The sequence below is a fragment of the Staurois parvus genome, unplaced genomic scaffold (genome assembly GCF_062004578.1).
Source record: "Staurois parvus isolate SC_StPar_1 unplaced genomic scaffold, SC_StPar_1.0 ptg000953l, whole genome shotgun sequence".
In the NCBI taxonomy this organism is placed as follows: domain Eukaryota; kingdom Metazoa; phylum Chordata; class Amphibia; order Anura; family Ranidae; genus Staurois; species Staurois parvus.
Genome location: NW_028318749.1, coordinates 1052782 through 1124870, shown reverse-complemented (window position 1 = coordinate 1124870; position 72089 = coordinate 1052782). Strand labels below are relative to the sequence as shown.

General features: G+C 40.8%; 1 protein-coding gene across 2 annotated transcripts; it reads right to left on the bottom strand.

The window, feature by feature from the left end:
• Positions 1–28977: 28977 nt before the first annotated feature.
• U2AF2 (U2 small nuclear RNA auxiliary factor 2) lies at positions 28978–66487 on the bottom strand. Of its 2 annotated transcripts, none has more exons than XM_089656989.1 (11): positions 66263–66487; positions 53919–54054; positions 51979–52082; positions 50027–50178; positions 48622–48738; positions 48390–48528; positions 47930–48036; positions 35424–35546; positions 34153–34239; positions 31793–32041; positions 28978–29521 (listed from the first exon to the last, which is right to left on the bottom strand). In XM_089656989.1, exons 1-11 carry the CDS (start codon positions 66309–66311, stop codon positions 29387–29389), a joined length of 1398 nt encoding a protein of 465 aa, XP_089513115.1. In that variant the 5' UTR covers positions 66312–66487; the 3' UTR covers positions 28978–29386. The 2 variants fall into 2 exon arrangements, with proteins under 2 accessions (XP_089513115.1, XP_089513116.1); XM_089656990.1 differs by having other exon boundaries at positions 47957–48036; positions 66263–66483.
• Between the last annotated feature and the right edge of the window lie 5602 nt (positions 66488–72089).

The window sequence follows — 72089 nt, the reverse complement described above, 5'->3', positions numbered from 1 at the left end:
GTTGGATATCTATACTGATATGGACTGGGTAATGTTTTAGGAATGTAACGATGCTCCATTGTTTGATGGAAATGAAAATTATCAAACTACAGAGGAATGAATTCAAAGACACCCAAAATTCAAAGTAAAAAAATGATGCAGCAGGCTAGTCCATTTTGCTAAAATTTCATTGCAGCAACTCAAAATGGTACTCAGTAGTTTGTATGGCCCCCATGTGCTTGTATGCATGCCTGACAATGTAGGGGAATGCTCCTAATGAGACAATGGATGGTGTCCTGGGGTATTTATTCCCAGATCTGGACCAGGGCATCACTGAGCTCCTAGAGAGTCTGATGTGTAACCTGGTGGTGTCGGATGGAACGAAACATGATATCCCAGGAGTGTTCTATTGGATTTAGGTCAGGTGAGCATGGGAGCCATTCAATGGTATCAATTCCTTCATCCTCCAGGAATTGCCTGCATACTCTTGCCACATGGAGCCAGGCATTGTCATGCACCAGGAGGGACCCAGGACCCACTGCACCAGCGTAGAGTCTGACAATGGGTCCAAGGATTTCATCCCAATACCTAATGGCAGTCAGGGTGCCATTGTCTAGCCTGTAGAGTCTGTGTGTCCCTCCATGGATATGCCTCCCTAGACCATCACTGACCCACCACCAAAACGGTCATCTTGTGTGATGTTACAGGCAGCATAACGTTCTCCATGTCTTCTACAGACCCTTCCATGTCTGTCACATGTGCTCAGGATGAACCTGCTCTCATCTGTGAAAAGCACGGGGCGCCTGTGGTGGACCTACCAATTCTGGTGTTCAATAGCAAATTCCAATCAAGCTCTATGGTTCCGGGCCATGAGCACAGGGCCCACTAGAGTATGTCAGGCCCTCAGGCCACCCTCATGAAGTCTGTTTCTGATTGCTTGGTCAGAGACATTCACACCAGTGGCCTGTTGGAAGTCATTTTGTAGGGCTCTGGCAGTGCTCATCCTGTTCCTCCTTGCACAAAGGAGCAGATACCAGCCCTTCTGATGGGTTAAGGACCCATCTCTGTCCAGCTCCCCTAGAGTAACTGCCTGTCTCCTGGAATCTCCTCCATGCTCTTGAGACTGTACTGGAAGACACAGCAAACCTTCTGGCAATTGCACGTATTGATGTGCCATCCTGGAGTAGTTGGACTGCATGTGCAACCTCTGTAGGGTCCAGGTATCGCCTCATGCTACCAGAAGTGACACGGACCCTAGCCAAATACAAAATTAGTGAAAAACAGTCAGAAAAGATGAGTAGGGAAAAAAATGACAGTGGCCTCCACCTGTAAAATCATTCCTGTTTTGGGGGTCATCTCATTGTTGCCCGTCTAATGCACCTGTTGTGCAGCTGAAACTGATTAACAACCCCCTCTGCTACTTAACTGAACAGATCAATATCCCAGGAGTTTAATTGATGCTGTACTCTGATTAAAAATTTATTTTTTTTGAGCAATGTAGTAAAGACCACTGCGAGCTGGTCACACAAACCAGAAATGGCTCCTGTCCCTAGATAGAAAGGAATCAGAGGAGTGTGTCCCTGAAAGAGCAGAAATACCAGATAAGGGCAGGGACTTAGAGCTAAGCTGACCCTTAGGAGTGTCAATACAGAGCAAACTGTGCAGTGGGTCCTCCCTACCTGATAAGGGGATTTGAGCATAACCCAAAGGCTTCCTTAGAGTTAATCAGCCTGTAACCCCAGTCATGGGAGCTGCCACCCAGTCCAGAGGAGTGTCTGCCAAGCCATACACTTATGTGGCTTGTCATCCTTTTTTCAAAGTCCATACAAGTAAAAGCTAGTGCGCTGATCCATGCAACTAATGACTGGCTAGACAAAGCAGTGAGATAAATCCATGAAAAGGCATAGCAGCTCTAAAAGAATTGCACTGGGTGGCAGAAAGCCATCTACATAAAACAAAAGCAAAAGAGAACGCACATCCTCCCTAGTGTAACATGGTTTATTAAATAAGCTAAAAATGCTTCAACCAATGCACTTAGATTTGATAGGAGATACAACAGACATCAAAAAGGTGTTCTCTACGGCTTCTCCTGGGTCACTGCTGTAACATCCATTACGGGTCAGAGTTTTATGAAGCACTAGAATATGATATTCAGCCCAAAACTTGGGGGTCACGGCTCTGCACAACTGGCAATGGCTACTGCACATGCGCCCCTCCAAATGGAATTGCAATACAAGGAGAGCGCACGTAGAGTCGTTGCTATGATGACGTCTTTTGGAGGAGTGGACTCTTTTATCAAGTTACGCCTACTCACTCAACCCAATGCATTTATATACCGAACAATGTGCCACGTGTTCCCAGGATCTTAACCACTTAACCACCCTCTAGAGGATTTACCCCCCTTCCTGACCAGGCCATTTTTTGTGAAACAGCTCTGTGTTAGTTTAACTGACAACTGCATGATCATGCAACGCTGTACATAAATAAAATCTATGTCCTTTTTTTCCCCACAAATAAAGCTTTTTTTTAGTGGTATTTGATCAAAAAAACTGACAGTTTTGAACAAAAAAACAATATTTTTGACTTTTTGCTATAAAACATCCAGTAAAAAAAATGTAAAAATCTAATTTCTTCATAAATTTAGGCCAAAATGTATTCTGCTACATGTCTTTGCTAAAAAAAAATCCCAATATGTGTAAATTAATTGGTTTATGTGAAAGTTATAGTGTTTACAAATGGCAGTATATATACTGGAATTTTGTACTTGTAATGGCGGCGATCAGCGACTTATAGCGGGACTTCCGCGGGCATTCTGACACTGGGGGGAACTGACTAACTGCCACTGATATCCCAATGAGACTAATACAGTGATCAGTGCTAATAAAAAGCACTGACACTGTACTATTGGCACTGGGCAGAAAGGGGTTACATCAAAGGGTTAGCTGTGTGTTGTGTGCTGTTTTACTATGTGTGCTGTTTTACTAGGGAAACATACTGCTGTGTATTTCTTTGCTGTGCTGAGAAATACACAGCAGCATGTTACTGCTGGCAGGAGAGAAAACAACACAGATCTCTCCCCTGTCAGTGATACTCGGCGAATGCCGGGTGCCAGCTGGGAATCTCTAGCAGGGACCAGGTGATCAACATCTGTATTTGCCAATGGTGGCACGAGTAGGGCAGCGCGCGCACAGACACCCTATACTGAAATGCAAAATCATGTATATATACGTGATTTTTGCCTTGCCACCCTGCAGCAGTACTTCTGCTATAGGGCAGTCAGGAAGCTGTTAAAGGGGCAACTCCAAGAGAGTTTTTCATTGGGAATAAGGGCTCCATACATACGGTGGGACAACAGCAACTAGCATTCATCATAATATAATATAATAAATATAATAAAATAATATAACATATAATAACTTAAAAACTATACTTTATGCTTATCAGAAAGTGCCAATATATGCATAATCAAAACTAGACTTTATATGTATAAGAAAACAGATATAAAATAGACTGATATATACAGTTGTGTTCAAAATAATAGCAGTGTGTTGAAAAAAGTGAATAAAGCTCAAAATCCTTCTAATAGCTTTTATTTCCATACACACAAATGCATTGGGAACACTACACATTCTCTTCCAAATCAAAACATGAAGAAAATTATAACAAATTTGGGTTGTTCCTCTAAAAAAATTGAAGAAACGTGAATATTAGACTGTTCAAAAAAATAGCAGTGTTTGTATTCTTCTTTACAAACTCAAACATTCACTATATAAACTGAAAAATGTTTGAAGATTTTGCTTTCCTTTGAATGACTTAATTAATATTTAGTTGTATAAGCACTGTTTCTGAGAACTGCTGTACATCTGTGTTGCATGGAGTCAACCAACTTCTGGCACCTGTGAACAGGTATTCCAGCCCAGGATGATTGGACTACATTCCATAGTTCTTCTCTATTTCTTGGTTTTGCCTCAGAAACGGCATTTTTGATGTCACCAAGTTTTCTATTGGATTAAGATCCGGGGATTGGGCTGGCCACTTCATAACGTCAATCTGGTTGGTCTGGAACCAAGATGTTGCACGTTTACTGGTGTGTTTGGGGTCGTTGTCTTGTTGGAACACCCATGTCAAGGGTATTTCCTCTTCAGCATAAGGCAGCATGACCTCTTCAAGTATTCTGATGTATTCAAACTGATCCATGATCCCTGGTATGCGATAAATAGGCCCAACACCGTAGTATGAGAAACATCCCCATATCATGATGCTTGCGCAACCATGCTTCACTGTCTTCACAGTGCACTGTGGCTTGAATTCAGTGTTTGGGGGTCGTCTGACAAACTGTCTCCGGCCACTAGACCCAAAAAGAACAATCTTACTTTCATCAGTCCACAAAATGTTCCGCCATTTCTCTTTAGGCCAGTCAATGTGCTCTTTGGCAAATTGTAACCTCTTCAGCACGTCTTTTTTTTAACAGTGGGACTTTGCGGGGGCTTCTTGCAGATAGTTTGGCTTCACATAGGCGTCTTCTAATTGGAACAGTACTCACAGGTAACTTTAGACCTTCTTTGATCTTCCTGGAGATGATTGTTGGCTGAGTCCTTGCCATTTTGACTATTCTTCTATCCATTCGAATGGTAGTTTTTCGCTTTCTTCCACGTCTTTCAGGTTTTGGTTGCCATTTTAAAGCATTTGCGATCATTTTAACTGAGCAGCCTATCATTTTCTGCACTTCTTTATATGTTTACCCCTCTCCAATCAACTTTTTAATCAAGGTACGCTGTTCTTCTGAACAATGTCTGGAACGACCCATTTACCTCAGAATTTCAGAGAGAAATGCACTGTAACCAGCATGTACAACATTTGCTGCCTTCCTTCCTTAAATAAGGGCAATAATTGCCACCTGTTTTTCAAAGAATGAATGACCTCACTAATAGAACTCCACACTGCTATTATTTTGAACATGCCCCTTTCAATTAGTGATTCAATTACACAGAATCAGCAGCATGCATGTCATGACTGTTTGGTCTGTTGGATTTCTATTACTCTACTACACCTGCTAGTAATTTATTTGCCATGTAGAAATATCATTTCTACCAAAAACAGTGATTGATCAGGTTAGTGATGTCTGACTGCAATTATTTTGAACACAACTTTATATCAAAATAAATGTAAAATATTCTTCATCTAAACACTCTAACTCCAATAAATCAAATACGACGTGATGTATGGGCATGGCTGTTAGATTGTATTACATTAGTAGACCAAATGAAGGATTTTATATCAAGGTATTTATTTCCAATTCCTCATTTAGTCCATCCAGGCACATTGTATTTAACGTGAATATCCAGAATGTCGAACGTAGGAAAACTTTTCCTTCGGGAACCAACCTCGGGATGGCTTCCATACCAAAGAGCTCTAGCCTATGCGTATTACCACCGTGTACTTTACAAACATGTCGGAAAACACTGTGCTGATCATACTTCTGATCTATAAAGCGTTGGTGCTCTCCAAATTTTGTGCGCATGGTGCGCACCGTCCTTCCCACATAGTAGAGCCCACGTGGGCACCTTAAGCCATAAACCACAAATTGTGTACTGCAGCATATAAACTGCTTTATCTGAAAAACCTGACCATGTTTTCTAGTGAAGAAATTTTTACCATGAGATACAAATTGACACTTACTCAATATACTCTTACCAAACTGAGGAAGGCAGGCATATCCTTGACCCTGCGTTGTCCATTTTTGAAATGGCTAGGGTCAATGATACTCTTAACGTTATTTGCTCTCCTAAACACAACTTTGGCCATGTCGGAGAGCACCATACTTAAAGCGGGGTCCTGTTTTAAGATGGGTCAATGTTTTTTTATGGCCCTTTTAATGGCCCAATGTTGGTCATTATATCTAGTGATGAATAGTGTTTCTCTAGGCCCATCTGGATGTTCTTTCTGCCTATTCATCTCCAAACTGCCCCTGTATTGGTCTATTGCCTGCCTAATATGTTCCCTCTCATAGCCCTTTCCAAGGAATTTATTGGTAAGTATCTTGTGTTAAGTAATCTGAAGTGTTGGAGCAATTCCTATGTAGCATATAAAATTGAATATACGGAATATTATCCTTCCACCTCAGGTGGTGGCAACTGTTTTTATGTAAATAGGGGTTGCCTGCAGATTCTTTAAAGTGAGTTTTAGAGATTATTTTACCTTTTACATCCCCTAATGGATGTTACAGTAGTGACCCAGGAGAAGTGATGGAGAACACCTTTTTGATGTGCCTATTGTATCTCCTATCAAATGTGAGTGAATTGGTTGGTAATGAATAAGCGCTGTCTTTAGCATGAAATGCGTTTACCTGCCAGTCCCCCACTGTATTTCCACGGTCTGTATTGGTTTTATACTAGTTCAATAAAGTGGATTGTTTGTAGTGTAGCTGATTGAACTTCCTTTGTTCTCATGCATTGGCTGAAGCCTTTTTAGCTTGTGTTAATAAACTGTTATACTAGGGAGGATGTGCGCTCGCTCTTGCTTTTGTTTTATGTAGATGGATTTCTGCCACCCAGTGGAATTCTTGGAGAGTTGCAGCATCTTTTCATGGACTTATCACATGCACTGCATTGTCTAGTCAGTCATTGGATGCATGGATCAGCTTACTAGCTTTTACTTGTATGGACTTTGAAAAAGGGATGACAAGCCACATAAGTGGCTATCAAATGTGAGTGGTGAGTGCATTGGTTGAAGCCTTTTTAGCTTGTTTTAATAAACTGTGTTACACTAGGGCGAATGTGCTCTCCCTCTTCCTTTTGTTGCATCCCTTTTTCAACAGGTGTCCTAATATTTGGGAAGCACTGTTCGCTACAGCTGTGCTGGAATTGTGTGTAGCTGCTCACCGCTAAGATGCCAATTGTGCCGGTGTCCACCACTCAGAGGAATCCAAAATGGCATCCATGCAGCACACCTGTCCACCCCTTGTGAACACTGATATGATTGTATATTGCTCCAGAGCCTGCAATTTTAGTTTCACTATAGTCCCAAGCACCAGGGAACACAGGGTGACTGCCACACCAGAGGCCAAATCTTTTCCTCTTATGGCAAGTGTGACCTGCAGGTTTTTCAGGGATCTGACTCACCTTCAGGAGATCACTGCCCTGGACATGTATATCACCATGCCAGTGAGTTCACCTGATACTGAGTACCCTGGAAATCACTACCCACAGTATCCAGTGTTGAATAGCAACCTTAAAGGCTATCAGCACTCTTGCTTGTAGGGCCTGGGTACCATCCCTCTTGGCCCCAACAGGTTATGATATTAGATGAATAACACAAACTGAAAATAATCTTCAGGGAGACAGCACATTAGCATCCATGGGCCATGTAAAATGACAGAGAGGGGTGAGCGCATGCTGAAGTGCACAGTGCCCAGAAGTCACCAATTGTCTGCAGAGTCAATAACTAAAGACCTCTAAACTTCATGTGGCCCTCAGATTAGCACAACAACAGTGTGTAAAGAGCTTCATGGAATGGGTTTCCATGGACGAGCAGCTGCATCCAAGCCTTACATCACCAAGTGCAATGCAAAGCATCGGATACAGTGATGTAAAGCATGCCACCACTGGACTCTAGAGCAGTGAAGGCATGTTCTCTGGAGTGACAAATCAATCTTATGTTTGGCAATCAAATGGACATGTCTGGGTTTGGCAGTTGCCAGAAGAGCGATACTCACCTGACTGCATTGTGCCAAGTGTAAAATTTGGTGGAGGGGGTATTATGGTGTGGGGTTGTTATTCAGGGGTTGGGCTTGACTCTTTAGTTCCAATGAAGGGAAGTCTTAAGGCATACCAAGACATTTTGGATAATTTCACGCTCCCAACTTTATGGGAACAGTTTGGGGATGGCCCCTTCCTGCTCTAACATGACTGTGCGCCAGTGCACAAAGCAAGGTCCATAAAGACATGGATGAGTGAGTTTGGGGTGGAGGAACTTGACTGGCCTGCAGTCCTTACCTCAACCCAATAGAACACCTTTGGGATGAATTAAAGCGGAGACTTCGAGCAAGGCTTTCCCGTCCGACATCAGTGCCTGACCTCACAAATGTTCTTCTGGAAGAAAGGTCAAACGTTCCCATAGACTCACTCCTAAACCTTGTGGCCAGCCTTCCCAGAAGAGTTGAAGCTGTTATAGCTGCAGAGGGTGGGCCAACTCAATATTGAACCCTACAGACTAAGACTGGGATGCCATTAAAGTTCATGTGTGTGTAAAGGCAGGCGTCCCAATACTTTTGCCAGTATAGTGTATATACAGTGGGGCAAAAAAGTATTTAGTCAGCCACCAATTGTGCAAGTTCTCCCACTTAAAAAGATGAGAGAGGCCTGTAATTGGCATCATAGGTAGACCTCAACTATGAGAGACAAAATGAGAAAACAAATCCAGACAATCACATTGGCTGATTTGGAAAGAATTTATTTGCAAATTATGGTGGAAAATAAGTATTTGGTCACCTACAAACAAGCAAGATTTCTGGCTCTCACAGACCTGTACCTTCTTCTTTAAGAGGCTCCTCTGTCCTGCACTCATTACCTGTATCAATGGCACCTGTTTGAATTTGTTATCAGTATAAAAGACACCTGTCCACAACCTCAAACAGTCACACTCCAAACTCCACTATGGTGAAGACCAAAGAGCTGTCGAAGGACACCAGAAACAAAATTGTAGACCTGCACCAGGCTGGGAAGACTGAATCTGCAATAGGCAAGCAGCTTGGTGTGAACAAATCAACTGTGGGAGCAATAATTAGAAAATGGAAGACATACAAGACCACTGATAATCTCCCTCGATCTGGGGCTCCACGCAAGATCTCACCCCGTGGGGTCAAAATGATCACAAGAACGGTGAGCAAAAATCCCAGGACCACACGGGGGGACCTAGTGAATGACCTGGAGAGAGCTGGGACCAACGTAACAAAGGCTACCATCAGTAACACACTACACCGCCAGGGACTCAGATCCTGCAGTGCCAGACGTGTCCCCCTGCTTAAGCCAGTACATGTCCGGGCCCGTCTGAAGTTTGCTAGAGAGCATTTGGATGATCCAGAAGAGGATTGGGAGAATGTCATATGCTCAGATGAAACCAAAATAGAACTGTTTGGTAGAAACACAACTCGTCGTGTTTGGAGGAGAGAGAATGCTGAGTTGCATCCAAAGAACACCATACCTACTGTGAAGCATGGGGGTGGCAACATCATGCTTTGGGGCTATTTCTCCGCAAAGGGACCAGGACGACTGATCCATGTACAGGACAGAATGAATGGGGCCATGTATCGTGAGATTTTGAGTGCAAACCTCCTTCCATCAGTAAGGGCATTGAAGATGAAACGTGGCTGGGTCGTCCAACATGACAATGATCCCAAACATACCGCCCGGGCAACGAAGGAGTGGCTTCGTAAGAAGCATTTCAAGGTCCTGGAGTGGCCTAGCCAGTCTCCAGATCTCAATCCCATAGAAAACCTTTGGAGGGAGTTGAAAGTCTGTGTTGCCCAGCGACAGCCCCAAAACATCACTGCTCTAGAGGAGATCTGCATGGAGGAATGGGCCAACATACCAGCAACAGTGTGTGCCAACCTTGTGAAGACTTACAGGAAACGTTTGACCTCTGTCATTGCCAACAAAGGATATATAACAAAGTATTGAGATGAACTTTTGATATTGACCAAATACTTATTTTCCACCATAATTTGCAAATAAATTCTTTCCAAATCAGCCAATGTGATTGTCTGGATTTGTTTTCTCATTTTGTCTCTCATAGTTGAGGTCTACCTATGATGCCAATTACAGGCCTCTCTCATCTTTTTAAGTGGGAGAACTTGCACAATTGGTGGCTGACTAAACACTTTTTTGCCCCACTGTATATCACCACACTGCAACCGTGTGCAATGCACACAGTTACGGATGGTGCTTGCACTGTAGCCCCATTCACCTGCGTGAATGCAGGTGCACCTGCACACAGAATGCGTACACCCACAGCTTCTGCCACTGCAGCTAAAAGGGGAACAGTTGGAGTTGGTAAAAACAGCTCAACCAAGTATTTTTTATTGCCCCCCCCCAACCTCACATGCGAAAGAGCCCATTGGTGTACTTCTGTGCACTGTGCACTTCAGCATACGCTGACCCCACTCTGTCATTTTACGTGGCCTACCACTTTATGGCTGAGTTACTGTTGTTCTCAGTTGCTTCCACATTGTTTTAATACCACTAACAAGTGACCATGATATATTTAATAGCAAGGAAAATCCATGGATGGACTTATTGCGCAGGTGGCTACCTATCACGGTACCACCACAGTCTTGTATGTACATGTGGCATTGGGAAAAAAGAGGCTGTTGGCACTTATGATTAGAGATGAGCGAATCGAACCTGGCGAAGTGGAATTCGTTTAGAATATCAGGAAAAATTCGATTCGCATCGAATCCGAATTTTAGCAAACTTCGGGTGCACGAATCGAATTTTTCCCGATCAGCTGGCAAAAGTGTCACTGCAGAGAGCTCCGCTATTTCTGACAGTTCTGACAGTTCATTTACAGCGGTTGAAACATTGTATCTATTTGTTTCCATTTAGGATACAGATGTTTTTATTCGGAAATAAATAGATACAATGTTTCAACCGCTGTAAATGTGAAGGAACTGTCAGAAATAGTGGAGCTCTCTGCAGATACACTTTTTGCTGTACTGGAATTCTTCTTCTTTTCATTCTTCTTCTTCTTTTCATTCTTCTTCTTCTTTTCATTCTTCTTCTTCTTCTTCTTTTCATTCTTCTTTTCATTCTTCTTCTACTTCTTTTCATTCTTCTTCTTCTTTTCATTCTTCTTTTCATTCTTCTTCTGCTTCTTTTCATTCTTCTTTTCATTCTTCTTCTTCTTTTCATTCTTCTTCTTTTCATTCTTCTTCTTCTTCTTTTCATTCTTCTTTTCATTCTTCTTCTTCTTCTTCTTTTCATTCTTCTTCTTCTTCTTTTCATTCTTCTTCTTCTTCTTTTCATTCTTCTTTTCCTTCTTCTTTTCATTCTTCTTTTCATTCTTCTTCTTCTTCTTTTCATTCTTCTTTTCATTCTTCTTCTTCTTCTTCTTTTCATTCTTCTTCTTCTTCTTCTTTTCATTCTTCTTCTTCTTCTTTTCATTCTTCTTTTCCTTCTTCTTTTCATTCTTCTTTTCATTCTTCTTCTTCTTCTTTTCATTCTTCTTTTCATTCTTCTCATTCTTCTTTTCATTCTTCTTCTCATTCTTCTTTTCATTCTTCTCATTCTTCTTTTCATTCTTCTTCTCATTCTTCTTTTCATTCTTCTTCTTCTTCTTTTCATTCTTCTTTTCATTCTTCTCATTCTTCCTTTCATTCTTCTTTTCATTCTTCTTCTCATTCTTCTTTTCATTCTTCTTCTTCTTCTTTTCATTCTTCTTCTTCTTCTTTTCATTCTTCTTCTTCTTCTTTTCATTCTTCTTTTCATTCTTCTTCTTCTTCTTTTCATTCTTCTTCTTCTTTTCATTCTTCTTTTCATTCTTCTTCTTCTTCTTTTCATTCTTCTTCTTCTTCTTCTTCTTTTCATTCTTCTTCTTCTTTTCATTCTTCTTCTTCTTCTTTTCATTCTTCTTTTCATTCTTCTTCTTCTTCTTTTCATTCTTCTTCTTCTTCTTTTCATTCTTCTTTTCATTCTTCTTCTTTTCATTCTTCTTCTTCTTCTTTTCATTCTTCTTCTTTTCCTTCTTCTTTTCCTTCTTCTTCTTCTTCTTTTCATTCTTCTTTTCATTCTTCTCATTCTTCTTTTCATTCTTCTTCTCATTCTTCTTTTCATTCTTCTTCTTCTTCTTTTCATTCTTCTTTTCATTCTTCTTCTCATTCTTCTTTTCATTCTTCTTCTTCTTCTTCTTTTCATTCTTCTTCTTTTCATTCTTCTTTTCATTCTTCTTCTTCTTCTTTTCATTCTTCTTCTTCTTCTTTTCATTCTTCTTCTTCTTCTTCGTCGTGCCCCGTGACTGCCCAAATGAGTGAAGTGTGCGGTGATTCTAAGATCGACGGCACTCATCTGCATGTCATACTGACTGACAGTATTATTTCTCTTCCCCAGCAGACTCCAAGGGCATTTAAATTAAAGGTACAGTGTTCTGCACTAATATAAAGGCTCTCTGAAGCCTAGAAACCCTTTTAATAAGTTAAATTCGCGGCGAATAAATTTGCATCGAATCGAATTTCTCCCGCAAATTCGGCGAATCAGCCGAATCGAATTTTTGAATAATTCGCTCATCTCTACTTATGACCATGTACACAGGATTCAACAGTTCATCAACTGTAGCACCTCTTATGTCATCTATGGTTTGATCTGCCCATGCGGCAGTCAGATTTGGTGAACACACGTGTAATATCATCAATAGCAAAGACTCATACAAAAAATCCCAAAAGAAAAATTATTCTGTTCCGTGATATTTTTAGGAAAAATGTAAGCCGTGAAGCCGTGTACCGGGGTGGGCTCCCCAGGATACAGTGAAGTCACGAAAGAGGAAAGCAACCCCAACACCAGCTTTTGCCACAACAGAATTTTACTTAGATGTGGCAAATAAACACAACCACAAGTGCTGAAAACATACAATAAATTTACATACACCCAGACCAAAGGCTGAGACCCTTGTGCTGCACAGCATGGCGCCTCCTGATGGATGAAGGTAGAAGGTGTAGTAATTTACCTATTGGCGGGCACAACTAAGTTGCCACACCTTACCGGTTATTACCCTAAAAGAGCAGGAATCAGTGTATGGGTGTATGGTATGGGCTAGCCTGCGGTGCAGCACAACAGCTTACAATCTTACACAAATCTATAGTATTCCCCTCCCATAACTGGTCCTGTAGCACGTGCCTGAGTATTCCTTCTGAGCAAAACACCAGTCTGGCTTGAGTTTGTGGAATTTTATCAGCTCTCCAATGTGAAATGTCACTTTAAGTTATGGAGTCCTTCCAATGATCAGTAATAACACTTGTAGCCTGACACAAACAGAGACCCTAACTAACTAACTATAGGCCTGGCCTCAGTCTCTAGGAGCCAACACTGAAATGAGGTGCGTGCACGATCTTACCGACCCGGGTCTGCTTTGCATCAGCTGGTGACTCTGAACAGAACAAATGTCTCTCCAACAAGCATGCGGTATCGCAGTGTATGTTGCTTTGTTCCTCTGCTCTCATCAGCATTCCTGGCAGCAATCTTCCTTTCTCTGAACAGTATCAGGGTCTTGGACACAATCAGCTTCACTTAGCTGCAGCTCTGGTTACTGAGGGATGCTCTCATACCTGGATGCCATCAAATTCTCTGCTCACACGGCTCCTGCATTCACCATCCACAAAACATGGCTACTGTCTCTCCTCTTCCTGTTCCCTCAACTCTGTGTGAAAACCCCACCTCTTCATGAATATAGAAATATCTATGCAGTCTGAGGCTGTGTTAGGAAAACAGTGGCATCTTGTGGCCAAACCGCAGAATGTCAGTCCTGAACATTTAATTTACTCCACACAATAATTACTGCACACAAACAGTGTTCAAACAATGAGAGCTGTTTCCCCATCTCACAAAAGCATGATAACAATCCGTTAGGCCTTAGATTGTTTGGCATCGAATCAGTGAGAGGAGATTCAGAAAGTGGTAGAAGGTTTCAAAGATTATGTATGAGAGAGACATACTGGATTTTCACCTTGGGTTCCCTCGCCCCAGGTGGGCTCAATGAGGATCTAGAGGTTCATGGGGTAGTTCACTAATCCCATGAATATCCATTCCCATCTCAGTTTCTACTTCCCATCCTTTCCAATGCATTTATCTCTCCTTTCTATGTCCTTTGACACAGGTCATGTGTATATATGCATATGCACATAAAGGCATGTGTATACATGCATATATTTATTTATATATTTTTCACCACCATTTTTTGCATTTTTTCATTCCTTTTTTCTTATGTACTATTGCTTGAATCTGCAAGATATAAGAGTAGATTCTGTACAGTTTTTATAAACACATTTGCTTTAACAAATATATTTGCTATTACCAAGCATCATACAATTTTTTTTTCTATATATGTTTACATCTACACATATACATGCATGTGTGCTAGTATTTAATAATATTAATATTATTTTTATATTCATTTTTATCCCAATCAGAGTTTGATCCGCATCCATATACACTCAACTACACTGTGTCCATCTATTTATGCAGTATTGGTTTCAGGTTGATTATGCATCTGCAAACAATTAGATTCTCTATTTGTGGTCCAATTTGCCCACACTTTCCATTTCATCTCAGTGTACACATTCATCATTCACATTCATCATTATATATTATATATTTAATATCATCCGTCATGTCTGTCTCTTACATACATTCTCAGTATCATCTATGATCCATATTTTTTCTATCATTATTCAGAATTGTTTTGTATCATTATTATCCACAATTTCATATATCTCCATATACATATATACATTTTGCATTTCATCATTAATTTAATTTTTATTTCTATCATCATATAACTTTTTCTATTTCTCCCATCAAGGTGTTTCCAGCCTACATTTTCATGCGCTTAGGTTTTCCATCATTGGAACATGTGCACAGACATTGTATGCTAGTGAACATGAATGCTTCCTCTTCCTGGCCCCAGGTGGAGCGCAGGGCGGGCCGGAACATCCAGCAGCCATGGTAAGCTAACGTCGGGCCGGCTTTCCATGTTCCGCCTTCCCCAGTCCAGTTTGGAGCGCACATTGGAGTGACACATCCGACTCATCGATCAGCTGACTTGGCAGAGGTCTGATTGGTTGGCAAGTACTCCACATGCCCCCCCAGTGCGGAAACAGAGGGTTCTTCACCCTGTGAACCCCATGCGCTGGCGTGCGTTCCAACAATGAATGCACTCACCAGTTATCCCCCATTTTCACCTTTCTGAGTATAATACAAATATTGTTGCCTGGGATACTCTGCACTATCACAGATGATATGAGTAAACACAAACTTTTTATTATTGCTACAACCGGGCTCTGGGCATCTCCATGTTCAATCACTATGTACATTATCTTTCTCCGGTGTGTTTTGTGGACTTGCTGATCTTTAGTATACAATGGTTACATGGGACTCTTGGTTCATATTATTATTATTCATAATATTCACTTGTTTCATACAGCTATATATGACTTGGGGGATTCTGGTCCTTGCGGCATTGTTGTGGTTTATATGTAGTATGATACAAATTATATTTCCATTTTTATTCATATTTATATTTATCATATATATTTATTACATGTTTTCTACATGTGTATGTATTGTATCATATTGTGTCATGTCGATTACTCAATATTTGTAATGATGTGTACTATTGGGTTCTCTTTCTCCACCCTCAAGGGCATTTGGCACACCTGCTATTCCCACTCAAGGGTGGGGCTTTAGACACCCACACATTAGAAACCAGCACATTTAGGGGAGGACACAGGTATTGTAGGTATTGGCTCTTAGGAAGAGGCAAGGCCTCAAAACGCGTCAACCAGTTGGAGGTCCATTAATCCTATTACAGATTTTATCCAGCGTGATTGGAACTTGCTGTACTTCATATGATGTGCCTTTGACATTTTATCTTTTGTGAGTATATGAAATTTTCACCACATGTCAACAAGCCATGCAATCCATACATACAAAGAATCCTAAACAAATAAGTTCAGAAAGACAAAAGTCTACTGCTATTGAATATAAAGCCATTTTAAACCAGGCTTATCGTCAGGGAATTATGGATAAAAATACATTGACTTTTCTCAATGTTAAAAATCCCTTTATGCACTACCCAAAGTTCATAAAAACATGCAAACACCTCTAGGCTGTCCAATAGTGTCTGGTAGAGGTTGTCTTACTGAAAAAGCGAGCCAATTGATTGATGAGTATCTACATCCACATGTGATTGCTTTAACGTCCTATGTTAAAGATACCATTGATTTCTTAAAAACCTTGGATGATATGCATGTTCCAGAGGGTCCATGGCTAGTCGCGGTAGATGTAGAGGCCCTTTATAACTCAATCCCCCATGATTTAGGGATAGCAGTAGTGGAACAATTTTTGTCTGAGAGAGGTCAATCTGCTTATGTATACAATCAATTTGTTCTATAAATTTTGCAATTCATTTTGACACATAACATCTTTTCTTTTAAATGATCCCACTACCTCCAAGTGCAGGGAGTTGCAAAGGGGACCCGATGTGCCCCTTCCTATGCAATCTTGTACCTCAGGGGGTGGGAGTGTCAACTCTTTTCAAGAGAACATCTACAGGATGATATAAGAAAAATAATCACGTATCATCGCTTTATTGATGATGTCTTATTTATTTGGGGAGGTACTTACCTTGAGCTACAGTCATTCTTATCCAATATAATTAACAACCAACACCACCTGAAATTTACAATTAATTGTGATCAAAAAGCAATTACTTTCCTAGATGTTACAATTTTTGTTAACAGTGATGGGAGTATTGGCTCTTTGCTTTATAGGAAACGCTTGGCCGGGAATACCATTCTTCATGCTAAGAGTTCACATCCTAGATCTCTTCTATCCAGTATTCCTTATAGCCAATACTTAAGGATCAAGAAGAATTGTACCAATCCTGCAGATTTTGAGAAGAAAGCTAAGGGTTTACAAATATGCCTTTTGCAACTGGGTTATAGTAGATCCTGTTTAAAAAGAGCATACAATCAGGGCAAAGACCTAAATAGATCCCAATTAATTAACCAATCTAAACCTAGAACTACTCTTTCCACAACAAGAGTAATTACTCGCTTTACAGGTCAAGAAAAACTGGTACGTGAAATTTTGGGTAAATGTTGGTATCTTTTGCAGGCAGATGACACGGTTTCGAAATATATTAGTCCTTTCCACAGATTACATTTCGTAGATCCAAATCATTAAAAGATCAATTGGTACAGAGTCATTACATGAGTAAAGGTACCTTAAAACTGCAACAAACAGGTATATTTCCTTGTGGTAGATGTAACTGTTGCCATTTTCTTTTAAATGCAAGTACAGTGAATTTACCATATGGACATGCATATACACCAAGATGCTCAGTAAGTTGTCAAACTATGGGCGTTGTATATTTTATGCAATGTGACTGTGGGGCATTCTACATAGGAAAGACCAAGTGTATGTTTTTAAAAGACCAGAGACCCCCATTATTAGACATTTAGGTCTATATCACAATTATGATCTGTCCAAGAAAAATGTTTTTGCACTGGAGCATATCCCCATCCATGTAAGAGGTGGGGATGTGGATCGTCTCTTATTGCAGCATGAGACAAAGTGGATTTTTACTTTACAAGCCACCAAATTTCCAGGTTTAAATGACTCCATAAGCTTCAAGTGCTTTTTGTAGGGAAAATAAATGAGGAACTTGATCATGAGAATAGCCACCCCTTTTTGTTTCTGCTTATTCACTTAAAAATTACTGTATATATGTTTTTTATAAATGTAATTGTAAAAGTTTGCTGGAGGGTGTGACGGAACGTGGTGCCCAACCCCTGCCCTTCTCACCAACTCATGACCAAAGACCAGTCACTTGCATAACAATGCCACTCTCAGCTGCACCCTATATATAGAAGGAGGAAACTCACAAATCCTAGCAATCATAATATGATTTTAGCATAAGCGTCTGTAACACACATTGTCACCACAGACAGTTATATTCAGAGGATTATTGCATATAGTAGCCCTCGTCAAGAGACAGGGATTCTTTAGTTTGCATTAAAAGCTTTAGAGGCAGTTTCAACACTTTTCAAAATAGGGTTTATTACTAAAAGGTCAAAATGGTGCAATAAAAATATTTACAGAAAAAGATGTTACAAAGACAGAAAGAAAACAATAAAGCAACAAAGAAATAAAAGAAAGGAGTTAAGAAGGCAAAATACTTGCAAAGTCCTGGTTTAGCAGAGTCCAATTGTCCAAGCAAAAATGTTGCCTTGGCTCTCAGGTCCGTTAGATGTTTCTTGATTGATGTTAAATGAGAGCTCTCTTCACCAGGCCTGTCAGTCCTTTTCTATGATATTAAAGGTGTGTCGCCTGAGAACAAATGACCAATCATCCGGTTTAGGGGATGGGTGCTAGGAGGTCACCAAGTTTATGACTAAGTCCCAACTACAGTGTCATATTAATATTAACAACTTCCAGTAAGTGCAGGTGGTATTCTGGCAGATTAATATTTGGAATTATATTTCAAACCCAGGGATACCAAACACAGCGTACCTTTGTCACCCAGGAGGGAAGAGACTGCTTTCTCCCCTTTTCTAGGTGCTAACATAGTCATGTAGGACCTTGTCTGGTTCGCCATGATATGCTCTATTCAAGTATACACCTGATATTAATGTGCCCAGTTACTGTTGAATTCTATGCGGAATTGTTACATGTGGAATAGATGTTTTATGGCACGCTTTGCATTCCTAGAGCTCTAATGACCTAACAGGTCATGTTTGACGGCTGGACTGAGTTATTGTTTTATGATAGAGCAGAGGAAAGTGTCTTTGCAAAACAGACAATCTGCCAAGACTAATTAGTGGTTTACAGTTCTGGAGCTGGCCTCTGTTTGTGTTTTATTTAAGATAAGAGGCTCTTTTGAAGTTCGTTACAACTTAGGCAGGCCATAGATGGGTTGAAAATCAGCCGATTTTTCGGCCAGAAAAAAAATCGTCTGATTTTCGCACCATTAATGGGTTAATTGGTTGGCTGTTTTTCTGGATTTTGGCACATTTTTTTAATTGGTAAAGTTGGAAAAAAATCAGCAGAAGAAGAATTATTCCAATTCGCTATTATATTTGACATGAAAAAGTATTGTGTTTGCAACAATGTATCTATTTGTATCTGAATAAAAACATGTGTATCCGAAATGGATACAAATAGATACAATGTTGCAACCGCAATACTTTTTCATGTCAAATATAATAGAGGAGTCCTCTGCAGGGACAGAAGTAATTAAATGTCGGCCGTAGACGGGATGAAAATCGGACGATTTTTTTTACCGTTGGTGGTAATGTTGGCCTATTGAACGACCGATCTTTCTTTTTTTTAAAAAATGGCCTGTTTTCAACCCATCTATGGCTTGCATTACAGCCACAAATTCCATTTTCAAGAGGAGGGATTGTTCATAAAAAAAATGGCTGAGACCTTAACAAGATGGCTGTCGCGTACAGCTTCCATGTCTCTATTGCACATAATTGTTACAGAGGGCATTTATGTTTTAACAAATTGATATCCTAATTACTTTGGCAACATTGGAAATTGAGAGATATATATTTTACCTGTCTCTGGCCTGGACATGTGACATTGTAATGGCTACATGGATGGTTTAGGCTTGCCCCTTTGTATGTATAATGGGAATTGAGCACCCTTTGTGTTGTCCCCATTTTCCTAAGGGACCCCCTTTCAAAGATGTTTACTTTGTCCATCCTATGTAAGGGAAGATATCAACTTACCAAACATTTCTGCAATATGTTTTAAATCCACTAGATGGCACTATTATTACTGTTATATCATAAATCTAGTTAAATTAAGTAGATGGCATTTTTATTATCTATGAATTTTTGGTATTGCTGATGCGTTCTATGTCTTTTTTGCCAGTGTGCGGTGAATTTAATAACATTTTTCTGTGTGTCCATTACTGGGCTTCACCATATTGTGGATGGCCCTGTGGAGGTGATGGGCGGAAGTGACATCCGAGGGCACGTCATGACGTCATCGACGGCGGGCACGATGGGAGGGGTTCATGGTGTGGTCTGTTGTTTTGTTGGCTGATGGGGAGGTAGTGTTTGTAGCGTTAGTGCTTTCCTGGTGAGACCTTGCAAATATTGACTATCTTAAGCCTGCGGCTGCCATTCTTTGATCTTTGCTTATACGTTTTGTCTCTCATAGGTATTAATGTTTTGTTTTTTTCTGTTTAACACCAGCTTTATCCGCCTCTATTTGTGGACATTTTTCCCACTTGTTTGAGGGTCTTTTGTTCCAATTAAATTTGAATCTGGCTATTGAAGCCATCCCCATATTGGTGGATTAAAAGGTCTAGGAGAGTTAGGCTGTTATTCCACAAGACCCTTGTATTTTTGTACCATCATACTTGCAGCATTATGGGTATCCATTATATTGTTATATTTTATTTTGTATTGCTTTTTAGAACCCATTTGGGGACAATTTTACTTTGGCTCTTTTGAAGAGATACAATTTAAAAGAAAGGGGACGTAAGGAATATATTTATATGCTGCTTATTCATCTAGTGGTGTGAACCACATTTCTTAAAGGTATATTTCCATTATTTTGGTCTTATGGTATCGTCTTTTTCTGATATTCTGTTTGTTACTGTAGGAGTTTTCAATATACGCAGATTAATTTTATATTTATTTTATTGTCCAACCCAGTTTATGTGTCCCTCTGGAGGCTAAGACATATGTTATTGTGTCTGGGCTATAAAGAGGATTGATTGTCCTATTAAATTACATCACATGTCAGCCATTCAAAACTTCTTATATGGTTTTCAATTGGATATGTATGAATTACTTGGTAAGTGGCCCTCCATCAACCTTTAAAGCTTTGCTTCAGGAAAGGTACTTTTATTTATATATATATATATATATATATATATATATATATATATATATATATATGGTGTATGATATGCATAGTTTGTAAACAACTGAACTTGTTTTGCTGTTTCACATATGATACAGCAAATGTAATCTGTTGGAATATTTTGTAATGAACACAAATTTGTCTGTTGTAGGTGTTATAAAATATCTCCTGAAGAAGCCTGGAACAGGTGAAACATGTTGAGAATTACAGCACCGGAAATATCTTTTGAATGAGTAAAATCAATAATGTCTTGATACCGAAGTGTATTTCTTTTACTCTTTATTGAATATTATGCATTTTTATTTGATTAATAATAAAAATTGTAAATTTTAGCTCTTGCTGTTGTTATATCATTAAAAATCCTGTTATCTCCCCTGTATTTGGGGAGCATTCCCTTTCTTTTTTCCCCCCTCCTCTCTTTGTCTTGTTAAATAAGTGCAGAAATTAAGTTGTGTGTAATACAATGAAATTACATAGGGAAAAAGTATTGAACACGCTAACTGAAATTTATTTAATACTTCGTACAAAATCTTTTTTTGGTAATGACAGCTTTAAGATGCCTCCTGTGAGCATACATTGCTCACTGATATGAAGTTTACCAGTACTGCATGCTGAAAAACCATGATGTTCCTACCTCCAAACTTCACTGTTGGGATGGTGTTCTTGGGAGGGATGTGCAGTGCCATATGACCTCCAAACATGGTGTGTATTATGACATCCAAAGAGTTCAATTTTGGTCTCATCTGACCAGACTATATTCTCCCGGTATTTCACAGGCTTGTCTAAACGTTGTGCAGCAAACTTTAAACAAGCTTCAACATGCTGTTTCTTCAGCAATGGAGTCTTGCATGGAGAGTGTGCATACAGGCCATGGCTGTTGAGTGCATTACTTATTGTTTTCTATTAAAAACTGAATATTAATGAAACAATCAAAAAATGAAAATATGAAACAATAAGTGTAGCGCTAATCTAAATAACACATAACAATAAATAAAGTGCAAAAACATACACATATGAAATATTAAATAATAATTCAAAGTGATCTGATCCAATCAGGATCCAATGGCGACATACATATCGGTGAAACGTGAAATAGAAAACTGGTCCCGTCAGGCCCCCGAGTAGTGAAAAACAAACAAACAAACAAAAACCTTCAAACCCCCATATCCCTAAAAATGAGATCAAGACATAAAGGTATAAAATCAAGTGTAAACAATAGTGAATCCCCAAAATGGGGAATAATCAACCTATTAAAGTGATATGTGCTAAATAATTCAATAAATAACCGTATTGAAGACATACACAAAACACAATAACCCAATCAGCATACATAAAGTGAAATATATACCAAAAATGCAAAATACCAATAAATACACATCTAAAGTCCAAACAATGGTGTAAGAAGTAAAAACGTGATCCAATGCACCAAATTCATGCAGGTGGTGAGGTGAATGTGCGATCACAGCAATGGTGAAAATCCTCAAATGGCTAAATTGCTATTTTATGTCTCAATCCCATTTTTAGGGATATGGGGGTTTGAAGGTTTTTGTTTGTTTTTCACTACTCGGGTTCCTGACGGGACCAGTTTGCTATTTCACATTTCACCAATATGGATGTCACCATTGGATCCTGATTGGATCAGATCGCTTTGAATTATTATTTAATATTTCATATATGCATGTTTTTGCATTTTATTTATGGTTATGTGATATATAGATCAGCACTACACTTATTACAGTATTTCATATTTTGCACATACACCTATTAGGTATAGGCTTGGGTGTTAGCAGCTTACTTGAGGTCATAATTTATTTAATAAAAGCGCAGGAGGATTTAATATTGTTAATCAAAAAATCAAAGTGTCCATGAAATAGTTCATAACAAATGATGTGTAGGTGATCCAAAAAGTTAAATATGTGCTTCACTCAACAAATATACTCCAGTTCATTCTGTGCTTCACCCAACAAGTATACTCCAGTGATCCAAAATCAATTGTGTGATAAAGACCACCACCACATGTAAAGATGGTCGCTCACCTAGACACCAGGGCCTATTTAAATAAATACAGGTTACAAATGCTTAGTTGTAGTTCCATAAGTGGATTCAAGATGGCAGCAACTGGTCACATTGTATATGTCTTCCAACAGTATTATAACCTCCGCTCCAAAAATGTCACCTCCACTTCCCCTCCTCCACTCCGGGACCCCCAGGGAAGGAAAAATAATGGCCTCCATTAGTGTAATACTATTTATTGTATTAAAAGCCGAATACCAATAAAAACACTCACATACTGATTGTAAAAATGCAACTCATGAGGACCGGACATCTGGTCCGCGGCTCTGTGACATCACTTAGTGACATCACTAAGCTCCGCCCCACGTGTTACGCCACCAATCCACGTGGCTTTGTCAAGGAAAAAAAAGCATACTGGTATAGGTATTTTAATTGGAGTGGTTGGATTTAAATACCTGTAGTGTTTAATATAGTGAATTCTAAATTTGTCTATACTATCCAAATCTCCTAAATCAGAGAGAGTAATTTACCCCTTACCTTCCATTGATGAACCAATAATCCTGGTATTAAATATTCATATGCTTTCAGTGGCATGCTTAGCTTGAAGATCATTTCATTTTTATAGTTTGATCTAGTCAGAAATGACCATGCGGTTAACATGGCCTGTATAGTCGGGCAGGAGGTAGCTAGAAGCTATCACTAGAGCTGGAAGGTCATGGCCTGGGGCAGCCTCCCTCTCTAATTCAACCCATAGATTGTACCACTGGCAAGAGGAACAGTATTGAAGTTCATCCAATAACGCAGCCTGATGGTAAATCAGTTTGGGTAGTACTTGCATTTTGTAGGCAGCGATCCGTCCTATCCATGTGAGTTGGAGATTACTAATTTGTGACAATTCTGAAGTAATTTGACCCAATAGCTTAAGAACATTAGCCTACACAGGTTGGATATTTGGGAGTCTAATTGAATATGTAATGGATGGGGAGTCCCCAATTACATGGGAATATGAGTCTAAGCAATTTAATTCTGTCCATCCTTACAGCTATAGGAAGGGTATAGCATTTAGGTGTATTTACTTTATAGAATGAGACACTCCCAAATTTAGGTAACAGATACCTTGGGTATTGAAATTTCTGGATCGAATAGGGTTCTGAATCCAACAGACAGCATGGATTCATGAAAGACAGAAGTTGTCAAACAAATCTAATTTCTCTTTATGAAGAGGTGAGCAAAACCTTGGACAGAGCGGTGGCTGTGGACGTGGTATACTTGGATTTTACAAAAGCAAAACACATGGCTAATGTGTAAGGTAAAGTCTACGGGCTTGGAAAAACCAATTTATAAATGGATAGAAAACTGGATGAAAGACTGAATTTAGAGTAGTGGTTAATGATTCATACTCTGAATGGTCTAGGGTCATTAGTGGTGTACCCCAAGGTTCAGTGTTGGTACCCTTACTTTTTAACATTTTATAAACGATATAGGGCCTGGGATTCAAAATACCATTTCAGTCTTTGCAGATGACACCAAGCTTTGCAGTGGAAGAACGTCAATGCACTGTTTAATTGGGCAACTATGTGGCAAATGAGGTTTACCATGTTTAGGGACCCCTCTGAATTTCTGGCAGGACCTGTCTTCTAGATCTGCCACTTTAAGCCTAAAAGATTTGAGCTCCTCCTGTAAGTCAAAATGGGCATCCACCAGTTCACTGTGAGCTTGGGTAATTTCCATGTAGTCCACTCTATTACTAACATTCTCCAGGTCTGTGTGGATTTCATGACGGAAGCCATGTCTTGCTGTAGAGCTCCCCCCAGAGACAAAAGCATATCCTTCAATGTGGTATCAAGTACAGACTTACTCAAGGTAGTAAATGCATTCAGCTGTTCACCACACTCAAATGCACTATTTCCCCTCTTTCCTGACCCACATCTCCAGTCCCTCCTCTGCCAAACTCCTTTTCTGGGCTGTTTGATACTGAATGAGAGGTGTGATTACCTTTGACCATGGGATCAGATTAGCGCTGCTGGGGAGATCTGCTGCAGATGTGTGCGTCCGACTCATGGCTCTGGCATCATCTTGGATCGGCATGCCCAAGCCTGGGGTGCAGAAATGTTAGTTTTCACAATCCCTCTCTGTCCTTGCTTATGGTGACTAGCTTCTTTCCCTCTTCCTCTGATGCAGGTTCGCACCAACTTTCTGCCACTGTAAATAGCTGCAGCACTTCCGTTAGTCCGAAGCTTGGCTCCCACAGCTCCATGCACCAGCTCCGCCCCCCCCAATTCCAGGTCTTTCTGAGCTCTCCATAAGTGGTCATTGGCTCTTAGACAACTCTTTTCACTCATGTCCAAAATCTTCCGAGGAACACCTGGTTGTGACCAATTTATGGTGGAATTCTGTTCTTTCCATTTCCTGGATTATGGCCCCAACAGTGTGCACTGGAACATTCAGAAGTTTAGAAATCCTTCTGCAACCAATGCCATCAGTATGTTATGCAACACTAAGAGAGGGGGGGGGGGGGTGTGTGTGTGTCCTTGGTAATGAGACATCTTTTTATAGGCCATCAGTTGAAAATAAACCAGCTGATATTAATTTACACCAAAGGGGGACAAGATTGCCTTCTAATTACTGAGATTTTAGCTGGTGTTTTGACTTTCCGTGCCTTTTTTTTTGCACCTCCCCTTTCTCTAGGTGTTCCAATACTTTTTCAGTGTCATTCCATTTTATTACACAACTACATTTCTGAACTCGTGTTTTGGTTTCTTTGTATGTAGTGCCTTTAGAAATACATTTACTGAGAAAAATAGTGCCACATTTAATACTTATTTTACCTGATATATTTTTATTTGATTTCCACTATTCTCCCACAGGGCTATTGTATTCTGACAGTAAGGAGAGATCCCCTTCAGAACACAATCAGTTTTGCCAGCTATAGCTGGCAGAACTGATCAAACTGATCAAGCGAACAAACCCACACACGCATAACATTGCAAACCTATTCTACCAAATGAGCCTTTATTCCAGTTGTGCATAAACCTTGGCAGACGAAGCAGAACTAAACTCCCCTCTACCAGTGGTCAAACACCATGTGGCATCTTCTCTACAGCTGCTTTTGAGTGCTGGGTTTAAGACTTCTTGATTGGGCAATCCAGGAAGATATCACTCCCATGTATGCATGGGAGTCATTCATTCCCAACAAACTTACACTGTGCCAGAAACAAACTGTGCTGCATATACATGCTCCAGAAGAACGCAAATAGGCAGGTGAACTTTTGTGCAAAGATACCTTTCATGTTTCTTCTGCAATTAGGAGCCTGCAAGTTTGTTTTTTTTCTCATTTTAGTTTGGCTTTAGGTGACTCTTGCAGACAGCTAATAAAATTATTTGTACAGGTTTAAAAAAAAAAGGGTTTTTTTTAAAAATGCAACTTTCAAGAATCAGAACATGCAAGTGGTGGGGGGGGGGCTTGTTTTTTTTGCAATCACAGACTCTTTCAGCAATCCTCCAGCTTGCTTGGCTAATGGAAGAAAAAAAAAAACTGCCAAACTTATTCAAGTCATTTAAAGGATTACTCTTTATAATGGAAAGTTCTGCCCATTAGGCTTCATGAACATGGCAGCAAAAGTGTTGTACAGTGTATATCAGTCAGCTCAGCACACAGCCCACTGCTGTCAGTCAGTCAATCAATGAAAGGCTGACATACAAAGCAACCTTATACAGAGATATGACATGCGAGTGGTACTTGCTTATGGGTGGATATAAAAAGTCTACACACCCCTTTTAAAATGTCAGGTTTTGGTGATGTAAAAAAATAAATCTTTTCAGAACTTTTTCCACCTTTAATGTAACCTATAAATTTTACAATTCAGTTGAATAACAAACTGAAATCTTTCAGGTGGAGGTAAGTAAAATTAAAATATATGGTTGCACAAGTGTGCACACCCTTAAAACTAATACTTTGTTGAAGCACCTTTTGATTTTATTCCAGCACTGTCTTTTCGGGTATAAGTATCAGCATGGCACATCTTGACTTGGCAATATTTGCCCACTCTTCCTTGCAAACACTCCAAATCTGTCAGGTTGATTCAGGTCTGGGCCATTCCAAAAATCTTCTTCTGGGTAAGCCATTCCTTCGTTGATTAGGATGTATGCTTTGGGTCATTGTCATGCTGAAAGATGAAGTTCCTCTTCATGTTCAGCTTTCTAGAAGACTGAATGCTTTGTGGCAATATTGACTGGTATTTGGAACGGTTAATAATTCCCTCTACCTTGACTAAGGCCCCAGATCCAGCCCCAAAGCATGCTGCTGCCACAACGCTTCACTGTGGATATGGTGTTCTGTTGGTGATGTACAGTGTTTTTGTGCCGAACATATCTTGGAATTATGGCCAAAAAGTTCAACCTTGGTTTCATCAAACCATAACACATTTTCCCACGTTTTTGGGAGACTTCAGATGCGTTTTTGCAAAATTTAGCCGAGCTTGGATGTTTTTCTGCATAAAAGGCTCGTCTTGCCACTGTATCCCATAGCCCAGACATATGAAGAATATGGGAGATTGTTGTTAGATGTACCAGTCAGTACTTGTGAGATATTCCTGCAGCTCCTTTGATGTTGTTGTAGACCTCTTGGCAGCCTCCCAGATCAGTTTTCTCTTTTCATCAATTTTGGAAGAACATCCAGTTCTTGGTAATGTCACTGTTGCGCCATATTTTCTCCACTTGGTGACTTCACTGTGTTCCATGGTATACCTAATGCCTTGGAAATACTTTTGTACCCAATACCTTTTAACGATGAGATCCCTCTGATGCTTTGGAAGCTCTCTGTGGACCATGGATTTTGCTTAGGATGCAACTAAGAAAATGTCAGGAAAGACCTACTAGAACAGCTGAAATTTGGGGTTAATCAGAGGCACTTTAAATGATGGCAGGTGTGTACTGACTTCTATTAAACATTATTTTGAACGCAATTGCTTAATACTGAACACAGCTACATCTCCAGTTATAAGAGGGTGTGCACATTGTTTTAGTTTTTTTATGTTTGCTTCCCCCCTAAAAGATTTCAGTTTGTTTTTCAATTGAGTTGTACAGGTCACTTTAAAAAAAAAAAAAAAAAAGGGTGGAAAAATGATCACAGAAACCTGACATTTTAACAGGGGTGTGTAGAATTTTTATATCCACTGTAGGTGCTGCACCTAGTGCGCTGTGTGGCCATGTGCATGTACTCTTAAAGCAAGTAAAAAGCATTATGTAGATACATTTTCAAAAAAAAAAAAAAAAAGTAAGTGGTTAAAGCTAGAATGATCAGATCAGTACAAGCGTTACATGGACTACTTTACACAGTTTGCAGTTAACTTTAACCACTTAAAAGACTTGCTCCCCTTTCCTGACCAGGCCATTTTTTTGTGATAAGGCACTGCTTTATTTTAGCTGAAAGTTATACAGTCATGCAATGCTGTACATAAAATAAAGTGTCATTTTATTTTTCCCCCCACAAAGCCTTCTTTTGGTGGTATTTGATCGCCTCTGGGTTTTATTTTTTGCGTTCTAAAACAAACTCAAAAAAAAAAAAAAAAAAAAAAAAAAAAACTTTACTTTGATATAAAACATCCAATATTAAAAATAAATAAAATTGCTTCATAAAATTTAAGCCAATATGTATTCTGCTACAGATTTTTCATTAAACAAAAATCCCAATAACCATGTATTGATTGGTTTGGGCAAAACGTTCTATGGTGTATATTTACTGGAATTGTTCTTTTATTATGCTAGTAATGGTGGCAATCAGCAACTTATAGTGGGACTGTGATATTGCAGCAGACAATCAGACACTGACTGGCACTTTGTGGGAACCAGTGACACCAATACATTGATCAGTGCTAAAATTATGCACGGACACTGCACTAATGACCCTGGCTGGGAAGGGGTTAAATACCTAGGGTGATCAAGGGGTTTACTGTGTGCTGTTTTTACTAAGTAATGTGCTGGATTATATTCCCTGCTTGCAGGGAAAGAGAAACCGGCACATTGCCATTGACAGGACACAGCTCTGTCTTGTTTACATAGGCAGATCTGTGTTCTGTCAGTCTCCGAGATGAATAGGCGGGTGCCGAAGCTCATCCATTGACAGGCACCCACTGGTCAGCTTCTGCTGTGACCAATCGCAGCAGAAGCAGCATGCACCCATGACCAGGAAATGCAGAATCATATTTATATATGCGATTCTGCACAGCACGGACGCCCTGTAGCAGTATACCTGCTATGGGGCAGTTAGCAAATGGAAAGAAAAAAAAAAAAACACAAACAATCACACACAAAACCAGAAGCCATATAACCCACAAAGTAAAATACAACAAAATGTTTTTAATTAGCAATTTGTCTTTGCAAATATGAAACTGCCACAGAAAGAAATTAGAGAGACAACATATTACTACAGTATAACCACTGACATTTCTCATTGTCCATGGGACCATGGAGGAGACTTCCGGGGCTTGTTTCGTATTGAAGTGGGGTAGGGGTCAACGGGATACATGTGTCTTACTTTAAAAGAGAAAATGGGTGGTTATGTTGCTTCGGGAGGGAGGGGAAGAAAAAAAAAAAAATTTGGCCGTATAAACACTTCATATCAGAATAAGCCTCCTGGAAGAAAAAGGGGTTGGAAGGGAGTAGGGCTGGGGGGAAAGTCCTTTCAAGCATCCAGTTCCCTCTCAAACTCATTTTCTTTCCACTCAGTATCCTGTACACAACTAGGTCTACCAAAAATCACGACGATGGTAACCATCTGGATCACAGTATTTTGTAACCACTACTCTGTTTGCAAATTTGCGTCCTGTGAGTCCTTGCATGGCTTTCTGACAATCATAGACTGAGGTGAATTCCACAAAGATCTGAAAGATAAAAAGGTCAAAACAATTAGCTGTGTTAATGATGCTAGTCATCCTCACAAAAAAAAAAAAAAAAAAAATAAACTTGAGGGATCAGCTTGTAAAATGCCAATTTTCAGGCCATCTTGGCTTCAGAATTTTCCTTGGTTATAACTTTCAATAAGTGCCCTATTCAAACCACTGATCTGTTTACCTGATCCAGACTTCTACAACTAGCATTTTCAAAAAAAAAAAAAAAAAAAAAAAAAAAATTTATATATATATATATATATATATATATATATATATATATATATATATATATATATATATATATATATATATATATATATATATATATATATATATATATATATATAAAAGTTAGCAACTTCTATATGTCTATCCTCATTAACACCTTGTTGTGAGCCACAAATATAAGCGAACAAAAATGCAGTAACTTTACACAAGATGGGATTAGTATCCTCTGTTTAACTACTTGCCCTCCAGAGGATTTACCCCCTTCCTGACCAGGCCATTTTTGCAATATGGTGCTGCGTTATAACTGACAATTGCGGTCATGCAACGCTGCACCCAACAGAAATTTATGTTTCTTTTCCCCCACAGAGTAGAGCTTTCTTTCGGTGGTATTAGATCCCTTGTGCGTTTTTCATTTTTAGAGCTAAACAAAAAAAAAACTATTTTGAAAAAAAAAAAAAAAAAAAAAAAAAAGAAATAACTCCACTGTATTTCACATTTGAGATTAAACAAGTTAAAAAAAAAACAAAAAAAAAAAAAAACAACCCACTACGTGTAAGTTGGTTTACGTGAAAGTTATAGCGTTTACTAATGGCGGTATATATACTGGGATTTTTTTTTTTCTTGTACTAGTAATGGCAGCGATCAGCAACTTATAGTGGGACTGCAGCAAGTATTCTGACACTGGGGGAACCAACTGTCACTGACGTCACCAGTGATACCAATACAGTGATCAGTGCTAATAAAAAGCATTGACATTTTACCAATGACACTGGGCAGGAAGGGGTTAACATCTCAGACGATCAAAGGGTTAAAAACTGTGTGCTGTTTTACTACATGGGCTGTGTGTTTCACTGTAAGCACACTGGCTATGATGTGCAGAAGCGAGATCTGTACCGTTTACATACAAGTCTCCCCCTCATCGGAAATCACCAGGTGCCAGGGGGGAGTCACCGGCCGGGACCCGGTGATTGACAGCCGAGGCAGCGAATGGTGGCGCGGGTAGGGCGCACGCACCCCATACCCGGAACTTAAAAATTACATATACACAGACACATGATTTTGCACACCCTTGCCGCAATATGTATTTCTGCGATAGGGCGGAGCAGAAGTTCTTAATCTGTGCTGCAAAGTTGCTTTTTTATAGAAACCCCAGTTATTACAGGATACAATAGCAGTAGACAGTGGTGTACTACCCATGTCCCACAAGCCTTTGGGTCAAAAACCTGACAAATTATTGTATGCAAGTGAGGTAGGGACTTAAGATTGTAAGCTTTGAGGGCAGGGACTGAAGTGAATGTACATGTAAAGTGCTGCATAAAATTGTTGGCACTATATAAACAAAAAACTGCTTTTCCACCATTGGTGGATGATGTCCCCATGCATCGATCCCATTCATGTGGGATTTTGGCACTCAACTGTGCCTCACTGCTTGTCAAAGAAGCCAAGTCACCGGTGCCTCTGAAAGTGGATGGAATCCAGGATCCAAGACAATTCATTTTATTTTACAAACCCTCTTTTTAATAAGGTTTTAATTTTATGCAAGACTGAGCTTCCACGCTGTAGCACTGCAGTTTAATCGCAGTGCAGCATAACTGCTATTTTCCATGAACTGTTAGATTGGGCGCTTTTGGCACATTTTCTGGAAGTCCTACAAGCTGCATCTTTCGTGCACCTTCAGAGAACACTCAAAAAAAACAAATCTAACAGAAGTACACTGCGCTACACCTATGCTGTGGTTTGGCCCTAAAGCTCTTTTCACAACCTCCAAATGAATAGGTTTGTCTTCAAAAACTGTTTGAAAGGTGTACTGCCAAGTGGACCATGCAAACAACCTACAGCAACAGAATAAATAGTAAAGAGGCAAGCCTAAAATGTAATGGAATGACCAGCAACAGAGGCATAACTGGAAGCCATAGAGCTGACCTACCTGCTAAGAGGCCAAAATCATGACCACGAAAACACCTATACTTCCTATAGGATGCATCTGCACAAACATTGTTTTTCTAGAGTTGTCCCAAATCTAGCTAGGATTACCTTGCCACATCCTGGTACTTCCACACCATCCACAGGCCGTGGTATTTCAATAGATTTAACGATGCCATACTTGCTACACTCATCTCTTACATCTTCGACAATCTCCTCATATTCTTCATCATCCAGTAGTTCTTCAGGCAAAACCATATTCATCAGACACAATACCTCTGTAGGGTGTCCTCCCATTTGCACCTGAGAACTCATGAGTCCAGGTACTTGAAGAGTTACTGGAGTTTGGTTTATCGTGCTCTACAATAAAAAAAAAAAAAAAAAAAAGGTTTTTATGTGTGAACCACCATATTTCATAATGTAAACAACACGTTAAGGGAGTGGAGGGGGGGGGGGATGGGTGTTAACATGATTATTGGCTAAACAATCGTCACAGCTCAAGTGTCCATATAATTGAAATTCATACAATATCAAAAATCTAAAAGAATGTAAAAACCTTTACATTTCAGAAAAATATACTTTATGGTTCTTTCCTCCATATACCAATAAAATTCCTCCCCTCGATCATCCTGGTTATATAATTTTTTTTTTTCCTTTTTCCAAAAATGTTGAGGGCTCTCATGGATTCTATCAGCCATGAAATTACTTTGCTTACACACCCACACAGCTACAGTATGTTTTTCAAAGGAGGAGGAATAGATCAGACTGATTTTTGACTGTCACCATTTCATGTACCTAAAAATATGAGAGATTCTCAAGTTAAGAAACAAGAGCCTTGTGTTTGAATTGCCTTTGGTATTAAATTATAAAACACCCCCCCATCCCCCCAAAAAAACAAACAAACAAACCCCCACAAAACACCAACACAGCAGTATTTCCATAAACAATGTATGAACTACCTAAAGCTAAAACACCCCAGGCAAGCCACTAAATTACACATTAAAATGCTTATATGACAGATGTTGTATTGATACACAAAAATAAAATAAATTGTCTTTTTTTCCTCCTTTCTTCATTTCTGTGATTTACACAGGTCTGACAACTACCCTATCTTGTAGGGGAGGCAAGCTGATATTTCTCTGCTGCAATTTCACCTTCTAACCATCATGCAACTAAACAGTGGCAAAAGCAGCACACTAGTTGCATACTAGCACAAGACAGACGTCCCTGTTAGAGGATGCCCTCCAGGGCTGCGCTGTCACTGCTCAGGTGCTTGCATCTTTTCCCAGTCTTCCTTCTGGGTTTACTCTGTTCAGCTGGTTAAAATATATATGCCGCGATAACATCACTCGATGACATCATTGCGTATTCACGACTCAATGTACATTACCCACTGATAGGCTAGAGAAGCATTTATGACCGAGGAGACCATTAGGGTCTCTTCTGTCATAAAGCTCTGCCTATCAACAGTTTTTTAAATTTTGAGCTTGAACAGTGGTAGCTGAAGTTCAGCTTTAATGCAGTAGTGAAGTCTATCTAGACAGCAACATGGTCAGTCTTGAGGTTGTTTTTTTGAAGTTGTATCCATTACTCCTCCAGTGGAGACACCAAGAAAGAAATGTGTTACTGCTCAGATCAGGTGAAGGGGGGGGGGGGGGGGGGGGGAGAAACCCCATTGAATGCAGATCCTACCAATTAAAAGGAGGAGCTCCAGTCAATTTGGAGTTTATTTAAAGTCAGCAGCTACCAAAAAAAACTGTAGCTGCTGACTTATTAGACAGACGCTTACCTGTCCCAGCAATGTGGTCACATGAGCCACTCTTTACATTGCCGTACTGTCCCTATCTTGACCGAGAACCTGGCTGTGACAGCTTGCAGTTTCACAGCCCGGCATCCACTGTGCATGCGCATTGACCTTTGTGAATGGTCCCATAGTCTACTAGGACCCGTCACGTGGCCCAGAAGACTGCGGGCAAGGAGTGCTATGGGAGAACTTCAGCTCCGATCCCCCAGACGGTCAGAGAGGGTACCTGTCAAAACCAGGTACCAGTTCCCAACCCCCAAAAAAAGGCTATAAGTGCAGATTCCTTAAATTGGAACTTACCCTTTTGGGTAGAGCCCCACTTTAAAGATTGCTAGAGTCGATATATAATAAATTGCTATTTTAGGGCTTAATACGGCTTTAAGCCAGCATGCAACATGCAGAGCAAGCCATTAATGAGCATTCAGGAAATCAGGATGAGTGATTCCTCCAATAAAGTCCATATCTATCCGTAAGATGCATAGATAAAACCCACACGTGCCCAGCAGTAAAGAGGAACATTAAAAAAGGGATGCCCTGTGAAAGTTATAGCAAAGTGGAGCTCATTTTCCCCAAGTTATCAAATTTCACATTTCATTTAAGGGTGAAACCCAACTGCCTTACATTCGCACAGTCCAAATTTTGCTTCATGCTAGAAAAGAGGCCTTACCAATGTTGCATTCTTTGCACCAACGCTTGCTCTTTGTACAAGAAGCTTTTTGTCTCCCAGTTGCATTCCATTAAGACCAGCAATAGCCTAAAAAAAAAAAAAAAAAAGCCGTTAAATTGAAAGCAGTGAACACTATGAAAGCTCCATTCAAAAATTCACAGTACAGTAATAACACAAATCAGTTTATAACCCTAACTAGCGTACCGATTGGATTTAACCACTGTAATTGCATTATGTTTAGCATCATCCATTTTACATTCACTATTCATGCAAACTTCAAGTCAGAGCAAAGTGAAACTCTTAAAGTACAACTAAAAAGGTAAAACCGTAAAGATTTGGATAGAGTGGAGAGAGGAATTAGAACACCTGTCAGGTTTTTACTGCTGTCTGTGCCCCCATCAGGGAAATTAACCCTCTCTCAGTTTGACTGGTTTATCAAGATCATCGAAAGTAAAAATAAACCTCACATTTTGTGTTGTCCCCAAAAAGTTAGAGGGGTAATTTTACAATGGGGGACACTAGTTCTGGTGACCAGGGGAGTTCCCAAAGAATTCCTAATTTGCAGAGACTCACTTCCTGTTGTGGCTATTGGACAGGAAGTGAAGGTAAATCTCCACAATGGGACACAGATGGCAAATAGAAAAAAAAAAAAAAAAAAAAAAAAAAAAAAAAATCGATCTTGGATTTAGTTCCACTTTAACAGAAGAGTCTGAGGTTTAACTCTTCAAGGAGCAGGTCAATACAACGTTAAGTGCACAATGTGCTGAATGCTGCACAAGAACATTTTACTATTACACTGAAATTTGGCAAAGTCAACAAAATGAAACTCCGTGTGCACTAACCCTTAGCACCTCTGAACAGTAGGATTCCAGAAACACATTAGTAGGACTGCAATCCAGTGCCAATTAAAGTATAGCTTTTAGCATAAAAAGAGGTGGGGAAAATAAAACTGAAGGATTTGCTTTATCCACTGCCTGAGCTCAGTGCTGAAAACAGACATGTCTAGCTGTTACAGAAAAGGAGAGTTAATATTCGGTTCCTTTCATGCTATTCCTACAACACTGACAAAATTACAGTGTCAGCATTGTGCTCAGGCAGAATATGTGTGCAGCTAACATGCAGACAACACTTCTAGGAGAAAGAATGCAAGTTCATTACAGGATAAAAGGCAAGAACATACCATTATATCTGCTTCAAATCACTTTGGCTTTTTTTTTTTTTTTAATCCCATGTTTGAGCATTATTTCAAGGCACTGACAAAAGCTTCCTACCTGATCTGTGACATTGATATCCACATATTCACAGAAAGCATATCCCTTTGAGAGACCTGTAGCACTGTCTTTCACCAAATTAAAAGCTTTCAAAGGTCCAAAAGATGTGAGCAACTCTTTAACCTGTTAAGACAATAATCACAAGATTAAAAAAAAACAAAAAACAAGGGAACATATCAAATTATTAAATGGTTCAATCTACATTTAAAAAAAAAAAAAAAAAAAGAAGAAGGAAAATGCTCAATAGTTCAGTTTATTGCACATTTTAAATTACAAAAAGAAGAAAAAAAACAAAACAATAAAAGTAGACAAGTGAAAGTTAAAGTACCACATGTACTAGCTGAACCTGTACAGATTAACAAAGCCAAAACCAATCCCAACTCCTAACATGAAACATTAGATTAAAAAAAATAAAAGCCTATGCATGTACAGAATGTCAGATGGGGATTTGCAGACTCCTTGATACCAGACTTGACAGTGCCTATCGAGCACTAGGGTTAGCCATTTCTGCCCCTTATGCGCCCCCACCACCAAATTTAGTTGCATTTTAAAGATTTTGAGCAAAAGACCTGAAAATTAATGTGCAACTGAAAAAACAAATTGTATACAAAAATGGCAAAGGCCAATCAGGTATTACACAATGCATGATATATACACAGTACACATGTATAGACACCTGCTAAGGGGGAGAGAAGAAGAAAGAAAAACTGCCAAAAAACGGTCTAAATGGAGATGAAGCAAAAGGCTTCCCAAAAAACTATCTACAGACCATAAAAAAAAAAAAAAAATGAGCAGTAGAGAAATAACGTGTACTATTTAAAAAGGCATTTTCTGCTTAAAAACCAAAAAAGAAAATCCACTTTTTACATTCAGAATGCATACATGCCATTTTTTATGTTTTGTTTTTTTTTTTATTAAAAACTGAAAAATAAAAGTAAAAAAAAAAAAAAAAAAAAAAAAAGATTTACAAGAATTAAGACAACCTTCTTGAAAAAACGTGCCATTATCTGCAAAAGAAGGCAGTAAATACTCATCTGTCCTTGGGCCCAGTCAGCCACACGCAGCTTGATCAATAGAACTGGTCCCTCGAAGTCTGCTAAGAAACCAGCACTAGGATTGTCTGTTTCCTTGGTCCTCAAACTCTCCCTGCCTACTCCCTTTGAATCACTGCAGGTGAAAGTAGTGGCATAAGGTCAGAATATCCTGCGAGTTGCAGGGGGACAAAACCAAAAAACACTTTCAGGGGAGCTAGCTTCCCAGTTAGTTCTAAGTGTTTAGTGGTAGAGGCATCAGGAAAGGTGAGCATTTACTGCATTTGTTTAAAAGGAAAAGCACTTAAAACGTTTAGCCAGGATCACTTAATGTATATATAAAACCAAAAACTTTTTTCGGTTTTGGATAGATTAAGGAATGGTTACTTTTAGTGCTGAAAAAAATGCCAACAGAAGGACATGTCATGTGACAGCTAACATTTGGGATTTCCCATTCCTTTCCGCATTAGATACAATGGAACCAAGACAAAGGAAAGGTCAGTCCTAGTAAAAACGCAAACAAAACCCTGACAAGGATTTAAACACTTCTCATCCTATTTAAAACATTTTATTTTTTGGGTTTACATACACCAAGGGAAAAGAGTTGCAAAATTATGTGCAGGTATGTAGCCTTGGTATGTCAGGTACCCAACACAATGTTTGTTTATAAAATTCCCATGTAGATAGAACATGCAATTTGTTTTTGTTTTTCTTTAACTTCCAAAAGATGAAAAATCTGAGCCCTTCAGTCTCAGAATATTTTTCTGCTTGTACACTTCTCCAGTGAGACTGTTTTGTCCATTTCTACATTAAAATAAAAATTATATAATAAACAGCGCAAAACAATACCCAACAAATTTCACATAAGGAATAAAGTGAAAAACTCATATTTTGATTTAAAGTGTCCAAAATTAATGTGTCCAAAATAAATAAATATAATTTTATTTTTTTTGGACACATTAATTTTGGACACTTTAAATCAAAATATGAGTTTTTCACTTTATTCCTTTATTATGTGAAATTTGTTGGGTATTGTTTTGCGCTTTTTATTCTATAATTTTTATGATTTGGTGTTTACACTAGTGCACAGCAGCATTTGAAATTTTAGGGGTGGGGATTGTTCTGTGGTGCAGGAGTATATATTTATATATTTCTACATTAAAATAAAACCTTTCCTGTGAGAAACATGGGGGCCCGTCACCACTGACTACATAGCACGTCAGACTGCTGTGCTGACAATAACTTCACAAATTCAAAGTATGCAGAGCAAAATACTGGACTTTACTATTCATACTTGATCCAATCTGGTGACTCTCACTGCTGAATCCAGTGCATTTCACAACAGCCAAGCATTCTCAGAGGAAAGTTGGCAATGGGGGTGAACATTTATTCTAAGATTGGTTTAAAGCAAACCTTTCCTAAGAAACATCCGATAACCCAAATGCAGCTCTGTTACAGAATTTCTTTAGAAAGTATCACAACATCTTGAAAATCTTGCATTTTAGGCTTTACATGTAAAAGTGCTTAGAGTGCACCCTTGATGCCTGCTGAGCCATCCGCAAACCAAACCTAAGAAATGCTGTTCTCAGGGAAACCATTGTCCTGCAAAACCGTACAGAATCGAGGCCATACCAAGCGTTCAAGATACTGAAAAGTTTGAATTTTTTTTTTCCCACTGTAGATAGAGATTGAAATCCTGGAAAAATACAGCCTGGTAGAATAAAAGCTGAGTGCACTTCTGGAATCACTACCTATATAAATATACATATAGTTTCAAAGTGCACATGTACCCAGACAACAGAAATTAATCTATCTGCATATTCTTATATTCAAATTCAAGGATTGTTTGAAAATCTCCCTAATACTAAACCTTTGCCAGAGAGGAAACAAAAACACACTAAACCCAAGCAAGTTAATTCCACACTTTAAGAGGGTAGGATGCCATCATTGTGTATACAGCTATACACAGATTCCATGAGGAGGAATCAGAAAGTGCTCAAGTCGCTGCCCATTATCAGCTGTTTGAGACCAATTCCCATCATGCAATGGTAGTTAGTTTACCTAATGGAAATGCATGTGGGCAGGTTTGCGGCAATCAAAAGTGTACCAGTTAGACTTCTGAATCCACCCACATCACAGCATGCTGCCTTAGTTGAAAGTATTCCAATGCATTCCTACAGCAATCTTCATTACATGAAAAAAGGGACATAAAAGGGCATTAAAGTGTAACTAAAGGCAAAAAACTTTTTTTTTCAGTTCTGGATAGAGTGGAAAGATTATAACAACTGAGCTTGTTATTGCTGCCTGTGCCCGTTAGGGAGATTCAGTGTCACCATTTGTCTTGTTTACCGTTTTAAGTGAAAGTAAAAAGAAAATACCAAGTTTTGGGTTGACATCAAAACACTAGAGAAGGAAAAAATCTTTCACTGGGGACACTAGTTCTGGTGACACAAGGATTCCCTCACTTTGGAGTTTTCCCTCAATTTCCTTACCCATAGTCAATATTTCTCATAGAAAGTGAGAGAAATGCATCCCCCTCTGGAGAAGGGAAAAAAAAAAAAGACAACAGCAAACCCACGCACACATGGAAGGTGTTCTGCTTTCCATTACACTATATCCAAAAGTGAAAAGTTCTACATTTTGTTACACTTTTACTGTTCAATTCACTGGTAAATAAAAAAAAAAAAAAAAAGCTCGACAACATTTATAAATTGTGTCCCTTGGGATTAACATCTGAAAACAGGATCACAAATAGGCCTTCCTGGGTTAATTAACCAACAAGCAGGGATGCACAAAATCAGGTACACACAAATACACACACGTGATTTACCATTATCGGGGTGGGGGGGGCTGGGGTGTGTGCTCCCTACCTGCACCGCTATTGGCTCCTCGGCTTATCAATCACCAGTTCCCGGCCACTGATTCTCGGCCAGGACTTGGGGATTGTCAGCAGGGGAAAGGTCTATTTGTAAACACAGATCTCTACCCTGACAGCACAAACAGGCCGCTTTGTTAACCCTTTGATCGCCCCAAAGTTAACCCCTTACTGCCCAGTGTCAGTGCTTTTTATTAACACTGATCACTGTATTCATGTCACTGGGGATGTCAAAGGCAGTTAGTTCGGGGGGAATGCAGTGGCAGAATGCTCGCCGCAGTCCCGCAATAAGTCACCGATCACTGCCATTACTGGTAGGAGAAAAAAAAAATAAAAAAATCATTTTATGTACAAAGTTGCATGACTGCACAATCAGTTAAAAGTAATGCAGAGCCATATCGCAAAAAAACACCCAGGTCAGGAAAGGGGGAAATCCTCTGGAGGGCAAGTGGTTAAAAGCATTTTAAAAAATCTAAACACCTTATTTTGCCTGCTATATCTCCCCCACCCCCAACCATTAGCCCTTCTGCAGGCAAATAGCAGGGCTCACCTTCCAGGTGAAAGCATTCGGGTGGCTGCGTTGGCGCCTGGTTGCCTTCACACAGCCCACTACAGTGCCAGACTCTGCCCCCTCCAGTGCAAACATCCCCCCCACCGTACTCCACTTGGCCATCTGCACGCCCGGGACTGGTTCAGCATGCACCGCCGGCTGGAGGGGAGGGAGGGAAGCGGACACGTCTGCTCCCCTCCTTGTCTTGACCCAGAAGTGACATTATGTCACTTTGAGTCCCCGGTCACAGATTTCCCAGCCATTGAGGCCAGGAAAGAATGTAATGCAGTGTGATGTACACTGCATTACATTGAGGAGACATGCAGGGTCTTTGAGACCCTCGATGTCTCAGAGAAACGGTCACCAAAATTCACCACATAAGGGACTTTGTTCCCTATGTGATGGAAAAAATAAAAAATTGCAAAAAAAAAAAAAAAAATTAAAGTTACACCGAAGCACGTAACATCAACTTTCTGGGGCAACAGCAGCCAATAGCTGTACTAAAAAAAAAAAAAAAAAAAAGGAGAAAGATCCAACTCAAATTCATTTAAGTTGGGATTGTTGAGAGGATGGTGTGTGACAAAAACGAGAAGGACACACACACACACACACACACACACACACACACACACCTCGAAACTCAGCTTAACCTCTTCCCGCAGGCCACACACATGCATCCTCACAGTAGGTGGCCTTTAACATAGAGAGGATGCATATACGCACCCCAAAAACAAACATTTCTGTGCCAAGAGCGCTCCCAGCACAGTGGGTACCTGGAAAGCTCCCAATGCCAATCAGCAACTTTCCAATAATGTGACATCCCTCAAAAGGGCCAGGAGGTAGTGTTAAGGGGTTAAAGTGGCTAGAATGCTTAAACATTTTTTTTTTTTTTTTACCTTAATGCATTCCTTGAATTAAAGTAATCCATGCTAGTGATGGCAGGGGACCGGAGAAGAGGAGGTTCGAGACCTCTTTGTGCAATTCTATTGCACAGCGCAAGCAAGTCTAAAGCCCTTTTTTTAAACAACACAAATGGACCCAAAAATGCAACACAAGTTTTAGTGGGTTTTGTAAACACGCAAAAGCAATTTTGCACAGGTTTACAAAATGTGGAGTTGTGAATGGAGCATTTAGCAAGCAATAAAAAAGCTTTAAAGGCAAGCCATCCCTGACCTGTCTAGGTACCTTTAGGCCAGAGTAACACCAGCATGCATAGTATAACAGTGTTACTGTGTAGGCTAGTATCTGCTGCAGTAGGGAGCACTGCAATGTACGTTTCAGTGCATGGCACTGCTTTTTATTATTTGATTTGATGTGTCACATAAGTCACTGCACAACGGTACCTCCCAGTGGGCTGTGGAAAAAACACTCCACATCACACCAGCTGTGTGGTGTGAATGGGGCACATAAAAACCAATTGTAACAGCTCATGGGCAAATACAGAGGAAGGTCTTTATTGTGTTCAAATGACAGTTTCTAAAGTGCAACACCAGATTCAGATCCCACACAGTCAAAAGGGAAACAAGCAGAGAGCTACATGGGAGACTCCTTGTAGAAATGGTAAGGATGGAGATGCCAACAGACTGTTTTAAGACATTGTGAGACAGACTTTCTAGCTTTTAAATCATAAGTAGCAGACAAATGCCCTGTACCCCAGAACCTGGATTTCGACCATGCAAATAAAGCCACTGAACACGAAGCAGCTTGGTAAACCTGTCATTGAGACACAGGATCCAGACAATGGTAAATCTGATGGAGCATCCGCCAGAACTGGACTTCTGCTTGGGTAAACCAGGAACAATAAAATCACCAGAGTGCCCTCCATCTTGATCCCGTGAAGATGTCAGGGTCACTAGAGCACCCACTGCTTCCACTAGACCAGGGGTCTCCAAACGTTTGAAACAAAGGGCCAGTTTTTTAAGGGGGCTGGTCTGTGACCAGTGGGAGTTGAAAATGCCATGGGTTTGATTTACTAAATGGGGTTAAAAAAGGAGGGGAAATAGTGCCCCATCTTTAGTGTTAGTGGAAAGGATAGTGCCCCGTATTAGTGGAGTGCCCCAAGAGCTGGATAAAAGCAAGCAAAGACCCTCATCCAGCCCGCAGGCCTCAGTTTGGAGACCCCTGCACTAGGCGATCAGCGTACCTAAAGACGAAAAAAAAAAAAAAAAAAAAAAAAAAAAAAACACGGTCCAAACTGTTTTGTACCTGGAGGACAGAAAATCCACATACAGCATCCCCAATCTGTTACACGGGTCCTGAACATCTCTGGGCAGAGGAAGCACTCCTCCCCACATCAAGACATTGCCAGGTAAGAAGTATGCATGCCATTTATTTAGATCTGGGATATAAAAGGACAAACAAGGCTGGAAGGAAATGTTCTGCCCATGACAGGAACGGATCTACCTCTTGTTCCTCCCTGATGGTTGATGTGCATCACCATTGTTGTACTGTCTGAATGAATCTGAAATAAAAATGGATGACCCTTTAGCAGGACGATCCAGTGTTGCAAGGACAGCAAAACTGCCCAAAGTTCCAGGGATGTTTACACAGGACATGAGAATCCTCTGATAAGTCCTCTGTCCAATAGGCTGGCCTCCATAGTGACGAGATTCCAAGGTGACAAGTGGAAGAAAGCACATTAGAAAAACTGGATTCTTGAGCCTCCAAAACAGAGTGAACTGGTCTTTCCAAGGACTGGACACAACACAATTCTGCATAGTAGAGATCTGGAGTTAAACAGGGCAAGCAGGTCTGCCTCAAAAGGAAGACTGCCATCAAATTCTCCTGCCCAGGAGTACTATAAGTATGAGACCAGAGTCTTAAGTTTCACCAGTGGAAGAAATACCCCAGCCTGCTATGTCCAGCGATTAGACCTAGACGCTAAATTATGAATCTGGTCCAGCAAGGACTCCTGAAAGTCAAGAAACCATACAAATCCACTAGAGTACAAACAGGCTTAGTAATGGGGCCATCACCTTAGTGAACATCCAAGGTGCAGATGAGAGGCTGAAGAGCAGGACTACGAACTAGTAGTCTAGGGGATCCATAGCAAAAAAAAAAAAAACACAGCGGGGGCGGGGGAATTGGGGGGAGAAAGATCACACACACACACACACGAAGAAGCATGTCCTTGCTGTGTACAGAAACTAGGTGATCTTTGGTAAAAGAAGACTTGTTAGACCTGGTGAATTCCATGCAAAATGTTAAGGATATTCAGTGTTTTGAGACCAAAGATGGGGCAAATGCCTCTTTGGGTTTGTGAAAAAGCTGGAGTAAATCCCCTAACAACATTCTGCCACAGAAACTGGGGCAATGATACCTCAGTCTAGAAGACAAAGAGGGAGCTCAATGGAGTTCTGCCAGTCTGTGCCATTACACAGGAGGTGAGGGCAGGGATTGAAACTCTAGCTTGCAGCCCTTGGAAACCCCCCCCCCCACTCCATGTGTCTGTGATGCAAGCTGTTCAAGTGTACACAAACATCCATGACACCCAAGAATTGGTAAGCTCCAATATGTTTGCCTTCCGGTTCAATAGTGCTTCAAAAAGGATAAGATCACTTTTGCTAACATTGTACATGATCCACCCTTTTTTTTTTTTTTTTTTAGGGTGGAACAAGTAACATGTCGCCACTGCTGCAGCCGCTACCATCACTCCCTTGTGACAGCAGTACAGGGAGAAGTTCACCATACTGTCACTTTAAAAAAAAAAACAGCGTGGCCATGCATGGCTCCAGCCACATGGGCACCTCATTTTTCAGAGTTCTGTGAACGAATGAACTACAACTACCGACATCCTTTGCAGACGTCTGCTTGCAGTTCACAATAAACTAGCGTGATCCTGTAGAGCACTGTGGTAGTTTATGGAGTGTCAGTGTAAAACTGCCTCTCAGTCTGCTAGAGTCCTGCTTGGCACCAGCAAAAGTGGAAGACGCCAGACTGGGAACGCTCATCCCTTGCTGTTGGTAGGAAAAAGCCTTTAAGGCGCTCCTGTTCTCATCTGGTGATCTGGTCAGTAAGTCTGTTTTCCAAAAGAACAAACTCTCGCTAGATTTACAAGATGAGACAAAGCATTTAAACACTGTGTTTACAATGATCAGCTGTTATGCAAAATCTTTATCCCAAATAAGGAGAAAAAAAACAAAAAACAAAAAAACCAAACACACGACAGCAGCATCCCTCCACCCGTATTGGTGGTGTCACTAAACTCTGGAGGGGAAGAGGATGCCATTTCAGTATGCCTTCTTAAAGTAGAACTATAAGTAAAATGTAATTTTTTCCATTTTGGATTGAGTAAGGGAGGATTATAACCTCTGCCAGTTTTTGCAATCTGTGTCCCACTGGGGACATTTCCCTTCACTTCCTGGCCCATAGCCAACACAGGAAGTGAGTGCAAAGTAAGGAAATTCCTCGACCACATTTACGCATGCTCTGTGTGCATGGGAGTGAATTCACCTTGGCCCAGACATTCAAGTTATAATGTACTCGTATACAGTGCATACCTGTACATTAGGACTTAAGCCTGCAGGGCCCCCCCCCCCTTTTTTTTTTTAACCTCTTCACGCCGGTCGCACGCAAATGTGCGGACTCCCACCGCCTGGGCCTAGACGCCAAGCAGCCGCACATTTGTGCTCTATTAAAAAAGGACATATGTGCCGAGAGCGCGCGCCCTGCACGCTCCCAGTACACTTGTCTGGTACTCACGGAAAGGTCCCGATCTCCTCTTTCGATCGGGACCTTTCCCGATCATGTGACCACCGTAATGGCACGTCACATGCCCCTAAACCCCGCCCCTCGGCTTCTGGAACCCTTAAAGGGCCGGAAGGCGCTGGCATTAAGTGGTTAAATTACCAGCAAAACTTGAAACTGCTGCCTTAATGTACTGCATAGTTTGACAAATGTAATAGCAAAATTTAACAGCTACCATTTTTTTTCTTACAAAGTTCAAATGTGTTTTACATGAAAAAGACTCAAAATTAAAATGTGGTACACCCAACAATCTCAATTTTCTTTTGGATAAAAGACAGGGAAGTAAATAGATGCCAAATAGGTCAAGACAAATGTGTGACTGCTTAACATCAAACTACAATGCCCCAAATTGTCTGCAGACAACAGTATCAAAACTTCTACAGCTCATCTATTAGATTAATTGTAAATTAGGACCCTAAAATTCCACTCTGACTGCATTACCCAATTGTGTAGCGCAAGAGTCACCTACATACTTATGTGCGCCATTAAAGGTCTTAAAATATTCTATTTTTAGAATTTATTTTTTTTAAATGTTTATATAGAAAGGTGTCAACTCTCTGCAGAATGGCTCAAAACACCCCCCAAAAAAGTGTATATTGGTAAAATTTCAATGAATATATACTGTAAACACTAAGCTATTGTGATTAAACTTCAGCTGCTATTTAAAAAAGGTGAACCCTTAAATATATAAAAAAATTTCCACCATGCAAGAATCTTCAATATATCCCAAAGTGAAGGGAACACTTTGAAATATACTGAAGATGCTTATGGAGGTGGAATGTTTACAATAACACGTTCAAGGAGTGTTTACATGGATTTTTGATTGCGACTTAGTCACATTTGGAGCCCTTTTGTTTGACTTTTCTCCACTTCATAATTGAGGATTTTAAGGTTTACACGTTTGATTTTATAACTTGCCATCTGCCCACAGTACTTTGACAGCGAGCAGGCTACAAGCCCAGTGACATACTGGTACAAAGCTGAACACGTGCACTAGCATGCCCCATAGAGCATGTAGCAGTGCGATCCCGCCACCACAATCATGGCACCGCTGTGAACAGCTGGGGTGTCATAGCAATCACATGATTACAATGCAAACAGTCATGAATGGATTTCATTCATTACTGCTTGCTTACTGTTAAGCTGTGATTGACCAGAGCTATCACATGGTACTTGCACCCCATGTGCAGCCTGTAATCCTTAGATGTAGCCAATCACAGCATGTCAACAGTAAGCAAGCGGTCATGAATGGAAGGCCATTCATGACAGTTTACTATTGCTTATAAAAGTGATAATCACCATTATAAGCAATAACAACCCTCAACTACTCTGAAGTAAAAAAAAAAAAAAAAAAAAAAAAAAAAAAAAAAAAAAAAAAGCAGAGTTTCACCTATAAGAGGAAGCTCTGCTTATCTGCCTCCTCCCCCTCCAATGCCATATTTGGCACCTTTTGGGGGGAGGGGGAAGCAGATACCTGGTTATAACAGGTACTCACTTTCAGCTCAGTCCGCTGCGGCGAACTGAGTGGGCAGTTTGCACATATACAGACACACCTCTTTCCCCCGTTTCCGTCTGGGACATTGCACATGTCCCAGAGAACTGCTGCCCATTCACAAAGCGCAGTGAGATTCGCACAGTAGGAAACAAGGCTTTACTGCCAGTTTCCCTTTTTCAAGATGGCAGCGCCAATTAAAGCATTGGCTCGGGGTGAAGACACTGTAGGATCCCTGGAAAGTTAAGTGCCCCAATATTAAGTCAGCAACTACAGTATTTGTGAATAGGATGAATCTCATTAAATGGGGGGCACAGACAGCAATAAAAACTGACAGATGTTCTTGATCCCTTTCCACTCTACCCAAAAAAAAAAAAAAAATAATAATTTTGCCCTTCGTTATATTTGAAGGACAAAAATTGCCCTCATCTTCTGTTTTCTAGGCCACAGCACATTGAATCTAACTGCTCTAAACTAGAAGTGCGCTTACCTGGAATCACTTCTATTTGAGAGTTTAAAGCTGCCTCTACAAAAATGTTGCAACCACTAGTTTGTTTATATTCTGTTTATTGTAGCCCCTTAAAACTTCATGGTGGCAGCTGTAGAAGTGTTAAAATGGTAGGCATTAGAAAAAAAAAAGCTTTTACAAACATTGCTTACAAAAGACACTAGCATTCAATCAGTAAACAAGCAGCATTTGCACCTGGTCAATACAGCTACTGCAATGGTATGGACTGGGAAACCACATTAAAAAGTGAATGTAAACACTAAAATCTTACAGTATGTTTGGCATCATGTCTCACTAAGAGCTGATTCACAGATGTGTGGTGCTGATTGAAGCTCAGGTTTCACAGCTAAATTGACAGTTCAGATCAGGTTCAGGACCGGATTTTTTCCTGTTCACGCCTGTGCGGTTCAGAAACTGTTCCCACAGAAGTCAATAGCCTGTAATCCGCACCTGAACCTGATGGCACTGCTCAGAAATTGTACAGGACTCAAACTGCACTAAATCTGCACCGCCAGTGCACCAGACATATGTGAACAGGCACCGTAGGAAGTTATTTCATGTCATGCAGATTGAATGCAGTTTGCACTGCATCCAATCGGCATATGTGAACCAGCACTAAAGGAATTTTTTTTTGTTAATGTGTTGCAAGGTTTTATTTAACCTTGAGATTCTGATGTCAGCCTGCTGTGCAAGCACTTTACTGGTCTTTAGGCGGTTTATCGGAGACCACTCGAAGGCAAAATGAAGGTGCTTGCAAAGCAAGCTGACAACAGGATGGCTTAGAGCTGTCAGGAAGTGTGCGACAGATTCCCAAGAAACCGTTTGCTCAAGAAAACTGTATACAGTGAGGCATGATTCCAAACACTGAAAAATATATCAAGTTTACAATTTGTAACCAGCCGGAAACTTTGTTCTTATGAACAAACATTAAATGCTTAGCTGCAAAAATAAAACATTAGTTTACACACCCACCCAAAAAAATTTTGGAAATGAAGTGCCCCTTTTTGCACTGGAACCCCAAACCCTTAATATTGTTCAACTACTGCAACAGTAGAAACAGTACAAACTATGTTGACATATTACTACTGTTTACCAGTAATGCAGGAAAACTCCTGTGGAATTGTGTCCATTCTGCTTTATGACTTCTATAAAGGGCAAGCCAATAGGGAAGTCAGACGAGATGGAACACCATCAATAAAGTGGTCCCCTTCAGATCTGGACCACAGTGATTGGGAACAGGCCGCCAAATTCAAAACATTCCCACGTATGAAAAACAACAAATAAGTAAGCCTGAAATTACCAACCCATAGGCTTAATGACGCCATGGTTACCTGGTCATCATTCAGATAGTTGGGTAAACCTCCAATGAATAGCTTGTGTGCAGAGTCTGGAACAACGGTGGATACCACCCCTGTTAAGAAAGGAATGATATTTGGAGAGAAAAAACCCACTTAATATGGCGCAAGATCCATTCTCTTTTAAACAAAGGACATTTTCCATCTATGGCTTTTGTCAGTTCAGAAGTCCTGGAAGGAACTGCAAACTCTGTAATAATAAAATACGCACTATGCTCTGCCAGAAAACAAAAAATGTTATTACCGAATGCCTAAATTAACCAAATGATCATTGAATGCTATAGAACAAGCACTGCGCTAAAGGAAACTGAAATTTAACAGAATATTTGTGGGGGAATTGAAATGTAAAACATTGTGCACTAGTACATAATCAGTATTACTTATCTGTAATAAAAAACTTAAGTCTTACCTGGCACATACACAGATGGATTTTCGGACATGCCAGGCAAGGGTTGGTAATCGTGCGGACGGCGAATCTTTAATGACTGGCCTTGGAAAATTATGCCATCAAATGCCATTGCCTGTGTGGTCTCATCAACAGATCGGAACTGCACAGAAAATCAATGGACAATGTTTCAGTAATGTAAAACTTGCAATTTTGAGGAAACTTCTTTTTTTTTCCCCCCCTTCTATGAACTCACCTCCAAGAATGCAAAGTTTTTGTCTTGGTTGATCTGCACTGCAAGGACAGGGTTTCCAGGTGCTTGTGTTAATCCACCAAGGCGCATTTGAGCATTAAAGAAGTCCATCATTGCTTCCTGTAAGGGGAAAAAAAATATGAAAGATAGGTTGTCTGATTTATCTGCTTACAGTAAAAGTAGATAGCATTTGTAAGATCTAGAATGTCCTACTTGCCTTGCATGATGGTAGCAAACTTATTTTGCTACGAAGGGATTTCAGCCCCACAATTTTCACTTTGAAAAGAAATGGAAACAACTTTTTGATCTTGTTTTTTCAAAATAGAAAAGGGTTTTTATTCAAAGTTTGCGTAAGGAAAAAAAGGTTTTATAAACTAACAACCAATTTCTGCAAACACCAAACTAACTGCAGCCTTATGCGGTCAAACTTTGAAACAAAAGGCATTACAAGGAGATTGCAGGGCCATTTGGTACATTTTCCCTTTGATGTCTGTAATGTTACCATTTCCAGAAGTAAAAAGAGTAAACACTGAGACCCAGATTGTATTAAAAACCAAAACAAAAAAAAAACAAAAAAAAAAACCACACACCACACCAAAAATCCTACAGCTTATTTGCAAGCAATCCCTTCTTGCAGACAAACTTTTTCCAAATGCTAATTGTAATTCCAGTTTTCAGCATTACAAAGATCTGCTGCAGATCCCCAAAAATGATAGTGCACCCCAAAACTAACTTTCCCATTAGCAGTATAAGAAAAGTTATTGCACAAGCATTAATGTAGCTCTATTCCCCTCCAGACTCCTACCACTTTACACTTTTTTGTTGTTTAAAGAAAATACTTACATCAATGTTTCTGGTTTGTCAACACTAATTTAAACTGAACAGTGAGCTAGCCTGCCCAATCCAGGAGCTAGAAGGCAATCCAAGACTGCTTTAACAGACTCTTTAGGGCACACTAGTTACCTGCAACTTGGGATCTTTCCAGCTCTTGTCTACCAATGTCTCCGGCCTGAACAAGAAACTACATGCCCTGTAGCAGCAGTAAAGCAGTGACCAACTAGGGAATTTAGAGCTACACAACATGTTGTGTAAGATTATTTTAGCTATTAAACTACAGCAAATAAAACCGTGTAGGTGCAGACAGCTATCATCAAAATGTCTTCCATGAAACCAAGTGAAAATAGCTTACCCATTTGCGGATCATCTTTCCGCTCTAGTAAAGAGCAGCAAGGTGTTGTTAAATTTTTGTAATACTGGTAGATGTCTACCAGGCAGTGTTAAAGTGCATCAAGTTAGGAGTGGACAGCCTGTATGTTAGGCTTAAGAAAGTAAAAAGGCCAATATATGTTAAAAATCAATGGAACGGAGTTTGTTGAAATATAACTGTTAGCACAGTAAGCCTCAGTACCTCTGTTATTCCGAAGGGAATATTTCCAACATAAAGTCGACGGGCCTGTCTGGTCATCTGGCTGCCCACAACAGGCACAGGTGTGGGTGTAACAGCAAGTCCATCAGGTGTCATTGTTGGAAGGAGAGCTGTAGCAGGAATCTGACCAGCAGCTGTTTATTTGGGGGAATAAGGAAATTCAGAGCCATTAGGCGGCAATGTTCACAAGGAGCACTTAGGACAGCAATATCATTATTAAAAGTTGTTCTAAAGGCAGAATTTTTTTTACCTTAACGCATTCACTGCACTAACTACTAGCTTCGCAAGCCAATTCTTTCATACATGTAAAAATCTGCATGGCTTGCTAAAAAATTACTTAGAACCCCCAAATATACATTTAACACAGAAGGCCTAGAGAATAAAATGGAGGGTGTTTAATTTTTTTTACCGTAGTTGTACAGCAGTTTTTTCCAAACGCAATTTTTTTGCAAAACACTTTAATTTGAATGAACATAAAACAATGGAATACCTAATTTTGCTAATATATAAGATTATGTTACACAGTAACTAGATACCAAACATGTCAAGCTTTAAAATTGCACACACCCATGGAACGCAAGAGCACAAAAGACACTTTAAATTAAAGCGGAGTTCCACTCACCTTGCCAAAAATTAAAGTCAGCAGCTACAAAAACGGTAGCTGTTGACTTTTAAAAAACAGCCTGTCCCGCGGTGTGTCCCCCGCAGCCCATTTCACTGGCCGTCCTGTATTCCAGGAGGCCGCAAACATCAGTGTGGGCTTCCAGCTGCGCAGCTTGCGGCTTCACAGCCGGGTACCCACTGAGCATGCACGAGCAGCGCTGCATGAATGGTCCTGTAGTCTTCAGGTACCTGTCATATGTCCCAAAAGACTACAGGGAGGGAGGACACCATCCGCTTGCCCAGGCGATCGGACCAGAAGAAGTGGGTACCTGTCAAATTCGGGTACCCGCTCTCCCCCGCCCCCCAAAGGTGCCAATCCTAATGGGGAGCAGTCCTTAAAGCGGAACTTCCTCTTTTGGGTGGAGCTCTGCTTTAAGATTTTTTATTTATACTGCACCTTTTTCAAAATCACTTTTATTGCCTTAACAAGGAATAGCAGCAAGGACCGCGATAGCTCCTCTTTATGGAGAGATCTGGGGTCTATTAGAATAAGTAAACAAATCTTTTCTTTACAATGTAAGATTGGATAACTTAGAAGGGGGTGGGAGTAGGTTTAGGCCTGTTAGATTTTTACTGAGCTTCCACTTTAAAGATAAAGATGCCAGAGGTGAACTGCACAGACCACAAAATGGCAGCAAAGTACAGTAGAAGAAAAGGTAAGAGGCCACTTTCACTGAAGACCGATATGGCACAAGCACTGCTAAATGAGGTGCTGTAATATTTTGGTCATCTATAACACTGTATTTCTTCTATTATATGCGCAGAGCAACAATTTTTGAAGTCTTTGGATGCAATCTTGCAAGCATGTCAAACCAAAATTTTTACAGACTGTACAAAGATCAACAGAAACTATAGCTAGCAACACAACCAAAACAATTACATATTTCTAAACACTATTATTGCCACACATTAACATTTCTCACCAATGTATAAACTTCTACAACTGTTTATTATGTCAGTCTCTGCACAAATATCGTACTCCATTAACTCTACTAAAGATAACATTTTTTATTACATAAAACCTTGTCATCTTAACATGGACAGAAAGCCAAAAATAAAATAAAATCAACCCACTTACAGATCCTGCCACTTGAGGATGCCCTTCTGTCTGCAAAATGCGCTGCCACAGGAGGAAGTGTGACAGGAGCAGGAATTCTGGGACCACACAGTCTGCACATTACCACTTCTGACCTATTAAACCCCCACAAACCTTTACTACAATTTTCACAAGTTCAAAAGCAGCATGCGGAATTAACCACAAAATGACTCACCTTGCATGGCTTTATACTGGATAGGAGTGATATGTTCAAAACCTGGAGGAGGGACATCCCAATATTTGCGAATCTTCTTTTTCTTTTCATGCCTTGGGGACCGGCTATCAAATAGGAAAGGGAATAATTAAAGTATTAAACTAAAAACCAAAAACCTTTTATTATAGTGCAGCTTGCCAATTAAATTTGGAGGTGGCATTAGGCGCTTTCCTTTATTTTCAGATGGTAATCAGGCCAGTAAGTCTTATTTTTGACCAGAACAAGCCATCCTGCAGATGCAGCAGTTGGAAGGTTTAAACAAACCAGGGTGGATAAAAAACAAATGATTTAAAAAAAAACAAAAAAAAAAAAACGGATGTTTTTATTTAAATCGGATTTTTTTTAAATAAAATGCTTTTTGAGGAAAATATATTACCATCCAAAGGTTATTCCATCATGAAATAAAGATTAGTATTTTAATTATGTAGAATAAGGCTGTATATGTTTAATTTTTTTGGTAAATAAATTCCATGAATCCATTCACAATGTCAGGCTCTTCCAGAGGTTTTTGTAAGATTATTGGGCAGTTTCTCTGCCTACAAGATATTATCACAGATGCTTGCTTTACTTTTGCAGTTCTCAAAACTGAATTTGACTCAGCGGAGATCACATGCCTCTTCTTCACAGCAAAAATGTTATAACATGAACAGAGTTAAGAAAAAGACCTTAATCCTAACTTCTACAAACCTATGAATACAGAATCAACCCCTTCAGTGCTAAGTTTCAAGAAGTTCAGTGAATAGAAACAATATTTTTCTGATTGTTTGGAGTGGAATAGATCTGCACAAGAAGAAAGTGAAGCTAAGTGTGAGGAGGAAGGGGCTGACAGTCTAAGTTTCTTAAAATATATATATATTTTGTTTAGCCAAATTAGTTAACAAACATGGATGTTTGTTTAAGCAAATAACATATGCTGGAATGTTATTGTTTCAGTTGAATAAATCTATTTAAATTGTTATTAAGGTAATGATTATTTTTCTCCTTCCTAAGTACAGCAGAAAAGTTGTCCAAATATGATTGACCTATTAAACTGGGGATAAAAAAAACTAATATGAAAAGCTGTTATTCTAAAAATCTTCATCTACTTGCATATTAAAGTTATACCAGCAAGAATTACCGTAGTCTTTATGTAGAAAACTAGGATTTAAATCAAGCCTGACTAGTGATTTAAATCAAATCCACCCTGAAACAAAGCATCTTGTACTGAGAGCAGTGCGTACAATGATCAGCTTTTATGTAAAACAAAATTCTTAAGGATCAAAGAATATTATGAACATCTACATAACTTGTATCTACATCAAGAAATAACATGCTTAGAAATATAAAAAAAAATAATTTTATATATATATATATATATATATATATATATATATAAATAAATAAAACACACACACATACATATATATATATATATATATATATATATATACACACACACACACACACACACACATTACTTATGTATGAATATAAGTATGAATGGTGAGCATGTGATTTATATGGTACACCACCTTATTGTGAAGACTGGACTTTTAAGACAAGAAACTATTAACAACTGAACTTTTGATATAAAACCACCAAGTACATTCTAGGTGTATGCATGCGAGTTAGGGATATATGTGTGTGTATATATATATATATATATATATATATATATATATATATAAAGCGCTGCGTAAACTGACAGCGCTATATAAGTACCTGAAATAAATATTGCTTTCATTCAAAAATCAAAAAGGTTATCACCATGCAAAATGGAATTTCCTGCGGGAGAGTTGATTTTTACACCACATAAGGCCTTGTGTATTTTGCAGACTTGGGGAGAGGGGAAAGAAAGGGGGGGGGGGGGGGGAGAAAAAAAAAGGGAAAGATACACAAAAGTAGCATAAAATGTTCCATACCTACGCCTCCTCCGATCCCTAGAGCCACTGCGCTGTTCTCTTCCTCGTCTATCTCTACTACGACTTCGTCGTTTTCGATCTCTGCTTCTAGAGCGACTGTGACTACGTTTTCGATGACGGTTCTCTTTGTCTCGCTCTTGATTAAGAAAGGAGAATGGATTTATAAAACGTTAACAGCAAAACTAAAACTGCAACTACTGCATCCCCAAGAATTACATGCAGAAAGCCGCTAAATATTAGGCAGGCTGATTTGCTGACTGATAAACACACACACTTTGAGCAATAGGCATTCCCTAACTAGGAGGCGAATCCTCACAAATCACTATGAATTTTTATAAATAAATGTACTGACAGGACAAAATACGTAGAGCCCCCACCCATCGGTCCAGGGAGAGAAGAGAGAACATAACACTGAGTAAAAAGCACCACTACATTTTACACATATGCGTTCGATTAGCACATTTAACCCTTAGATCACCCAGTCAACCAGCCAGTGCCATTAGTACAGTGTCAGTAAATATAATGTTTCACTGATCACTGTATTCCTGCCACTAGCGACATCAGATAGTGTCAGTAAGCGTCCCTCCCAGCCAGGGTCAGCTAGCATTAGATTGCTCGCACACTATAGGTCGCTGATCACCATTACTAGTTTAGAGTTTGCACGGATCAATATATTGATCATGAAGAGAACTATACTAGTGCCTCCTTTGTAGAGTGTCCACAAAACCGCAGAGTAAGCAGGATCAGCCCTGTTAGCCGCCAGCACTACAGTTTAGCCCCTCTGCTGATTTTCACAGAAGATTTGTATTGATTGTGGGCCAAGGAAATTTATATGCACAATACATGGCCATCCACCCAAATTCAGCTCTTGCCAGACAATTTGCATGGTAACCTATCATGGTTTCTGAATTTAAAAACTCTTTTGGGCCTAACCCTCAACATGGGCATTACAGAAAAGAATGAATTGCGGTCATGTTGATCCACAGAGCCAATTCATCATATACCCGAGTTCTCTGCTGTTACATATATGACCAACATGGACCAGCAATATACTGGTACGTCGCTGGACTTTGAGTGGTTATACCGGGATGATGCCTGCAGCTACAGGCATCATCCTGGTATTTTTTTCAGCTGGTGGTCGGCTTTCGCGTATAAACAATCCTAGTGACCAATTAGCTGCTGAATTGTTTTTACGAGCAGAGGGATGGGATACCCCCCTCCCTCCTGTTGTCTTCCACAGCAGTTCCGCTGGCTGACCATAGAGCTGGTCAGAGACCAGAATGGCGCCAATCATCTCTATAGTCTAAGAAATCAGAAGTTATGAGCATTTCATCACTTCAGTTTACAAATGGCGCTTTTTATATCCTGCTAAATTGTGAAAGCATCCGATCACATCCTCAGGATGGCAAGTGGTTAATCATATTCCCCCCTAATCTCCTCTTTTCAAGAGAAAAAATTAAATCCCTTTAATTTTTCCCGATAACTGAGCTCCCCCATGCCTCTATCAGTTTGGTGTCCCTTCTCTGCACTGCTCAGTTCCCAATATTATTTTTGTGAACTGATGCCCAAAATTGAACTGAATATTCCAGATGAGGTCTTACAAAATTATATCTCTCTCTATACCTCTTAATACAAGAGAGGATTTTGCGCGCTTTAGAAACCACAGCATGGCATTGCATGCCATTAAGCTTATGATCTACTAGAACTCCCAGATCCTAATCTACCATATATTCCCCCAGTTGAACCCCCCCAGCATGTATGAATATGTATGATGCATGCATATTCTTAGCCCCAAGTGTAAAACCTTACATTTATAAACATTAAACCTCATTTGCCACAGTTGCCCAATGTAAGGACGTTATTCCACTGCACAGCTTGGTGTCACCTGCAAAGACTGAAATGGGATTTTTAATTCCAGACCCTATATAGTTTATAAATATATTAAAAAGGGTCCCAACACTGAACCTTGGGGTACACCACTAACAACCTTAGACAATTCAAAATATGAAACAACCACTACTCTCTGAATTCGATCTTCCAGGCAGTTTTCTATTCATTTACATATGGATTTTTCCAAGCCCATAGACTTTACCTTACACATTAGCCATGTGTGGGGAACTGTGTCAAACGCTTTTGCAAAATCCAAGTATACCACGTCCACTGCCACCCCCCTGTCCAAGGTTTTGCTCACCTCCTCAAAGAATCAGATTTGTTTGAAAACTTCTGTCTTTCATGAATCCATGCTGTCTGTTGCTTAAAATATTTTCAAGCAACTCATCTATGTGGTCTTTTATTACTCTCCAGTATCTTTCCAACTATAGAGGTTAGACTAACAGGTTTAAAATTACTTGGTAAAGATTTTGATCTTTTTAAATATAGGCACCAGATTGGCCTTACACCAATACAGCAGTACTATGCCAGTCATTAAAGAGCCCCTAAAAATTAGAAACAATGGCTTTGAAATGACAGGAACCATGGGTGTATGCCATCCGGTCCAGGTGCTTTATTCACCTTGTCTAAATGTTTCTGGATCATATCAATTGTGAGCCAATGTGGATCATCTGGGGCAATATCATGCCCATTATAGACAAAAGCAACCCCATGCTCCTTTGTATACACAGAGCTGAAAAAAGTATTAATAAATTTGCGTTCTCTTTGGCCCCAGTCACCCACTCTAGATTTTGTAAAGGGCCTACATGCTCGAACCGGACCTTTTTACTATTAAAATATTTGAAGAATTTTGAGGGTTTGTCCTATCTCTTGCAATCTGTTAGTTTTCAATTTTTGTGTCCTTGATTTCCTTTTTACATATGGTTATATTCTTTGTAATGTTTAAACGAGGATAGCGTTCCTTCATTTTTATATTAAAGTTTTTTTTCTTATTTATAGCTTTTTTTTAACTTTGGCCGTAAGCCACATAGGTTTCAATTTTAGCCTTTTAAACTTGTTGCCCATGGTAATATATTTTGCAGTGTGTTCACATAGTCTTTTTGAACAACTCCCATTTCTGTGTTGTGTTTATTAATGCCAATATTCCTTCCCAGTCTGTCTTGGAAAGCAGCTCTCAGCCTTGGAAAATTAGCTCTTAAAGTGGAGCATTTTTTCCGTATGTGCTTGCCGTTTACAGCTAACAAATGAAATCATGTTATGGTCACTGCTACCCAGATGTTCTTTTATATGGACATTAGTAATAACCTCTGCATGGTTTGAGATTACCAGGTCCAGCAGAGCATCATTCCTAGTTGGGGCTTCTACAAACTGTACTATTAAAATTGTCCTGTAGTAGGTTTATAAACTTTTGCCCTTTAACTGTTCCTGCAGTGCCATAACTCCAGTCAATTTCCAGGTAGTTAAAATCCCCCATCATCACTGACCCAGCCCGTTCGATCTGTGCAAGGAGCACAGTCCCCACCTGCTCATCAACACTGGGTGGCCTACATCAAACTCCAATGATTGCCTTTGTAATACGCACCCCCATGTGCAGTTCCACCCATAATGCTTCAGCCTCATCACACACTCCCATCAACTAGGTCCTCTTTCACACTCGCTTTTAGATCACTTCTCACAAAGAGACAGGCACAATCGCCTTTCCTTTTTACTCAGTCTCTCTGAAAGAGCATAGCCAGGAATATTAATGGCCCAGTCATGAGAAGAATGAGGCCAAGATTCAGCAATACCAATTAAATCATAGTTCTCTTCATGCACCAAAACTTCCAACTCATCTATTTTGTTTGACAGACTTCTGGCATTGGTGAACATACTAATTCATTGACACCTTTTGCACACAAGTTGCATTTTTTTTTTCGGACAAAATGGTACCAATTCCAATGGCTGTTTGTAACATGGGAACCTCCTTATCACCTGCCATAGCCCTCCCCCATTCCACCCACCAATAAGGACTGACCCCTGTCTGATCTGTCTGCACTATTATAATCCAATTAGCTCTCCCTACTCAATCCCAGTTTAAATGCTCCTCCAGCTGTCCCATAAACCTCTGCCCCAGCAACACAGACCCCCTTCCATTTAGGTGCAAACCATCTCTAGCATATAGGTTACACCCCAATGAAAAGTCAACCCAGTGCTCTAGAAACCCAAATCCTTCCCTCCTACACCAGGTCTTCAGCCATAGATTCAGTTCTCTAATCTCCCCTGTCTATCCTGTGTAATATTTCAGAGTATTACCTTGGAGGCTTTTCCCTTCAACATGCAGTCTAGTTCTTTAAATTGATTCTTAAGGAGCCTCTACCTTCCATGTATTCTGCATTTGGTACACACAGACACTCTGGCCCCTATGCATTAAATAAAATAAAAAAAGCAAAGCACCTTAACTTTACGTTGGTTTTTTTCTAAAAATACTAGGTAGGATTTTTCTTTTGTATAGTTTCATTTTCATGGGTCCAACTTAGACCAATGCAAGTTATGTATATCTCACACCTGCGATCACTATCCAAGCTGCAATTCAATGTAGTGATTGGCACTATACAGTGATAGCAGCAATCATCCAGGACAAAGGGCGTGGGGGGGGTCATCACCTTCTCTGAGCTTCCTTCATTGACAGAATGCCTGAAGAGGTGGAGATGCAAGGTGATATCATCACCAACTCATCTAGAGAAGGACTTGTACTCATTTATAAAAAAAAAAAAAAAAAAAAAACACCACACACAGGACATTCTGTAATGGCAGTGTGGAGCCAGCCAAGTCAACACTAGAGTTCTATCAGGCTCCATGTGCATATTTTACCACATTATTTGCACGGTTTCACAGTGTTTTTAGCCATTGTTGCGCTTTGACAGGTTTTTTTTTTTTATTAGCCAATAGAGAAAAATATCATCCGTTGCATCCTTTGTTGCCAGGTTTTTCTGCATCATCCTCATCAATTTATCATTTTATTTTTTGTTATAGTGATAATACATACATTTAAAATACAAATAAAAATACTCAAATACTATGTAAAAAATAATCAACCCCCAACCTTATCCCCCCTAACCCTTTAAAAATATATTAAACAAAAATTATTTATGTTTATTTCATTTTCTAAGTCTACGAGTTAAAGTAAATTTTTTTTATGTATCCATAATGATTTTTTACTTAATGTGTATTTATTTTACATTTAGTCATAGATTACTTTTTACATTTTGATCAAGCAGAAAATTACGCAAAATGCGTGTTTCTATTCTATAAGAATAAAAACATGCCAAAAATGTGCAAATCTGCCCAATTTGAGCTACAAAACTAGTAAGGAGTAATATTGATTTTTATTTCCCCCTGTGCGTTTGAGCTTCAAGCTACAAAACTCAGGTGTGAATGGGGCCTTAGAGAGCATGAGTTTTACTGACTGCAAAGCTACAGGCATGACCAAGCAGAACACGAGATCTCTGCAGAGGGGCCACTGCTTTCACAAAGAAAGCAAAGGTCTCTCTCTGCAGTATGCTGGCAGATCAGGCTGATGTAGCTGCTTTAAAAGAAAAGCTGTAGGGCTTTGAACTGTTTTGAAGCACCCAACATGCTTAAATTGCAATTTCAATAGAGCACTGAAATTAGCTTAATTTTAGCCTGCACTGGGAAGAGATTGGCTGCTTCAATTTTTTTTAAAAAGATTATAAATACCCAAAGCCTGATAATCAGTCTAATGTTGCCTATATAAAATGGATATGTTCTGGGGTTGTCAACCAGTTTTCAATAGCAAATGCAAGCAGGACAAGGCAAACAACCTCAAAATGGTTTCTATCCCAATATCTACATGGCAGGGTGGAGGTAGGCTGAAATCATCCAGTTTAAATGTTTGTCCAATAAAGAACATGAAGAATTTCAACTTTAAAAACAATCCCAGTGTGTAAGGCTAATCTCCATTAGTTTATGAACAGAAAAGTAGTTTCAACATACAAATGTGCTCTGCAGTCAGTGGCAGCAAGAATTCTTAGAATAAGCCCCCTTCACAGAGGCAGCCTCCGCCAGAGGATCCACCTGCTCAGTGGGGGAATCGGTCTACTGAACCCCGCTAAGCAAGCGGATGACAGGCCCGTGCCTGCTCTGCTTACGCAGTGTGAACATGGAAACAGCCTGCTTTCCTCTATGGGTGGTCGGATGTAAACGGACCTGCTATCAGTTTACATCAGACTGTCATCCGATCCATTGCACAGATGGGGACCGGATGGGATGCAGGCGGATGTAAACAGACACACCATTTACATCCACAATTCAATAGAGGGCAATGGATGGTCCAATCAGATCCACCAGAAAAATGAACAGGTAGACTTGGTCGATCCGCCCATGTGAAAGAAGCCCAACACAAAATTGCTGCAGATATTTCCCTTCCATAATTTAGAATGTCTGCTAGAGCTAGGCTACAGCTACCCTAAGGGCTTGTTACTTTGGATGATACTGCACTCCCCTTTCATTCAGTCTTGTGCAATGAAACTTCAGCATCTGACAGACCCAATATTAGAAGGGCAGTGTAAGTCTTGGTTCACAAATGTGGCTGTGCATACTGCCAGTGAGCTGGTATGGCAGCCAATTCATTTGAATGGGCTGCTGTGTCTGCTTTCTGCAGGGAAAAGCATCCTGCACCTTTTTAACCACTTGCGTTAAAAAAAAAAACAAAAAAACGACACCATACTAATAGCACTGGGCAGGAAGGGGCTAACATGAGGGGTGATCAAAGGGTTAACCGTGTGCTTCACTGTAAGTACATTGCTTTGTAGTGGTGCACTGAAATTAAACTTCTGGTGCCAAAACAGATACCGAAAAGTAAGAATGCATGTGGCCAAAAACCAAACCAAAATGTCTGCATATGTGGGGGTGGGGAGGCTCCAATTTTTCATTTATGTATATTTTTATCTTATGATTTTATCACATATGTGACAGCATATGAGTGGCAGGTCCTCCTTTGTAAGGGGCAGGGTGTGCAAGGAGGGAGCAGGAGAGGAGCAGTGTATACAGTGAGGGAGCAGTGCATACAGACAGGCTCCCTCACTGGCTGTCACTATGTCAGTGACAGTTTTTAAATGCAATTGCCAGCTTTTTTTTTCTTCACTAAAGCTCAGACAATGAGCTATCACTTTTCACGAAGCTAAAAGGAAACGTTTTTTTAGCTTGGAAAAGAAGCTAAAAAGAAACTTTGTTTCTTTTAGCTTGGAGAGAGCGACAGCTCATTGCCTGAGATATAGTGAAGAAAAAAACAGAACACTGTTAACATATGTGGGCGTGGCCTACATATGCGTTCACCACGTGCGAGCACTTTAAACGTTTTTTTTTTAATTAAATGCACTGTCCCTTTAAAAAATAAAAACATAATCACTTTTATTTCTATCACAAGGGATGCATGCATCCTCTGTGATAGAAATAAGTAGTGACAGGTCCTCTTTATGGAGAGATATGGGGTCCATAAGACCCCACATCTCTCCTCTACAATGTCAAGCATTAGATCAAAAAAATAAATACATTTTTTAAAAAAAGCATTGATCTAGTGCTAAAAAAAGGGCCTCGTTTACAAGGTGCCTGAACCGGAAGGGACATCGCTCGGGTCCTCCAAGGGTATAGAGATGAGTGGAGGCCATCTTTCCTTCACTTATCTCTATGTGCAGAGCCGGGATCGTTCAGTGCTTTCTCAGGTAAGACTGAACTACCGAGCAGCGGCGGACGGGGTTATTTTCGGCACCTGTATCGGTGCTTATTTTCATATCGGCCAACAGCCGATAGGGGTGTTTTTGGCCAAAATGTTTCAGCCACTGAAATTTCAATGCACCCCTATTTTCTAATGATGTCAACGAAGTGTGTTTGCTAGTCAAACAGCAGCATAGCTAAGCAAAACTGCAAGCAGGCGTGTTCCAGGTTCAAGCCCACCCGCATTAAGCCACTTATAAGCTAGTGCAAGATATAAAATGTGGGATAAAACACAATACAATCACAGGCTCTATCTGGTTAAACTATCAGCAAATAAAAAGTTAAAAAAGGTAAACCAAGTACCGTATATACTCGAGTATAAGCCGACCCGAATATAAGCCGAGGTACCTCATTTTACCACAAAAAACTGGGAAAAACTATTGACTCGAGTATAAGCCGAGGGTGGGAACACCAGTGGGAGGAATAGCGCCCCATCATTGGTGTCAGTGGGAGGGAGGAATAGCGCCCCATCATTGGTGTCAGTGGGAGGGAGGAATAGCGCCCCATCATTGGTGTCAGTGGGAGGGAGGAATAGCGCCCCATCATTGGTGTCAGTGGGAGGGAGGAATAGCGCCCCATCATTGGTGTCAGTGGGAGGGAGGAATAGCGCCCCATCATTGGTGTCAGTGGGAGGGAGGAATAGCGCCCCATCATTGGTGTCAGTGGGAGGGAGGAATAGCGCCCCATCATTGGTGTCAGTGGGAGGGAGGAATAGCGCCCCATCATTGGTGTCAGTGGGAGGAATAGCGCCCCATCATTGGTGTCAGTGGGAGGAATAGCGCCCCATCATTGGTGTCAGTGGGAGGAATAGTGCCCCATCATTGGTGTCAGTGGGAGGAATAGCGCCCCATCATTGGTGTCAGTGGGAGGAATAGCGCCCCATCATTGGTGTCAGTGGGAGGAATAGCGCCCCATCATTGGTGTCAGTGGGAGGAATAGCGCCCCATCATTGGTGTCAGTGGGAGGAATAGCGCCCCAACTTTGGTCTCAGTGGGAGGAATAGTGTCCCAACTTTGGTCTCAGTGGGAGGAATAGTGTCCCAACTTTGGTCTCAGTGGGAGGAATAGTGTCCCATCATTGGTGTCAGGGGGGGGGGTGGAGGAATAGTGCCCCATGATTGGTGTCAGTGGGGGGCGGAATAGTGCTCCATGATTGGTGTCAGTGGGGGGTGGAATAGTGCCCCATCATTGGTGTCAGTGGGGGGGGGGGGGGGGAGGAATAGTGCCCAATCGTTGGTGTCAGTGGGAGGAATAATGCCCCATCATTGGCATCAGTGACACCAACGATGGGGCACTATTCCTCCCACTGACACTTGCTGACCCCTGTTCCAGTATGGTGCTGCTGCAGCCAGCATATGTGGTTGCAGCAGCACCTAAGCACGGCACACTTACCTGCATCTCCTTCACTCGATTTTCGCGGGGCCGCTCAGCTCCGCCTCCTCGCCGGTGATTGGCCGCCTGTGTGCCTTTCCTGAGCTACAGTTCTGGCGGCCAATCACCGGTGAGAAGGCGGAGCCGAGCAGCCGCGCGAACATCCAGTGGACGAACCGAATGAAGGAGCAGCCGCGCTTCCTGGACCGGATCGTCGTGGGACCGGAGCCAGGTAAGAGACAGCAGCCCCCTGCAGACGTTGACTCGAGTATAAGCCGAGGGGGCCATTTTTCAGCACAAAAAATGTGCTGAAAAACTCAGCTTATACTCGAGTATATACGGTATTCTTACTGGCTTCAACAAAACTGTAATGTTGCAGATTTGCAATGGCAGTTCTCGTGGTGCCTCTGTGCAAACTACTTGCTAGCTTCTATACTGTATATCATTTGTCAATAAGACCTACTTATATAGCACAGTCAATTTACACAGCACTTTACATATATTTTATACATTCACATCAGTCCCTAACCCTCAAGGGGTGTACAATCTAAGGTCCCTAATTTACATTCATACATACACATACTAGGGCCAATTTAGACAGGAGCCAATTCACCTACCAGCATGTCTTTGAAGTGTGGGAGGAAAGTGGAGTACCCAGAGGAAACCCACACAGGCACAGAGAGAACATGCAAGCTGCAGGCAGGTGGTGCCGTGGCTGGGCCACGGACCAACAAAGTTCATTCAAAATTATCAAAAGAGACAAGCAGGAAATGTTTTTCTTGTATGATAACAAAACAAATTATATTAATCGATACATTGTTCAAACAAAAAAAATTAAAAAATTTGAGTGACCAAGACAGCGCAGTCTCAAAAATGAAAAAAATACATTACAGTACATTTCATCACATCTGAAGATCTATTGTGTCTTACAAGAATTTGTGACTTTAGCCGCTTTCCGACCGCCCTATAGCAGAAACACTGCTACTGCATCTCTGAGTAGGGGGCACGTGCACCCTACCTACGCCGCCAATTACCGGGTCCCAGCCTCACCAGCGCCCAGTGATTTCTGAAGGTCTCCAAAGGGGGGGGGGGGGGAGAACTGTTGGTAAGCAAAAAACAGTTCTCCCTGTTGGCTCATGCACACTGCTTTGGATGGCTGTGCACAACTATGCAAAGCAGTGTGATTACAGTGAAGCACACAGACAAAGCAGAGTAAAACAGAACACAGCACACAGTTAACCCATTGATCACCCCTCATGTTAACCCCTTCCTGCACAGTGCCATGAGTACAGTGGTTTTTTTTATTAGCACTGATCACTATATTGGTGTCACTGGTGATGTCAGTGACACCAGGTCAGTTCCCCCCCGTCAGAATGCCCACCACAGTCCCGCTATAAGTCGCTGATCGCCACCATTACTAGTAAACATTTAAAAAAAAAATTTCTATTTGTAAACGCTATAACTTTCACGTAAACCAATTAATTTACACGTATTGTGATTTTTATTTTTTCTTAGCAAAGACATGTAGCAGAATACATTTTGGCCTAAATTTATGAAAATATAATTTTTTAATTTTTTTTACTGGACATGTTTAATAGCAAAAAGTCAAATATATTGTTTTTTCTCAAAATTGTGGGAAAACAAGATGGAAATTTCATTCGGGTGCAGCACTGCATGACTGCGCAACTGTCAGTTAACCACTTCCCTTCCGGCTGTTGTATATAAACGGCCGCATGGTGGCAGTGCAGGGGCGGGTTCCATTCATAAACGGCACCCATTTTGGATTGTGCGCGCTCCCTGAGAGCACGCGGCACCGCAATCCAGTGCCCGCTGTGTCCAGGCCGATTGCTGCACGGGACCTCTGTGTGAGGTTCCGATCATGATATCACTGATTGCCCAATCAGTGACCACATGAATAGGTGTAAGCAAGATGCCACTTCTGACATTGCTTCCTATGTGTGAAATCTGCACAATCACTGAGATCACAAGGTACAAGGCTATTCACAACAGCCTTGTACCATGTGACAGGCTGTGACCAATCAAAGCTCACACAGTATTTCTCAATGGCTGCAAGAACATAGCCAGAGAGAAGGAGAAATTATTGCTTTTACAGCCTTTATGGGTGTAAAAGCAATCAGCAAACATCACCCCCCACAAGTAGTAGTGTCACTATGGTGACACTGTACTGCTAGGGTGACAGTATGGAAAAAAAATAAAAATGAATAAAAATGTAAAAAAAAATTTTTACTATTATAAATTTTGGTTATAAACTAATTTGAGTTATTTTTTATCTTTACTAAAAAGATGGATGAATACATTTTGGCCAAAATTTATAAAGAAAGATTTGTACATTTTTATAAGAAAAAACACTTTCAAATCTTTTGGACTTTCTCACTTATGGAGCAAAAAAATAAAAACCCCAGTGGTGAATAAATACCACCAAAATAAAGTTTTATGTCTCAAAAAAAAAAAAATGCTAAAAAATTCATATGGGTAGTGTTGCATGACCGTACAATTTTCAAAGTGTGATAGCACTGAAAGCTGAAAATTGGACTGGGCAGGAAGGGACTGAAAGTGTCTGGACATGAAGTGGTTAAAGTAAGGCAAAAAATGGCCTGGTCAGGAAGGGGGGTAAATCCTCAGGAGGGCAAATGAATAGTAACTGGTTTTCGATAGGAGATGATCATTCTACCAATAGTCTCCTTGTATGTACTGGGCCTAAAGTGGAGCTTCACTCTTCATCAACATTGAATCCGTATGTTGTTAGCATTAGAAGATAAACAGGAAATATAATTAACATTTAATTACTTGAAATAACTTATAAAAACTAAAATATGAGCAAAGAGGTCCATAACCAGAAACATGCTGCTGGCCACCCATAGGAAATAATCACAGACTGAACGAGGTGTATGTTCACCTAGTGCTCGGATTGGCCATGAAGAAATCACCAGTAGAATCTGTGACTTTGTCCCACACACCAAGCCTGAACTCGGTTCCCTGTACGGATTGGGAATCACCCATTCTACATAGGCGCCATCGCAAACAATGGGAGAAGGGGTCCTTGAGCTGCCATGAGCTCAGCGCGGCCTGCACAAGCCCATGAGGCGTAGCGGCGGCCGGGCTCCTCTAAGCACACAGCAGCGCCTCCCTCGTGTGACTAGGCCCGGGCCTCCGGCCGGCTGGGCCTCTATTACAGGCTGCCGCACAGCAAGAGCTCCGCCCAGCCAGGCCACAGCCGCGCACATTTTTTTCTCGCCGCCGCCCAGTGTGAGGCCTGAGCGGGATCTCTTAGCGGGCGGGTAGTGTGCTCACCTTGCTTATTCTCGTTCAGCTGCCGCTCGAACTCATCGAAGTCAGACATGATGAAGGCCGATGCGGTCTCGCGGCCGCCGTCTAAAGCGCGGCCCCTTCTTTCCTTCTCTATCTTGAAGAGGAAGACGAGGCAACAGCTCCACACTTACCTAAGGAACTTCGGCTGTTTCCGGAAAAAAAGGGGGTTGGACCTATCTTACACCTCGGTTGTCTCCGTCAAAGAGAATCCCGCTCGCCTTTATGGCTCGGCTGTTCTCGGAGAAAGTGGGTGGGTCTAAAAAGAGAATCGGCTACTCCCGGAAGCTGTGGGCGTGGTTCTAGGTAGCCAGCGCTCTGGTAGAACGTTCGGCTTTTTGGTATGGAAATCCCATTTCCTGTTGCAATTGTATCTCTTAGCATAGCTCAGTGAACTAGGCGCCGGAGGCGTGCTTCCTTTCCACCAATTGGAGGCTGCCAGAAAGATCGCGAGACTTGAATCTATCATTCAAACCGAGTGCACGTACAATGTGGGAGAACAAAGGGCGCTGGATAGGGGGAGGACGCTTGTGTGATCCTCCACGTGCTGAGTGGGAGGAAGCGGAGACATGGCTGAGCCGTGCACGGTGGTGGGACTTGGTACAGTGGGATTGCTTCATTAGTCCATAGAAATCATTCCACCTGTGAAGGCTGCTGTGCACTGCGAACGCCAAAACGTGTATCCAGCAATGAAACATTTACAAAGTCATTGTAAGGAGAAGCGTTTGTTAAATAACATGTTACACTCATCTGATTATTGTGATGGCTTTACCCAGAATAGCCCCAATCCTCATATCCCCTGCCTGTGCTCCTGGCTCCTCACCTCTTCTGAGTGTCCCCACAGCAAGCTGCTTGCTATGGGGGCACTCATGCAGGCACGAGGCGGGCTCTGTGGGGTTTATTTACTACAGTTGGAAAGTGCAAAATCAGGGACACTTCTGCATAGAAACAAATCAGCTTCCAGGTTTTATTGCCAAAGCTTAACTGAACAAGGTGAGGCTGGAAGCTGATTGGCTGCCATGCACAGCTACACCAGATTCTGAGTGAACCAGCTTTAGTAAATCTCTCCCATGTGTCCACTGACATTCGCAGCCTGGCCTCGCCCCGCACACTCTACTGACTGATTGACAGCAGCCAGTGGATTCCGCTGGTGTCTCCATGTCCAATGAGGAGGGAGTGAGCCATTGCTCTCAGACACAGCGATGGATCAGGCTCAGGCAAGTATAAGTGGGGGGATCCTGCGGTACAGACCTTTTTTTTTTATACTAAAACAGAACTAAACCCATCAATTTAACTAAAGGAGATTTCCCATCTGCTGCACTCTTCACCTAGCCATGTTGAAGGCAAATTATTATTATTCAGGATTTATATAGCGCCAACAGTTTGCTCAGCACTTTACAATATAATGGGAGACAATACAGTTCAATACAAGAGGGAAAGGAGGGCCCTGCTCCTGGGAGCCTACAATCTAGGAGGGAGGGGCTAGTGGTACAAAAGGTGATAACTGGGGGATGGACTGGTAGGAGGAATAGAAGATTCCATTATTAGCTGAAGGCTGGATAAGCTTCCCTGAAGAGATAGGTTTTCAGACTATCGCCTAAAAGTGGGCAGAGTAGGCGATAGTCTGATAAATTGGGGTAGAGAGTTCCAAATAAAAGCAGCCTCAGCTCAATCCATCAAAAACACACCCCTAACCCATTTCAACCCACCCCTTGTGTAACGATTGTGCGCAATCAAGACATGGAACCTGTACGTGACAGTCATTTTTGTTTTTCATGAGCAATGATCTTCCTCCCCTCCTCCCTCCTGAAAACTGGAATTTGTAGCTGTAACATTTAACAAATTTCAAAAGAACCTCTTATCTTAAAAAAAGCACAAATAGACCCAGTGTGCTCACTCTCCTCAACGGGTGGTCGGATGAAAACGGACTGCCTGTCCATTTTCATCCGATCTGATGGACAGAAGGGGAATTGGATCTCCATCCATACCTCTTTGGCAGATCGGATCAGATTTGTTGGGTGTAAACGGACACATGTACATTTACATCTGCCGCTCCATAGAGGAGAATGGAGGTTTCGATCTGGTCCGCCTGAAAAACGGGCAGGCGGACCTGAGCAGAATGTCTGTGTGAAAAATCCCTAACACTCAATCTTGCAGAATGCATACATTCCCACATCACAGAAATCTGAACAGAGCCGTAAAGGTACACCAAAAAACTGCCTATGCAGATAAGAAGGTAAGGGGTGCCTATGGATGAACACAAACTGCAGCTTTGGCCAAAGTTGAAGAATGCCCTTACTATAAGTGGAGGCCATTTACATGCCTCCTGAAGCCTGACTGGAAAACTCCCAGAGATTGCATCATCCTGTCCTGCCTTGTTGCTAGGACATTGCTAAGACAATCCCAACTGTTACTGGTCACTTCCACCATCACAGGAGTGAATTGTCAAGCTCTGAGCTCAGAGATACTGCATAAGGGGAGAGAAAGCACATGTGAGTGGGTTTCAATCAGAGAACGAGCGCACTTCTGGTGGTGGAGGTTATGAAGAAGTGTCTTTTCATGATCAAGTAAAAAAGCCCAGTTTCTACCTCTGAAAGCGTTACAGTAACCAACATCTTCACTTACCTTGTGTGCTGCTTCTTATTCCTCTGTATAATACTGTATTTGAGCTGTCCAAAGATCACCACCCCAGGTTTTTGGTTTTCAGGTGGGTTAGTTGGTTTCCAGGGTCCCATGGAGCCACATTTATGTGTGTTCTCCTGGGAGAGAGAGATTCCATGCTGATGCTATCTGTGTCGACATAAACAGGCAGTCAGGGAGGACTGATGAGGAACCCATGCACAGTGGCCAAGGTGGCGATGGAATTATGGGACTTGTAGTCTCAAGGAGGGGTAACAGTGAAACTCCCACTAAAGTTATGAGTATGCCCTCTCTGACCAGAAGTTCAGGGAAGCGGTGCACAGGAACCCAGAGGCTGCGGTGGTGAAAATACGTATATCTTCATACAGGCATCATAACTGAGCAAAACAATTGTGTGTGTGACTGCACTTTAAAGTGTTAAATTACCTGAAACAAAAAAGTGATATAAATACCACTGCGTAATAATGTACCAAAAAAATATCCACTTTCAAAAATATTGTGCTCAAAAAATTATTCTACTGAGTTCACAAACAATGTGTCCATAATAATTATTCAAATAAACAAAAAAAAAAACCGTTCTTAATGTCCACCTTCAAATGTGATGTGTGCAAAGTAAATAAATAAATAGATGAAAGAAAATTATACAGCAAACCTCTTTGTTCAAAATGTGATGTCAAACACCCAGTGTCTTTCACCTCTTCAGGTAAATGACTCAGTGTCTGCCACCCCTCTCTGCCAATCCCTCCATTGGTTTCTGATTGCCCAGCGAATTAAATTCAAAATACTTACAACAACATAGAAAGCTATTCACAACTGCCAAGCTATATCACTAATCTTGTCTCCAATTAGAACTCAAACTGTCCCTCCGCCCCTCCCAAGACCTCCTGCTCTCAAGCTCTCTTGTTCCTTCCTCTCATGCTCGTCTCCAGGACTTCTCCAGAGCCTCTCCCATCCTCTGGAACTCTCTACTTCCATCTGTCAGCTGAAAACTCATCTCTTCAGGGAAACCTAATCATTCCTCCAACTTGACATTCATCACTTCCATCAGCTCATCCCCCACAGTTATAAACCTTTGTACCACTTGCCCCACGCTATTAGATTGTAAGCTCTTATGAGCAGGGCCCTCCTAATCCTCTTGTTTTTATTGTACTGTAACTGTACTCTCTCCTTTTATATTGTAAAGCGCGGCACAAACTGTTGGCACTATATAAATCCTGTCTGTGGTGTATTTAAGTTTTGTGCTGCCAAAAATTGGCTACCCCCTCCCTGGCAGAGAGAGACCCCTACCCCCCGTGGAGAGAGCCTGACAGTGACCAACAACACCCCTGCCCCATCCCCCCCACCCAAGAGAGCCTTCCACTAACACCCACCCCCCACGGCGACAGAAAGAAAGACACTCACCTTCACAGCTTTGGACATCCCCGGGAATGAGAGTTGGGCTCTGCATGCACTGTCAAGCAGCCCGAAGCCTCTCGGATCCCAGCTGGTCACCATGCCACATAGGTCCCTTCTTCCAGGGGGCAGTGCTGCCCTCTAAAAAATGCTGCTCTAGGCAAATGCCTTGTTTGCCTTGTCGTAAATAAGCCCCTGAATCCTGTATAATAATAACAAAACAAAATAACAATTTGTACTTTTAGGAGGTGTCATACACTATACAATCCATCTCAGATCCTGTTAGAGTCCTATGCAATCTTTAACATCCAAAGATGGATTAATTAATCCACTCCTTTTATTAATGAACTTGCAAATCAGTCATGCGAGGTTCTCAGAGTTCAAGACCATTTGCCAACATGTCAAAAACAGAAAGGACAGTTTCATAGCATAAAAAGATCCACTATTTATTGATAAGAAATATACAGTAAGTGCACTCACATTGCCATGTGTCATGCCAGCACTCAGGAGGTATGTGCATATACAAGTAAAGCTGCCGGCTCCAGCTGCAAACAGGCTGCGGGTCCAGGCAGACTCAGTGCAGGAAACATCACTCAGAGTGTGGCTCTCCCTAACATGTTTCGACATATGTTGTCATCAGAGGCTCCGCAGCTGAATCTTCTGTACCCTATCCATGAAATACTCTACTAAGGCAACTTTATCCTCCGCTAGGGTACACCAGAAGGAAGTACATTCACTCTTTGTTGTAGACCTCTGAACAAAGGTCCGATATTGCAATGAGAGGCACTGCTACTCTAGTGATATCCACTTGCTTCTGGGTCCTGCACTGAGCAGCTGCCCTGCTGCATCGTGAATACCAGAGGTCAGCAAATGAATGCAAAGAATTCTCTGATTGGACAAGGTGGAAATTTTGATGTCACCAGCCCGCCTTTCCACCCCATCCAATCAGATAAAGTTTTACAATTATTCAGAAAATGAAAAGCATTCTTTGAATAGCACCCGTGCCGAGCGGCCAAGCTGCTATAATCACAATGCAGTAGGGCAGCCGCTAAGTTTCTGACCCCGAAGCAACTGGAGATCATTGGAGTAGCAGTGTCTATTTAACCCCTTAGCGCTGAGCATACGCAAACTAGCAGCCCCACTGGACTGGACTTTTTTCCGTGGAGTCACTAATTTGCATACCTGTCTATGTGCTGGGAGCGCGCCACAAGGCTGTCAGGGCCTGGACTTGAACCTGGGACTTCTACTGTGTCAGGCATTAACTCTTCTCACTGAGCTACCTAGGATGCTGGACAACACTCTGCCTCATCTATTGGATAATCCTGCCTTGTTTGCTCTTGAACCTTGAACTCCTTGCTCTTCCCATGAACTTCCTATATAAACCATGTCCTTGGACTTCCTCCTTGCCAGATTATTGTGCCTTTCCAGCCAATATCCCGCTACTGTTCCTGCTGCTGTCTACACCTCCGCTACTGACCTTTGGCTTGTTCCTGACCACGATTTTGTCTCATCCCAACGTACTACAATTGATCTGCTACCATTTGTGACCGACCCTTGGCTTGTGACTGACTCTGCTTTCGTCTGATCCCTGTTGATCCGCTATTGGTTCCCAGTCTGCTCATTCCCTGATGGGGTAATCCTGAGATCTGGGACCTGGTATTAACACGCAGCCCAATCCATCTCCACCATTAGGAGCTCTGGTGAATACCGGTTAATACTTAGACCCCGCACCTCAGGTGAGCCTGCGTCATTCCCAGGGGGATCCGCTGGTGTACCTATC

Excerpts from the sequence above, each read along its gene's own strand:
- U2AF2 (XM_089656989.1), bottom strand. The coding sequence starts at position 66,311 with ATGTCTGACTTCGATGAGTTCGAGCGGCAGCTGAACGAGAATAAGCAA. Across the intron at positions 35,547-47,929 it reads TGGCGTCATTAAGCCTATGG|GTTAAAGAGTTGCTCACATC; the intron begins GTTGGTAATTTC and ends TTGTCTTAACAG. Across the intron at positions 32,042-34,152 it reads GTGCAAAGAATGCAACATTG|AGCACGATAAACCAAACTCC; the intron begins GTAAGGCCTCTT and ends TTTTTATTGTAG.